Source organism: Coptis chinensis, chromosome 6 (assembly GCF_015680905.1).
Source record: "Coptis chinensis isolate HL-2020 chromosome 6, ASM1568090v1, whole genome shotgun sequence".
Classification (NCBI taxonomy): domain Eukaryota; kingdom Viridiplantae; phylum Streptophyta; class Magnoliopsida; order Ranunculales; family Ranunculaceae; genus Coptis; species Coptis chinensis.
Genome location: NC_141461.1, coordinates 18,151,771 through 18,212,718, shown reverse-complemented (window position 1 = coordinate 18,212,718; position 60,948 = coordinate 18,151,771). Strand labels below are relative to the sequence as shown.

Here is a 60,948-nt window from a genome sequence, read left to right as displayed (position 1 = left end):
TTATCTTTGCATTACATGAGTACCACGCATCTTGCAATCGATGCCCGATCTAAGGTATTAAAATAGCCGACCTAACACCAATGCCAGAGTTGAGCACAACTCAACTATAATTACCACACAGTGGTTAATTATCAGTCAACTTCAATCCACGGTCCCCCAAAAAGACCGCAAATCAACTTAACACCAGCGCCATTATTAATAACGGTTCAACTATAATTGTCATACAAAGGCTAATTATCAGTCAAATACAATCCAAAGTACCCCCAAAAGGACTACAAGTCAACTTAAGGCCTTTGAGATGGTTAAGTTTGACTCAACTATAATTACCACTCAAAGACTAATTATAAAGTCCAAAATCAATAAGAAGTTCCCCTAAAAAGGAACCACTCAATTAATACACACACCTAAAGACGCAAGGAAACCTAGGTGCCAACTACGTGCTTCTATCAGGTCGTATACAGACACTTATGACCTACACGCATCTATCAAGTCGTCAAGCCTACTACTATGCAGCACAGGTCGTCAAATAACAAATCAAAAAACAATCGAAGCAATCACATACATGCAAAAATCAAAGACAATTCCAATTCAAAACAAGTAAGTAATTTAAATATTTTTTTTTTCTTCTTACAAATTTGGTTAGATGCTAGAGGCCCCCAGGTTATCCTGAGAAAACAACCTCAGCATCCTCATAAAAAATAAAAATATCATGTCAACAACAAAAAGAAAATATTGTTCAAACACTTCATCCATTACAAAAAGAGCACAATCAGCTGACGCAAGGAAGATTCTCCACATTCAAGGAGTCCAATTGGCAGCCCTCTTCACCAACAAAACTACTAGTCGGATCACCAGTTGCATTCAGCACTTCGGTGGCAGCATCTTCAGTGGGTTGAGCAGCAGGAGTAGCACCCAGGTCAGCTGGTAGATCAGATCATCTACTAGCATCTGTAATAGTACTTTCTACAGTTACTGTTGCAGCCCCACTTTCAACCGATCTCTTGAGAGTTTTGTACTTACGTTCTAGCTCCATGTAATCATCCACCATAACATAGACATCACCACTCTCTACCACATCGACCAGGTCATTGTATTCATTCTGAGCTCGCTCAGCAATGGCCTGCGTATTTTTGCACTCAGCAACCCAATGCCCGACCTTCACACTGGAAGCGTCAAGAGACGGTTGCAACAAGGCAACCCTACCAGCCAACTCCCCGACCTGAGCCCCCCCCCCCCACTTCAACCTGCTCCACTTCTTGTACAACCAGCAGCTTGTCATAGGCCTATTTGACAACTTTTAGCTCCTTCTTGTACAAGTCGGAGATAGTTGTCATCTCCCTCAACTTCCTGTACATGGCCAAGACCTGACAACCAACAATGAAAAGTCAAAAAAGTAATATATCAAAGCACAAAACAAAATATCGGATCAGAAGAACACTTACCAAGCAGATGGAGCGATCCATATCTTTCAGGATCACCTCCAAAAAGTTCTCAGTCTCCAGCTGGTGCCTATCACCATCCAAGGCAATGCTCTCCAGCAGCCCATTCGCAACTAGTGAAGACTTGAAGGTGCAGTCCTTGTTATTCACTAGCTTTGTTAACCCACTCACGGGGTTGTAGTAGGTGACCGTTCTATCCAGAACATCAGAATCACCACTCTTGTCACTTGGGGCCGCACTCCCCGACCCTTTGCACTTCTGGACAGCTGGCTTAGTCTCACTAACCTTCTTCTTACCCTGGGCATCAACCACCCCCACATCAACAGCCAACTCCTTCAGATTCATCCTCTTCAAAGGAGCCCGACCTAAAGAAGTACGACCTTCCACCATACCAGGTCGTTCCTCGGACTCAGTTCGGGTCCTCTTCACCCCTCAGGCTCAACCACTTTAGAACGCCTCTTCAGCTGAGGCCTTTGGAAGAGAGCAGGAGCATAACCACCTCCCCCGACACTCCCACCAACACGACTAGCCCGGTCACCGTCACCCCCCTCAGGTCGTTTAAAAGTAGAACGGCTATCAGCAGCTCCTCCAGCCGTTCTCACTTCAAAAATAGGTGCTCTCCTTTGATTCTCTCTCTCCATCCCAGTATCTGAGCTAGAATCAGAGATATCAAACACAAGCTTGCGAGCACTTTTATTTTGTTCCACCTTCTTCCAGTTGATCTTCTCTCCTCCACACTTCTTGAAGTAATGTGCAACCTCCCCCAAGACAGCTCGTTTCTCTTCCCAACTCAAACAAGCAAACTTTTCTATAACCCCGACACTCATACACCCACGAATAGCACCCTCTACAAAAACAAAATAAAGTGGTCAAAACGTTAAAGATATCAACTACCATACATACAATACGACTTATAACATAACGACCTACCATCCCACTTTATAGTGCGATTATCCAACTCCCAGTCAGCAGGACTATAATTACCAACAACCAATAAGGGCCTACGCTCCCAATCCTCCTTACTTACCCCCACAATCACAACAAATTCTTCCTTCACAACCTGCAAACTAAAGTTCATTGCAGACAATCTCTTCCAGAGAAATGCTCTAGCACATCTGATAAATAGATGTTATAACCTTTCTTATTCAACAAATCTAACACATGGAAAACCTTCCAACTATTCCCAATGAACTGACAATGAGATTTTCCATAAAAATTCAAAACCTCCACAGTAAGCTGGGAGAATGACAACCTCAGCCCAGCCTTTAACTAGCCATAGCAAACCACAACACCCCCATCCCGAGGAACGTAATCCTTTCCAAACATATTCCTCTCTCTACCCAGGTCGTAGACAGTTAGGTTGGAGTCTATCCAACCAAATTCCTCCCTCAAAGCAGCAGTACAACCTACCGATCGACCTAAGCCCCGCCTCCTTAGCCATTGTCTCCAGCGAGGAAGATGATTAAGCCTCACCTCCACTTCGAGCCCTAATAACACCACAATCTTCATCACTCACAATTCTCTCTCTCCACTGATCCAATTCAACTTTCTCACTCAAACTATCACTAGTCATAGACATTACAAAACAAAAAGGAAATAAAAAGATCAAATTTTTAGGTTGAAATAACACACTTGAATACAAAAAGATGAAGAGTTTTTTGTTTTCTTTCTCACTGCTTTTTTTTCACTTGTGTTGATAGAATGAGAAATGAGAAACCTTCACACGCAAAAACCCTTCAGCTGCACAAATCTCGAAAACAGACAAAACGTTTTGCGTTCCCCAAACGTAATCATAACCTCGCCCACAAACCGCAACAATTTTGGGCCCATGGACCAACTCTAACAGTTCCCGCACATTTTCCAAAATCATTCAAACGAACTAACTGTATGACACGTGTTTAAAAGTTTTACTTTGTCTTTTCTTCTCACACCACAGCTGTCCAAAGAACAAATAAAATAAAAGGGTTGTGTAAGTACCCTTCGTTCTACATTCATATCACTACAACACACGTGTCCACACACCAGGTCATACATCACCAGCTCGTACCAAGCCATCATGACGTAACAATGACCCAGACTTAGGTCGTCCCAAACATGAGATACATCCATATATGGAAGCAAATGATCTACCGCGATCTTGAAGCTCAGTCAACGCACCAATCAAGAAGACATTTACTTTGTAACATCAGGAGTAATGACGAATCATCAAGATAGTACAAAATATATATTTACACTTGACAACGGCCTGAAACAAATAAGGAAGGTCAACTCAAACATCTATAAGTAGAGAGAGATGAACTACGTAAGACTTGATTCAAGTTTACCCAAAGAACTTGATACATAAGCAACTCTTGTCCCAAAAAAGAGTGCAGCCATTTCCAACCATCCACAACATCAAGTCGTAAACCCTTAAGATCACACCTCTACACCAATCTTGCTCTTCTCCTCCCTTCAGATCATGTTTATTTTTAAAATATTTATTCACATAAAAAAAAAAAACCCTTAACAAGTGTCCCCCAATGCGTCCCAATGTCGTACGCGAGTCGGGGCATGTTGGTGTCAGATACGTGTGCCTTCTAGAGGACTATCGATGCATCCGCTGAAATGAAACACTTCAGTGAACCATAATAAATGTTGAGATCGGCGTTAGTTTGAAAATTACACAATTCACTGAAATCCAATTCACACTTGTCCTCGTGCAATGACAGCTAGACTAAATGACGCGTCAAAATTATAGATTGCAGGACATTGAGACCACGTTGTATGAGCAAAACATTGGGCCAAAGTGGTAAGGACAAGGACCTCAATCAATGTAGCCAGAAACCAGACAACACATTAAACTGACAAAACTACCCGCCAACTGACCGACCTGCTACAATCACTAATCAGTGGCAATATCGTCATTTCACCCCTACCAGTCTTCTCCGTCAACTTCTTTGGTTAAAAGGCAATTAAAAAAACACCCAATCAGATCCCAAAACCAAATTCTCAATTTCCAGGCCTCTCCTCAAATTGATTACTTGGCCTTTCCTCAAATCGAAAATGGCGAAAGGAGGAAGGCATTCGAGAATGTTGGGAAGGAAATTTTCATCAACGTTTACACTTGTTCTTGCAATGCTATTAATGCTTTCATTTGTTCTTCTTATGTTATTAGCACTTGGTATTCTTTCTATTCCAATGAATAATAATGACGATGATGGGGCGAAAGCTGTTGTTGATTTGGCTTCTTTTGTTCATAAAAATGTTCAAAGGTTTGCTTTTTATTTATTTATTTTATTGAATTCTTGACTTGGGCTTCGTTATTTTTTGCTTCTTATTATTTTGTTGCAGGGGTGATGGTGTTGGAGAAAATAGGAGGGATCAGTGGACTGAGATTCTTTCTTGGGAGCCAAGAGCATTTGTTTACCATAATTTTCTTGTGAGTTTTTTTTTTTTTTTTAAATTGGTGACATGCAATATTATGTAGAAAGTAGGTAGCCTAGAATGCATTCATATAAGGGAAAGATTAAGAAAAAGAAAAAAAAATCGCAATGGAAGGCGAGCTCATCTAGCCACAAAGTAATAGAAAGGGGTCACTCTAAATGTTTTGAGTAGTTTGCTATTTTCTGTCAAATTGACATTTTTAGTCATATGTGCATAGCACAATGAAAGGAACCAAACTCAAAGACTGATTACTTTTTAAGAGAACAGACGTCGAGTAAGTGAAGACAACCCCGAGTCCAAGTTTAGAACAGAAAACTAGACCAGTTTCTCCTAGAAAACAGTGCAGTGACAACATATGATCGGCTACTTACAATTGCTATGCAGTTTTGGCATTGTTTAAGGTTGGGGATTTGGTTTAGGCGGGCATGATGGAGAAGTTTGCCGAGTTTTGTGAATGGATTCTTCTGGTCTTTTGGAAGATGACCTAAGTTTGGTTTAAGTCGGATTCCATTTCTAGGGTCATATATTGTATGCCTAAATTAAAATCTTACAGACTTTGCGTAAAATGTGCATATCCCAGTTGTTCTCTTGGAATAGGGTGTCATGTCAGTGTATAATGATAGAGATTAAGATGCATGTGGGATTGTGGGTAGATGGATTGGTATGCCAGGTACTCTTGCAGTAAGAGAGTGTGCTAGGTGCTCTGTTTACTTTGGAAGAGATAAAGAATACACTCAACTAAAAATCATGACGGGCAGCGCTTTCTTTACTACCTGAGCACAGCCTCTCTATCCATTTCTGTAGAGATAGGGATGAGACTGGAGAACTATAGAGAGAGGAAATAATTGGAGAACATTTATGTTCTGGCTCCCAAGGAATATAGAAGAGCGCTAGGGACCAATTGGAGATGCTCTAATATACTAATGACAATCATGCTCTATAGAAATATAGCACTTCATAAAGTGGCTGTCTAGCCCCTATTGTTATCTATTTCGTATGCCAATAGTACCATCTCTCAATACTTATCTGCTTCATTTTACAACACCTGCTAAGGAGTGTTTGAACTGTAAAGTTTGCAATGAGCTTATAATACGTTACACATTTTACTTTTGAAATGGGTAAATTATAAAGCAGGTTGAATTATAAATTATGGGTAAAATTGCAACTTCATATTTAATATTTTTGTATAAAGTAGGTTGAAGTAGGTAACCTAGAATTGCATCTATGTAAGGTAAAGTATAAGAAAACGAAAACAAAGCAATCGTAATACCTTGTTATCAGTTTATACTACTGTATAATTCAGTGAAAATATGGGATGCATGTCATACAAAATGGAAATCCATGTAGACAACAAATTGATCAAAAGGGGTCACTTTAAATTCTTGGAGTAGCTTTGTCCACTTAGAATGGAGGCCATTGATAGTACTAATGACTTGCCATACTCCGTCAAAGTGACAGCTGTAGTCACTTGCTGCATAGCCCAACAAAATGAACCAAAATCGGAGACTTTAAAGTGAATGTGCGCGTACAGTAAGAAGTCGAGTAACTGGGTATAAACCAGACTCCAAGAGAGAACAGAAAACGATACCAGATTCTCCAAGAAAATCACCAGAGTTACAACACATGATTGGCTGGCTCCCCATAACCCCGCATGTCATACAATTGGTATGCAATTTTGACTTTGTTTAAAGGCAGGGATTTGGTTTTGGGAGCATAATGGACAAGTTTTCCAGGGTTCACATATTTGGATGGAAGTCGAATTCTTTTTCTACGGTTCTGTTTCATACACCTAAAATCTGTAACTCCCAATTGTTCTGTTGGAATAGGGTGTCATGTCAGGGTATAGAAATATAGATTAAGTCGCATATAGGGATATGGACTGTACGGAAATCGCTAAAATGTGCATTCTGGCAGTAAGAGTATAAGAGAGCGCTCTATTCACTGCAGAAAGAGATAAAGAACACGCTCAACTGAAAAACACGACTGGCGGCCCTGTTTTTCCTGCCTGAGCACAACTTCTCTATCCATTTCTGTAGGGTTAGGGATGAGATTGTGGGAACTATAGGGATAGGAAACAGCTGAGGAACACTTATGTACTGGCTCCCCAGGAACAGAGAAGAGCATTATAGGGAGCAGTTGGAGATGCTTTAATATACTAATGACGATTATGGTAACCGAGCATCTTATACACTAGTAGTCTAGCACTTTTTGTTATGAATACTGTATGCCAATAGTTCTATCTCTCAATACGTATTTGCTTCATTGTATAATGCCTGCTAAGGAGTGTTTGAACTGCAAAGCTTGCAATGAGCCTATAATAACATCACTACAAATAGAGGTAAAATTGAAAGACGGTATCATGTGGCTGTATTCACTTCATTCTGGAATCCTGGTCTTACTTTCTGAATGGATGGAATTTCATTTGCATCGTAAATGTGCTTAGATTTTCAAGGACATGATGTTGATGAGCATGGTCAAACAATAATTACTATTGCTTCTTCTTGAACAGTCCAAGGAGGAATGTGATTACTTAATTAATCTTGCTAAGCCTCATATGGAAAAGTCAACTGTTGTTGACAGTGAGACAGGTCGCAGCAAAGATAGCAGGTTTACATCTCCCATCTTTCTTTTGCACAATTATTATTTTCCCCTGTGTTCCTCCTCCCTTCCCTTTTTCCCGGTTACGAAATAAAAAGATAGAAGGCATTACCTTTACGAAGGTACTCATAGTGGAATTTCTGTGTAGGGTACGTACAAGCTCTGGTACGTTTCTCCAGAGAGGAAGAGATAAAATCATCCGGGACATAGAGAAAAGAATAGCAGATTTCACCTTCATTCCTGCAGGTATGGAATCATTACAGTTTACAAGGATGGTTGTTTCTATGGTGATTCCTTCTCTCTTAATGCATATCAGTTGTTTGAGCCAACTTTACAATGTGCAGAGCATGGAGAAGGGCTTCAAATTCTGCACTATGAAGTTGGACAAAAATATGAGCCTCACTATGATTACTTCCTCGATCAGTTTAACACTAAGAATGGTGGTCAGCGGATAGCTACTGTTCTTATGTATCTGTAAGTCTCACATTTTTTTCCCATTTCTGTCTATGTTTTGGATTTTGATGCTGAACTATAATTCATGATATGCATGCTTCGATTTCATTTTCTTGTTTTGCTGTTGTCACAGCTCTGATGTTGAAGAAGGAGGTGAGACAGTATTTCCATCAGCAAAAGGAAACTTTAGTTCCGTACCATGGTGGAATGAATTATCAGAATGTGGTAAAAAAGGCCTATCTGTCAAACCAAAGATGGGAGATGCATTGCTTTTCTGGGGCATGAGGCCTGATGCCACTCTTGATCCATCCAGTTTGCATGGTAAGCTGTTTATTTATCTGTCCATTAGTAGCAGAAATCAGATCTCATTTCTCGATCTACAGAGATATTTTCCTCTTTCTTTAATGAAGTGGCATAAATGATTGCTTAATCATATAGTCATCGAAAAGCATATAGCAGCTGTCCACCTGTAAATCTACAGAAATTTATTCCTTATCCATTATTGGCGTCTCATGTTGTGTTGCATTATATACACATCATATTGTTTGTCTGTTGGAGGCATTTGGCAATAGAAGTTCTATCTGTAGTAGTAAGTTCTTATAGATGATGAATATCTTTGATTCTTTGGACATTTAATAGTTTTTTATTTCTAAACTCATACTGCCTTCATTCCAGGTGGTTGTCCTGTGATACAAGGGAACAAGTGGTCATCGACAAAGTGGTTACATGTCAGTGAATATAAGGTTTAATCTGCTATGAAAATGGTAATGTTCTATGCCCAAGAAGTGTATAGTTGAGAATTTGCGGTCATTCCTACCATATAAGGTTCAATCCGTACGTCCTTGTAGAGACATGGCAAGGATGAAGCATTGCGGGGAATATAATATGCATATCTGAATGTATTAGACTTGTGAAGGTGTAGAATTTAACTATTAAGTGTAAGAAGTTGTAGAAGCTTTTTCTTCCGAATCTACTGTTTCTAGAGTAGACATCATTCACATGTTTGTGCTGGATTGAACTTTGAAGTTGAAATCGGTGTGGTAGCTAGCTACCTTTGAATGGTCTTGTGGGTTTGGATGAGCACCATCATTCCATATTGTTTTAATGTGATTTTACACATGATTTCTATATAAGAATGTGTTAGCCAGTAGCCCAGTAATAACCTGAAGATATGCACACACCATGCATTGTCAACGATATTACCATGTAATCGGTGTTGAACAGGAAAGCTAGAATAGGAAACTGAAAATTACGGATTGAAAAAAATGGAATACTGAAAATTTCTTGCGAAGTAAAACTTTTAGCAATATGCATAGATGAGATCTTATTGGAAGTAATTAGAGGCAATTCAAGATAGGTGCACTAATGGAAATCTACATAATAGTTCGTCATATACAGAGTAGGTTAGAAGCTATTATGGGCATTTATTAGCATTTTTTAGTAAATGTATTATTTTCATTAAGATACAGCTCTTCAATTTAGTATTCGTATTGACAGCATGCTGTTTGTCTCTGATATGCTAACACTTACTGCCTTGTACATCTAATTTGTGATATACTCGTTTTTCATATAAAAACAGGTAGTCGAAATATTGATGATGCACTGATATGCTAACATACTGCCTTGAACATCTATAACTCGTAATATGTTCGTCTTTTATATAAAAACAAGTACTCAAAATTTTGATGCATCTTTTGCGTAAGCTATGTGATGATGATGCATTAGTGCAGTAAATCTTTAACGTGAAATGATCTCCAAGTTTTTTACACTTCATCCATTCTCTGAATTGTGAGGGATCTTACATATGATCCTAAGGGTTATTAGAAAGAGCCTCTGATAGCCCTTGGTTTCCCTGATATAGCTTGGTAAAATATTTCTCTATAATATTATTCATCTATTAATTCCATTGTTTTGTTTTGGCAGGCTTTCGAGTTGAGCTGGTTCTTGTTGGTTACTGTTGTAGCTTGTGTAACAGTTGATGTCGAGGTTTACCCAAAGAGCATAGAGGGGGCCTCGGATTCACTTATTAACCATCAAGATTCCTGTGTTGTCATGCTTCGATTTTGATAGAATGTCGGATTTGTGCTTATTAGCATTCAGTTCGAAGATATCAGTTTGTCGGATAAAAGAAATAATGAAGGTTACTACACCTACTTATCAGAAAAGTTTATGTTAGATTAGCATATAGTCGTGGGAATTTCCATTATTAGAGGATTGGTTCCAAATATACTCTTAGGAAGAATTGTAAACTAGAGAATAATTTTGATGAAAGTATTACGAAGTTAATTCATTATTTTTTGTTATTGATCACCCTCCATCAAAAGCTTTGATCTTGCTGTGTATTATACTATTATGTACTGCGAGCCACTGGATGACCTTGTGTATTATCTGGTGTAGTGTGCTTTTCTTAGACTTCACTTCAGCCTCACTGCTTTGTTCCTTGATTAGAGTACTTCCATACGTGGTGCACATGCTACAGTATTCCTTACACCTGCTTGTTAGTTCTTCTTCCTCAACCGACAACCACCAACAGATAAACCTGGAAATTAGGAGAATTGAAGAACAGACCTCTCTCATAGCAGTTTCAGATTGCTCGGTGGATTTGTGAGGCTACATTTGGCCTGTGGTGTCTGCTACAACACGAGATGTTCATCTTGATTTGGGTGTATCTTAGTATGTAGTTTGAATTACTTATAAGAAGCTGTACTTGCTTCTGCTGATTTCTATTGAGATTAGAAATTCACACATCCAAGTGAGAGATCGTATATTTCTAGAGTAATAGGCAGTTAGGCACTGAAGGAATGCAACAAACCACTGAAAGCAATCTTAAGTACCTGCACCATTCAGTATACCAGGTTCCGCGTCCTTGCATAATGCCATAAAAACATGGTGCATTTGTTATATCAGTCCTTCCTCCTTGTATCACTGCATATTCACCAAAGTATTGTCCCATTTACCAGCAATTACAAAATATTTACTCAAATCTGCATTTTCTCTCCTTCGGTGGTTAATAGCTTCCTTTCCAAGGGTTTGAATTTGACAATTTGTCATGATCTGTTGGGCTGTTGAACCGAGGTAAACATTTGTAATGTAACTTTGTCTATTAGTGCGTTTCAAGTTAACTCTAGCATATATAGTCCAATATACCCCATGTCCCATGGGCATTGGCGTAAGAAAATTAAGTTCAGAGCTGGTTTCAGAGAAACGTCAGCTGGTTTTTTTAAGCAGTAATCGATGGTTACTTGCCTGGTCACTTCGTACACTCTCTAATCCCTACCCATCTCCCATAAAATCACTATTTGTTGGCCTCAGATTACTTAGGAGTTGGAACCCTATCCTCAGATGTTGTAGCGAAATATAAAACGGAGTGGTTTCAGCATATAATTTGTCTACCATGCAGTAAGCTATCCAACACATGCTGATCAGGGCAAGTTGAGAAAGCCTACTTTTGTGCGGAAGTGCGGATAATACGTTAGTTTTTTGGCTTATTGTGTTGTAATATATAACATCCCTAGGTATTATCAAAATGCAACTGATAATGACAGGAATGTGAAATAAATGTTGTCAGTTTCATAAAATGATAAAATAAACAAAAGTAGATAATGGAATCAAAGAGTAGAGAAAACTAGAAAAGAAGTGAATTTGGCTGCTATCACTGGTCGTACATTGCTAAGAAAAAGCCTAAATCATGCAGACACCCATAACAATCTGATGTGTACCAATAGCACAGAACAAGATAACCACTGTATAATTTTATGTCTCAATTCGTTTATCTAATGTGTTTTGGTTGTCAGAGTCTGAATACATCAAGAGCTTAAGGCACTCTTCTAATAGTGCTCTCAGACTAAACCCATCTCCACGTATCAACACAGATCAACTATCTGTTGCAACTGTAGTAGCTACCTCAAAACCACTGCAGCATTTCTTAAAGCCAGATACCTCTGAACATAATCATTGGGAAGTGATCTTAACTGCCTGAAGACATCAGCATTTGCATAACGCAGTTTTGTTTTTGGGTCAACGTAAGGTGCCTGCATAGAAGAACATAAGCTCGATAAAAGACTTGCAAGATATTTCTGTTGTTTTCCTTTCTAGTTGTGGATATATCATTTTCAGCAAGACTACTTCACTCATTTAATTCTGCTGCCCTTTTATTATGCAGGCTTGCTGGATGTGGGCTGCTCTCTACTATTACTACAATAAAAAATGACAATAATAACTGTAGTAAATCTCTTCCATCGCAAGACTGCATAAGTAGTATACCTCCTTTTGTAATAATAAAAAATTATTGTATCTGAAGAAGAGAAAACAAATTAAGAGGGAAAAGAAATTATAAATGCCCTAGCAAAAGAGGCTTTCAACCTTGATTATCCCTTCGTAGACATCCCCAAGACCAAACCTAAGTAGCATGGACACTTCATATTCTCAAAAAATTCCATGTCTGATGTGTATCCGTCTGGAACACTCGTGTCAAACACGGACACATTATTTATACAATTTCAAACTAGGGTTTCTTTTAAACCTACAAAACTTAAAAATCAATCTATAAACATAGTCATAACTCCGTGATATAGTACTTTATATATCAGGTGGCGCTTTGTGAGTTCTTTAGCCCAAGAAATAGGTGTGTAAGTAGCAAATATTCATAGTTTTACTTAGATGTGTCCCGTGTCCTACTCTATATAGGTCGGCGTGTCGGGCAGACGGACACGATACACGTGTCCGTGTCAATGTAACTATTTTTTTTCATTGGTAAAGTATAGTTTTATATATATATCCAAAGCATAAAGAAATAGGATGAGATATCCTATAGTACAAGTTACAAACGAAAGTAAAAAACAAGACAGAGACAAAAGCACCTTTCCCATCAGGTCATTAACTTGGAAACTTGTTATTACATAAATTTGAAAAAAAAACAGACAAAAAGAAAATACTAGCTAATGAAACTAATTTTCTTACTGTAAATCTCCAAAATAATAAGTTTCCCATAACTTATAAATACAAGGAAAAGTTTTGTTTGACTCTTTTTGGGGAAACAAGACAGATACACAAGAAGGCTACTGAAATTTGGCTCTTGGGTTGGAGAGAGTTGTCATTTTCCTAGCTCTATTCTTCTGTTTTTCAACCTGGAGAAAATATACAGTTGCTTTGTTTTACTTAAGAAACTAGTAGACATTGTCATTTAAAGATTACTAAAGTCGTGTACATGGCATATCTGATCATCTTTTTAGGTTCCACGTGGATTCATGATTTAAGACAATGTGTTTCTCTATAATTTATTTATATCCTTAAAGTCATTGTGAGAGCAACAACGAAACGAAAAAGAAATCTCCTACATGGTTAGGTTACAGCATCACCAGCTGAGAACATTTTGGTTAACGTATCACCAAGAATTTTTTTGGTTAGGTTAAAGCATCACCAAGAAATCTCCAACATAGATTGTTATAAGGCAGTTGATGATGTGTCTTTCATTTGTCATTCCAAACCCATCCTCTCCATATTTCTCTGTTTTTCCATTGTAACCCAGGAACAACGTATCTAAATACATCATGTAATCTCCTATAGCCATCTCAGCACCCTCCTTTTTTTAAACTCCAAGGCATCCTCAACTTTCCACTTTCAGTCCACAAAATCTCCTCTTTCACATACTTTTTCCATACAAATTTAGGCCACCAATTTTTCCTCCTCCACACTCTTTCCTCTGAATTGCGGTTCATCAAATTTACTCTTCCACACACACTTTTCCTCTTAAATGTGGTTCATCACATATGGATGATGAAACTTAACATGAATGTGCGGAGGGATAACTTTTATAGTCTACATTCTAAGAGAATGAAAAATTGGTGGGCCAGAAAATTTAGAGGAAAAAAGTGTGGAAATGTTGAAAATTTGGCGAACCCAAGGCAGAAAGTTGAAGGGTAGAAGGTTTTCTGAAGTAGAACAAGAGGATGACAATTTAGCACCCTGGTCTTTGGTTCATATAAAAGAAATCCATAGCTTGATTAAAATGAAAAAAGGAAAGGAAAAGTTGGATTTCACAAACGAAAGGCATATGTTATCATGTCAACTATGGCATGGGTGACAGTATCTGACCTATATACTCGATGCTTTAACAGTTTAACCTCCCCAAGAAACTTCTCTACAAGTGACTCTAAAGGATAAAACCATAAAACAACTAAACAAATCTTCTAAAATAAACATCAATGTGGCGAACAATCTACTAATTCTCCACGTAAAACGACATAAGAAAACCAGGCATACACACATTTTAAGGCCTTCAAAACCTTTTCCCTAACTAAATAGACTCAATATTCTTATGCAATATCGAATGTATATCTAAACATGTACCACTATGGTAGTAAAAATTACCTCAAACCCCGTTAAATCGCAGTACTTCTTGGCTGGGTACATGGATGGGGGGGACTCAATATTAACATCTAAAACATATTGAAAACAAAAGGGGCACAATCAGAAGAAGAATTTAGCAGAGACTATAATAATATATATATATGTAAAGAGAAAGAGGGAACTCACAGTTGGGTTCATTGGGAGGGTAGTTTTGGTAATTCTCAGCTTGGAGAATTTGTTTCAAGTGTTTCCAGTGTCTACCTCTAGCTTGACCTTTTGGGTATTTTTCATACATTTGAATTTTCTTGAAACTCAAGTGTGGAGGTAATACCATCTCTGCTTCTATCACTTCTGCCTCCATCATCATCATCTTCAGATTTCGTTCACCTCAAATCTAAAATGGATGACCAAATGACCAAAAATACCCTTAAGTTTATAATCAGGCCCACCTATTGAGTAGCTCATTTATTGATCGAGCCTGGAACCAGATTGTTCGAAAATACCGTTCGCACAAATTTTATTAAAGTCAAAACTAGTCTCACTTAATATAAACAAGATTGAATACACAGTTCAGCTGACTGTGAGTAGTGTCTAAGATGTAGACCGCTTTTTCATTCCCTGTAATTTTATTGAGAATTGCAGTGTATGAAAAAGATGACGTGCATACTTTTTAGACCACTCCGAACCAGTGGTTACACACAGGGATCTTACTGCTCGTTCATTGTCCCACAGTTTCAGCTTAAAGGAATTGTTCAAACTTGTCCTTTGGGTTTGCAGTACCTAAAGCAACATTCATCACTAATGAGTAACGAGTAATTAAAACATCTTGGAATCCGACCCTCGTTAGATCCTTTGGCCAAGTAAAATAATATTTCAATAAGGCCAAAGAAGAATGAAGAATAGAAGAACATGAAATCTAACACTAACATACTACACATAAAAAGCAGGGAGGCTATAACATCCGCGATCCCAACGTGCCTTGGTGCTGGACCCAAGTAACTTCTGGGCTGCCTACGTACCATGGAGGGGATCTAACCCCACTTATAGGATCAAGCACACGTAGTTCTTCAATGTTTAATTTGATGTTTCCGGTTACATTAGATTATTACATAACACAATGCCATCTCTCTGGAATTCTTAGTTTCGGTCTTACAAAGTTGCCGCTGATGAAGCCTTCCACCATGAGTTTGTAGGCCTCCTCCTCGGTTAGACGAATCCCATCCCAGTGAACATGCTTGGTTGGATCAGAGCAAACTGGAACGCCTTCAGCACCACACATCCTTGATGAATCAAAATTGTATGATCCTCCATTTCCACAACAAGCTTTCCTCAAGGAGCTCTTTTGGAAGCCTAGAACAGCACGGTTGCGAAGGAGAGCAATGAATGCGTCGTAATAGCTAGCATACACAATGTGAACACGAGGGTGCTCAAACCTGAGCTCGGTTAGGGCCTGCTCAAGGTGATCATTGTGAAGCCTTGCAAAGTTATTATGGCCTTCTCGGCACTTCTTCTTGTCGTAGTTCCTTCTATCATCACTGGGGAACATTGTCAGGTAGCTAGGCAGGCATCCCATTGGAAAACTTCCAGGGACTATCAGGTTAACAGCCCCCATATGGATGAGTCTCTTCAAAGCATCCTTAATAGTCTGCACTACTTCAGGCACATAACCAAGAACCTCGTTCATGGTTTTCCCTTGAAAGAAAGCATAATTATAATCATTGGCCCCAATCTGCCCCACCAAGAAGATAGACTTCTTTAACTTCTGACGAGAGTCTGCAACATAAAGAAAATAATGATCAATAATATGAATGAATGTGTGACATAATAAGAGGAAATAGTTGGCTAAAATAGGATGAAATTAATCTTTGGACCATATATGCTTACCTGGAGGTGATGGACATAGTGCATCAAGATGGGTCTGGAACCAATCAATTTGTGTGTGAAGAGACGACAATGTAATGTTGTTCTTCGTGAAAAAGGTTGAGTCCATAGCAGGAGCACCCCGTACAGCAAAGTTCACTCCATAATCTAACTTAGGGTGTGTTTGTTATGATGGAAATATTATGGAAAGGAAAGGAAAATAAGAGTGGTTCACTTTTTCCATAGTTTTTAAGTCGTTTGTTTACCCATAGAAAGTAAATTAGCTTTTCTATATGGAAACAAAATTATGGAAATGGAAAAGGTTTTGTGTCCTTAACTAACCTCTGAAAATTTTGTGGAAAGGAAAGGAAAGGAAATAAATAGATAGGGACTTACTACTAATACACTCATGACCCAACAATACAATTATTCCTTTCCATAGCTTTTGCAAACAAACATGATTATTCATTTTCCCAGTTTTTACTTTCCTTTTCCCAATTTACCAAATACATACCATTTAAAATTATTTACTTTCCATTCCATTCCATAGTAGACTACCAATTTTATTTCATTTCATTTCCATGAGTTAAAATTTAACAAACACACCCTTAATGTCTTCTTCATATAGATCAAGGGGAAGATGAAAAGCATAAGCTGTCGAAGATTGCCAATTATTAGAAATTGGACATCGAATAAGATGTTTGGACTCGAAAAGTAGGCCGTATGAGTACTGGAATAAAAACACTAAAGGAATTATCGGTGTGTAGCTTATCAAGTTTTCTTATGTCTAATCCAACTAACTGAACTATCCAATTATAGCATAGGCATATATATATAATTATATATTCATATATATTGAAAAAAGTAAGCGTCCGCAGAAAATTGTGGATTTTTCTTACTGTAATTTAATATGATGTCCTGTTTATTTTTTGTGCCCAAAATAAAAGCAAAAATCATTAGTGGCCTGCCCTGCTTGTGGTTTAGACGTTCAGTATATAGGCAAGAAGTTGCATGCAAGGTGTTGCAAGAACAAGAACAAGAACGCACAACAATAACCATATAATCGTGATAACAAGGAACAAGAACAAGTAAAAGAAAGATTCTAGGCGTAAAAAGAAACATGCAAGAAAGATGAATTTTCATTTCTCAACGTACCTAAGTAGTCCACAACTTGTAGTAACCCTTGATCAGATGAACTGCTTCGACCATCCTTAAAATCAAGAAGCGATGAAGAATCACCAAACTGTATATTAAACCGAAGGGACATCCCTTACCTTGAATAACTTGATCAACATTACCCGAACCTAGCGATACTAGGGAAAGAAATACCAATGAGAACATCATGAAAGAACTTGTGTTGTTCCTACGAAAACCCATTCTTCTTGAATATTATTGAGAGAGAGAATCAGAAAGAACGTAACGAAATCTCAATGATCAAAGTTGGTATTGCTGCGTTGTGTTGAGTTGGGAAAATTCTCATTATATACTGGAGGTTCGTTTAACTTTCACGTCTGAATTCGATACAATTCGATCCTACACTATATCTCTACACTATATATGACTAGTATATGCCCCGTTACTGGAAGGCACTCATCTCTTTGGTTTAGTGATTTGCCCACAATAGATAGTATTTAAAATGTCGAAGAATTAATTGAGATAAAATTCACTTAGATGGTTATGGGTCAGTAGATAGTACTATCAAGCTAGCGCAGTGTGTGTTCTCCTGGATCCGACTCACAATGTGAACCATATTCTTTAATTGTTTTTAACTTATTAAACTTGATAATAATGATGAGAACGAAAAATAAATAAATTAAATTTGATAATAATGATGAGAACGAAATGAAAAATAAATAAAAACTTGATAATAATGATGAGAACGAAATGAAAAATAAATAAATAAAAGAAAATGCTTGCAGCAAGTATACACCGCTGATGTAACCGGGTTGCGAACACTGCTAATGCGATATAAAACTGACTTAACTAATTAAAAACAGTTGAAACACGTATCTCGAGGTTGATCATCACATTTCAACCATCCAATTGTGCTTAAAAATCGATATGGACCGTTGTGCGTGTGTCTTAGGCTAAATATAATTTTGTCCTGTAGTGCGGAAAAAATCCCTAGCTTATTATATATATAGCCGGGTTTTGAGTAACCCACTCTCCACTATCGAGTAGGCAAATTGAAATCTCCCTATTTGTTCAATTTATAAACGCCTCCCTCACAAAAATTATAAAACCCCCATTTTATTAATAATTTAGAAGAACCCTCCTAATCCTCCTAATGTAACTTAAATTATATAATTATTCTCCATTTTTCTCCCTAAATTTAGAACAAGCCATCTTTTATTAATAATTTAGAAAAAAAAACTCATTAATATCACTTAAATAACATAATTATCTCTTATATTAAATTAGATGTGCCTCCCCTATGTAATTACAATTAGAATCCAAAAAAATCATGGTAATTATCGATCTCGAATGACAGGTTTCAAGAGTTCAGGAAAAAAAAAACCTCGATACGTAGCACGGTTTGCATACTTGTACTATATGATAGCCGGTTTTTAGGAGGCACACTTCTCAACCAAATAGTGTATTTCTAATTTCTCTATTTTAAGATTTTAGAACCACCTCCTTTAATTACTCTAATCAGCTCCCTATTTTTTAAATATTTTACAAAAAACTCCCTCACTTTATTGAAATTAGAAATAGATTCTTATTATTTAAAATAATTTAGAAAACCTCATTCATTCACGTCACTAAAATTATATTCAACCCCTCCTAATGTTTTTATATTATTTTTTAGATTAAATTCATACTATCCAAGAGATGTCAGAGCGACAGGTTTAAAGACTTGAAAAAACACCGATGCGTAGCACGGTTTGCATACTTGTACAAACTAGTATAAGGACTCCTAAAGCGACTATGTTTTCCTATGAGAATATTAGAGGAGACTTGCCACAAAACAGTACGATGTCTGCCGAATTTTGACAAAAAATATGGACGATACTTCAAGACTTTTGGTATAATCAATATTATGATATTTTTGGCTTTATAGTGCTGACATATTGATATATTCCGTTTTCAGAACTATCTTCAAGATTTGAGATTTTGAAGCAATAATCAGTTTTATTGCTTTTGAAAAAATTTGTTTTATTTTCTTAGTGTAATTATTATTTATCATTCCAGTTATTTGCTCTTGAAGACTTGAAAGTTGTGAATTCCCTTTCAATGACAAACTACATAATTGTCAGACGCCACACTCGCTTTGCAAATTATACACATACAACGTTTTAGACCCGCCCATATATGGCCGGAATCATTTATAAAATTCACATCCCCTAAATTTTTGTGAGAAATTCAATGATTGATAATTATTAGCATAAGTTTTTGGAGTTGATTTAGGCAATGTTTTCTTATTGGAGTCTTATAAAATTTCCTTGTGAGATGTTGATTGACTTATTAGAGTTGTGCTATATTAGGAAACTTCTTAAGATTAAGAGTTCGTGTTGTAATGTTGTATTAATTATGAATTTTTTTTTTATGATTAATTAAGAATGTCCACGTGGCATACCTATGTCTCAAGAATGCGTTACCTAGGAAACTTATGATTTAAGAGTGTCCATGTGGCATATCTCTCTCTCAAGAACGCACCACCTGGGAAATAGATAGTCCACATAAGATGTACTCTGCTTTAATATAAGATAGGTGATGTCAGGGACGAAACCAGGATTATAGGTCAGGGGGTGCAAGATTATATGCCCAAAAAAAAAACACACACACACACACACACAAACAAAAACAATACACAATACACATTTTTTTTTTTTTTTTTTTTTTGTAGAGTGTCTAAACATTAAAGATCACCAAAATTATGTATGTATTTCATTTCAATCCACACAAACTTACAAAATAGAGTAACTTACGTGTTATGCCTCTTCCCTTAAAGATATACTACTTAAGTTCGGCATCTGAAGTTGGACTCGCCGCCCTTCCACCATATTATCAAAAGCATCCACAATAGAATCCATATCGAAACTCAGAGCAATGTCTTTCTCAATGTACCCAATCATATAATATGCAAGAAAATCATTTTCCATCCTATTATGCAGTCTAGTCTTGATAATCTTCATAGTTGAAAAAGCACGTTCTGAGGTAGCAGTTGAAACTGGCCAAGTTAATACAAGACGAACCAACCTGTCGATAAGAGGATAAATTATTGACTTTTCCGTTTTTGCTAACATTTGGCACAACTCAGAAACAGTTGACAACTTTTGGAATTCAGGGTGTACAAGAACATCAAGCTTATAGTTTTGCAATTGGAATCCCAAATGTATCTTCTCTTGCTCAGTAAAATCCATAGGATAAAATTTATTTGCAAGCTTGCAAATCTCATCAGCTTTGAATGATTTAAAACCATCCCTAGGATTTAGAGCTGAGCTAAGAATAAGTAACTCGATCACATCCTCTTGAAATCGGTGGTTTAATTCTTGCAACTGTGAATCAATCGTGCCTATAAAAATTTGAACCCGAAAGTGATGCTCATTACTAGTGCCTTTCTAAGAATGAGAAGACGACCTCGACTTCCTGGATAAACACTACCCATATCAATAATATCTATACCATGATCTCCACATAATAACTTAACTTTCTCCAGTAAAGGAACCCATCCATCTTCCCTCAAATTCTGAATAAGTGTTTTTGTTGTAGACACTAAATGCATTGCATTCAATATGTCTTGAGACTTACACTGCAAAGCTTGACAAAGATCGTCCGTAATCTCCATGATTTCCCTCATAAGATGCAAGACGAACACAAACTCAAAAGTCGTCATAGTATCATAAGCTCCATCTGCCTCTGCACGCATAATTACTAGTGGCTCCATCATCAATTATATATGTAAAGACTGTAAATGTTGCACTATACATACTCATCAAACTATAAATAGATCCTAAATGAGAACCCCATCGAGTATCTCCAGCTCGTTTCAATGTTTGAATATGATTTTTCCCTGTACCGGCTCCACACCACGTGAAAAGAAAATAAGTAATCAGTTTCACCATATACAAAATAAAACAAGCACAAAAAAAATTCAAACTAAATTACCTTTTGAGTCCAACTCATCATTCTTTGTACCAATTTCCAACTCATAAATAATGACAAGTTTTTCCACAAATTCTGCAACCTTAGCATCTCTCAATTGATCACTTATTTTGCAAGAAGCTCCAACAATATTAACTATGAGAGTCAAGTTAGAAAAAAAAATTGCCAAACATCCTTAACATCTTTGGCAACTGCAACCAATGCTAATTGGAGCCTATGAGCAAAGCAATGGACGTAGTATGCAATATGAGCAAAGCAATGGACATAGTATGCAAAAGGACACTCCTTTGAAAACAAGGCTTGCAACCCGGCCCATTCTCCTCTTATATTACTAGCACCATGTACCCCTGACCACGAATATTATGCATATTAAGATCATGACGAGAAAGAACCTTACATATTTCATAATTCAATGTTGCTGACGCAATATCCTTGACATGGACTATGTCAAAAAAACGTTCTTGTATAAAACCATCTTTGTCAACAAACCTTAAAACAATTACCATCTGCTATCTTTTTTATTCATCTCGAGCTTCATCTACAAGAAGGCAAAAATTTTTTATCACCAATCTCCTCACGAATATATTTATGTGTATTGTGTGCAAGAATGCTAAAAATCTGTTTTTGAATAAGAGGAGAAACATATTGTGTGTACCATACATTATATTTCCAGTCTAAAGTGTACTCGAACCATGGACCGGATATGGGCCCAGCAGCAGACCAGTCCAGTGGCTGTCCAAATAAACACTTTCGGATCGTTCGAATCCATCAAAGTTCATAACAGGTCCAGGGCCCATCCGAAATTCACTTTTCTTATAGAATGAGAAAAGTGTTGTCACCATGTTAACCACTTCTTACTTCTAGGCAAAGAAAAAAAAAACAATATCAATTTATCAAACCAAGAACAAAGAATTTTTTTTCTTCCTAATTCCATTTATCAAAACCAAATTTAAGTGATTAACACCACAATTCAACAATTCCATTTCCATATAACAACATTTATGAAAACTTGGCACCAATTCACCAAATTAGAACCCCAAAAAATAAACTAATTCAATGAAAAACTTAAAATCGCCAAAAACGTAACGCAAAAAGTTAAGAAATAGAGAAAATAATGGAATGCAAATATAAATATATAATGAAGTTAAGCCATAAATTGAATGGAATGCAAAAAATAAAGATTACCTTTTGTTTTTGGTTATTTGGTTAAGGAGTTTGCTTGTTTGAGTTGTTTGAGTTTGAGAGTGAGAGAAGACAGAGAGTCAGAGAGAGCCTACGGGTATGAATAGGAACCGACTATTGGGGTTTTTATATATGTTTTAGTATAGACCCATAACCCATCAAACATTGACACAATTGTCCCCTTTTAATCGTTTTGGCCTCAAAATAAAGTTACTTTTGTAAGGGCAGAATGAGAAGTGGAAAAAGGCTTTGGAATATTTTTTTGTTTATCATTAGTTTTTATTTTATTTGTATTTCTTTTCTATAATTGCTTTTATGTCGATTATAATCTCACTATAGTCATGGAATTTTTAGGGGGTGCGGTAGTGGAAGTTTGGACAAAATCTTGGGAGGTGCGAGTCCTATAGTTTGGATATTTTTTTCGACAATGACTTATGTCGTAGTGGAGCTTTTCGCACCCACATGCACCCCCCTAGTTCCATACTTCCATCTATGGTGATGTGTGATTACTATATAACAAGGTGAACATACTATGACTACAATCAATATGCAATAAGCTATTACAATCTAATACACTATTTATAACAATTGTTGTGAGTTATAACAAAATTATATAAGATAGGGCAGTATACTAGTATTATTACAAGAAATGAGGCTCAACCCCTTGGTTCTAATTCGGTTGAGTATAAACTCCCTCCCATCGACCCATATCACATAATCTTCCTATTATTTAGGTCTCGTTAAATAATCTCCCTGTTTTCCAAAAAAGAGATCAAATCTTGTCTATTTTTATTTCTTATTTTATTTTATTTCCTTTTTTATCCTTTTGGGATTGAAATTTTTCTGACTATATGAAAATTTTACATAGGATGACGTCAGCCCGGTTTGTCATTGTCTATTTTTACATAGTCATATATATATGTAAAACTATATTTGCATAGTCATTGGAGCTATAAAAACTTAAATTTACACAGTAACTTTTGGGATTGAAAATTTCCCGACACCTGACAGAATATATGTAAATGTATTTTTACATAGTCACATATATGTAAAACTATATTTATATAGTCATTGGAGCTATGAAAACTTAAATTTACATAGTAACTTTTGAGATTGAAAATTTTCCGACGACACCAGACATAATATCAATTTAAATTTTCCTATGAAAAAAAATTCCATATGAAAATTTAAATTTAAATAGGTTAAGAAGACTGTGTAATTTAAATTTACATAGGATGACGTCGGCCGGTTTGTCCTTAAGCCGAAATTATAAGTAAAGATTGATGATGTCAGCCCGGTTTTCACAGGGGTATTTTGGTCTGTTTTGGCTTTGATGTTAGGTTTTATGATTTAAACCCATTGTGTGAGTATTATTATTACTAAAACGAGCCGAGCCCTAATCTTGGTTCACTGATCTCGGTTGCCGGAAGATATATCGGGTTGGGTCCTAATACTCACGTGCATCCCTCGTGCAAAAAACACAAAATCATTCCCCCTAGTATTTTGTCTTTGTCTTTATAAATTGAGCAGTCACAAAAACAAGAAAAAAAAAAAAACAGCTCTCCCCTCTTCTTCACTCAAAGCATCTTCTTCTTCTTCTTCAAAACAAAAAATCATGTCGTCGGTATCATCCACGTGGCAACCTAAAGAAGAAGGTTTAAGAGAGATCTGTGGATTACTTGAACAGAACATCTCACCCAATTCTGATAAATCTAGAATTTGGCAGCAATTACAACACTATTCACACTTTCCTGATTTCAATAACTATCTTTCTTTCATCCTTGCTCGTGCTGAGGTATAATATATATATTTTTTTTAATTTTAATTAAGGTTATGTGAATTCATTTCAAGAAATGTGAGAATGGGTTTAGGATTGATTGTCTTTTTAGGTGAAATTTAGATGTTGTTATTATTTGCTAAAAAATAAAATAAATGCTCATTAATACGTTCGATGGATTATTATGCTATGTGGAGATACGGACGTGTTTTTCCTTTTGGAGTCACTGCTGTTTAAATTCAACATTTGTTTAGTTTGGGAAACTGCATTTTCTACTGATTTGAAGGATATTCTTTCGATGGCAATGGATTTTCATCTTCTTCCCTTATATTACTTTATTACCTGAGTTTAACATGCAATCGTATTAATTATTTTCAATTATAGTATTGAGGCTACTTATTTTTGGTATAAGTATATAGAGACTTTCTTTCTTGCTGAGCACATGTGGTTTATGTTAACTTGTGTATGCAATGAATACTTGCCCGTATATGATTGTTGGCTTTTATAGAAATATTTACACTTAATTTTTCTGCTACCCGTGATCTAGCATGTTTAACCCTTCAACGGAGTATACGGTTTGCGTTTCATGCGGATACCCCAGCATTGCGTCCGTTTTAACCCTAAATTGCTTCTCGATGCTTACTACCTAGTTTTTTGCTCACCAGCACGTGGTTTCTATTGGGAGGGGAACAATTCCAATGTGCTTGGTTCAATTTTAAATATTAGGATATCTTACTTAGATGCTACATTCACTGTTGGTGTGAACAATTGTGTTTTTGCTTCTCAAACAGGGCACACCTGTAGAAATTCGACAAGCAGCTGGACTACTGTTGAAAAACAATTTAAAAAATGGTTTCAAATCCATGGCACCTTCAAATCAGCAGTATGTAAAGTCAGAATTGTTGCCTTGCTTAGGTGCAGTAGACAGGCACATCAGGTCTACAGTTGGGACTATTATAAGCGTTGTTGTACAACAAGGGGGAGTTTCTGGCTGGCTAGAGCTGTTGCAAGCACTTTTGCACTGCTTGGATAGTAATGACTTAAATCACATGGAAGGAGCGCTGGATGCTCTATCCAAGGTTCGTACGGACTTTCCTGGATTTTTCTTCTTTATTAGCTAGTATGGCGATGGATTATTTTTTCTGACAGATTCATCCCGAGAAGGGTATGAACTTATTTTTTTCTGCGTACATGTGCAATATAGTCACCCTTCTTATCATTTACTTGTACGTAGTTGGCATTTAAACTTTAGTATGCTTTTGGAAGGTTTTACTTACACTCAATGAAACTCTTTATACCAGTCGAGGTGTCATATACAGTATATACTTATGCTGTGTGTTCACTAATTTGTGTCATAGATCTGTGAGGACATCCCCCAAGAGCTTGATGTAGATGTAGCTGGCTTAGCTGAGCGCCCCATCAATATTTTCCTTCCACCACTACTCAAGGTGACTAATTTTTTGTATTTGCTAGAGTTGCATTGCGTTCACTCTTCGTGCTGGTTTGATCTGGAAGTTGTATGTGGTGTTTCTCACTGAAGTTTTCTTTTGAAATCCTTCAATTGTTTTGTTTGGATCAGTTTTTCCAATCACCACACGATTCACTGAGAAAGCTTTCCTTGGGATCTGTAAACCAATTCATTATGTTGATGCCCACAGTAAGTAATGGTAACTCTTTTCTTTCCCATTGTACGTAATCTACAGATAGTAACATGTCTTGCTACGTTTCTTGATGTGGTGCAGGCTTTGGTTCTATCTATGGATCAATACCTCCAGGGTTTGTTTCTTCTTTCCCAGGATAGTACTGCAGAAGTGCGAAAACTGGTAAGTGGCTTCATTGGAATTTTCACCTGATAATTCTACAAAGCTATCAATGCTGCACGCACCCCTAATATTAGTTTCCTGCTACACTTGTCTATCTAGTATATTCCAGGGTTCCCTTTATGGTATGATTGACAACCTTTATAAAAAAGTTGTATGTTATAATAATGGATTCAGTCATTAGGCAAGTCATTATTATCCATCTGTTCAGCACTCTTATGCTAATGTTATGTTTATTGTGTAATTATATATTTGTTTTTCCTTCCATAATACGTGTAGAATCTTCTCCTATCCTCTTACTTTCATTTGAGCTACGATATTTGGTAGTTCAGATTATACTTATAAAAAATGGGGATCTGTATGGATTGGAGGAAATAAATGGGAATGGATGTTTACAGATCTAACCATTATTGATTATTGTCAATCAATGTTTATTATCAAATCGATGCTTTGTGCTCAATAAGAGGAAATTTATGTGGGGCATCGAGTTTCTTTCTCTAGCCACAGCTTGTGATGAACTATTAAATACTTTCAAATCTTATATCTTAATTTATTTTCTCACTCGGGAAATGATTATTTTCTAGTTATCTACGATTACGTTTGTCACCAGTACTTCTGTGCTGTCAGGTTTGTGCTGCGTTTGTTCAGCTAATTGAAGTTCGTCCATCAATTTTGGAGGTCGGTATGTTTCATTTTTTATGCTTTCTTTTCTTCAAGCTTACATTCATCTTGCAGTCTATACTTAGTTATGAAAATATGGAATCTGGTATTGTGTGTGATCATGTGGTGTACTTTGTATAGGCGTCACTTTGAGAATAAAGAAGTGAATTTCCAGAATGTCATACAGGGGTTTTCTATGTTATTGGTTGAAACTTGAAAGTGTCTGTTGATATGAGGAGCATGTGTTTTGATCATCTTGCAGCTAGCTAGGGAGACGTTACGTATAAAGAATAGTAATTGTTGCGTTTGTGTATGGTAGTTTTGAGTTTGTATTTTTATTTTTCTTGTACTCGTAAGTTTTCTTGACCTACTTTGTACTATCTTCTAATAAAATTTAACTTTATTAATAAAAAAGTTGGTGGTTGCGTGATTGGCATATAATCTTGATGGGTATTTTTACTTGATAGTTTGAGTTTTGATGACCAATTATGTTGTTGGTTAGATGGCAACCTAAAAAATTGAGTTAGATGATTTTAGAAAATACCTTTTTACACAATATCTTTTCTATGAGATTATCCTTATCTACAAGTTGTCGCTTAGATTGTAACTTTTTCGCAGTTCGCTTAGCATTATGGGAAAAGTCGCTTGGGCTTGCTTTTTTGATGAACTATGTTGATGATGAGGATGATTGTCTTTTTCATTAAATCTGATATACATCCGTTTACTTTATCTCATTTTTAGTTTGAAGTATACATCCGTTGCTCTTTATAACACGAAATCTCTTATTGCAGCCACATTTGGTCAATATAATTGAATACATGTTGCTAGCCAATAAAGATACTGATGATGAAGTTGCTCTTGAATCTTGTGAATTCTGGTATACTTTTCTTACCCAGTTTCCTTTATGTTCAATTGCTCAAGATTGAATTGTTTCAAAGCATAATTTTGATTGTACAAAACTTTTCGAGGCTATAAGCATAGAGATTAAACTTTAACTCCCAGGTCTTCTTCAAATGTTAAACTAATCTTCAAAGTTTCACGGTTTTAATACATGTTTTCACAGGAGATCCTTGTAGAGGTGACGACATGGGGACACACACACACACACACACAGAGTTTAGCCCTTTATTTTATTCTTATAAACATTAATTATTATATGTTTTTGGTCGTTTAAATATCTTCTGCTATAATACTACTACAACTGCTACTGCTGCTACTACTGTATAGTATTCAGTGGCAAGATTAATTTTATGTAGTGATTACTTTCTAATATTTGTTATGATTATCAGGTCAGCATATTGTGAAGCTCAATTTCATCCTGAAAGCCTTAGCAACTTCTTACCCCGTCTGATTCCAGTTAGAGCTCTCCCTCATGCAACTGGCTTTCAAAATTCTCTCTCCCTCTTGGTCTTTCTCCTCCTTTTTTTTTAATACTCACTTTTGCCATCTGTAGGTTCTGTTGTCAAACATGGTTTATGCTGAGGATGATGAGTCACTTGTTGACGCTGAGGTGAACTTTTTTCGGATATCATAGTTTACACATCATTCTGAAAATCAGTTATTGCAAGTTTGTCTTACCTCACATTTTAGTACATGCTTGCAGGAGGATGAGTCTTTCCCAGATAGAGATCAGGTGTGATGCTATATCTCTTTTTCAGTTTTTTGTATCTTTCTTTGTTATATAGAAGTTATAAGTGCTCTTTTGTTGATTAAATTTTTTTGTACATATTAAAGTTTGTCTGTGCCGAGTCTTTTAGTAAACTCTAAAAATATTTGCTATGCGTGTCTGCAGGATCTGAAGCCTCGCTTCCATGCATCACGATTTCATGGAGCAGATGACGCAGAAGATGATGTGTGTTCTGTCTCCTTTTTTCTATTTTTTTCCCCAAAATGCTTACTACTTAATTTTTCGCTCTCAAAAGTTTGTATCATTGTTGATTTCATTGAAATGTTCATTAATGATGATTGGTTACTTGTGTAATCGGTTTTTACTATGTAACATTTTTAATTTCTGAGGATCTAATACTTGTGTAGGTAATGCAATTTATCCCACATTTGGCACTCTGGTTTCTGTAAATTTTTTTTTTTTTTGATAAGCAAGTTTTCTAAGCTGCTTTTGTAGAAAAAATTGTGTGCTTCGATACATTAATGAAAAACACACTTTTTGTTTGGAAAAACAATTAGTGAAAGCATAAAGCATGTATTAGATGCTTCTGGTTTTTTAGGTTTATCTGGTTTTGCTTTTTAATGAAACTTCTTTATTATTTATTTACAATTGTGAGATGCATTATGCTTATTAGAACCTGATTATAAACAGAAAAAGCTGCTTTATTGGAACAAGGCTCAGTGACTGACTAGATTAAGTCTTGACCACATATATGCAGGATGATGACATTGTCAACTTATGGAATCTCAGAAAATGTAGTGCAGCTGCCCTGGATATTCTCTCAAATTTCTTCGGGGATGACATTCTTCCTACATTAATGCCATTTGTTCAGGCAAGTAACTAAATCAGTAAATCTTGATGAAGTAGAGTTAGTTATTTAATTATATGTTAAACTTTTAGTGATCTCTTGCTGAGTTTGTGCAAATATAAAATGCTGCATGATATCATCTACGGCTACTCCACGTTTGTCTTCCCTCATATCTACCAAATTTACCGTCGCTGGTAAATGATAATTGATGAAACATGAAACAATCCATAATACAGGTAACAATATTGCAGGTGTATTTATGGAAAATAACTACTTTCCCTGTTTTAGAAGTTGGTATTTCTAGTAGGTGTGGTTTATGACTCCAGTAGGCGTGGTTTGTCTTTGGCTAATTGTGATGTTAATGTGATTTGTATAGGCCAGTCCTCTGTTACAATTCTCTTTTTTCTTTGTTGGGATTTGTTAGACTTCTCTTGAGGTTATACTCATAAATTCAGCATTGTGCAGGCTAAGCTAGCCAGTACTGATGATGCTGTGTGGAAGGAAAGGGAAGCTGCTGTTTTAGCCTTGGGGGCCATAGCTGAGGGTTGTATAAGTGGTCTTTATCCTCATTTACCTGAGGTAGTTTTATACATCTTTTTCATTTGCTCGTAATAATTGAAGTCTGCAATTAACATAGACAGAAGCTGGTACTTCTTAAACAAATTAAGCATTTTTTAAGGACTTGAACATATATAAACAAATTTTGTCCTCCATTGTCATGCTGTAGTCGAATTTGAGTACTTACTTTCTATCAAAATTAGTTGGTTTGGTATTAGTTCATTATAATGAATTTTTTGGTTTTGTGTGCTTTACCATTTATTATTGAGGTGGTCAACTACTTGTTTTTTTTTTTGTTTAATATTATTATTATGATTATTATTATTTTATTGTGTCTGCCCCATTGTGTGATTTCAATATGGTCTGTATGACTATGTCTGATTAGAATATTGAAATCTATTCAAACTGTCTTTCATGCTTAACATTGTATGCTGATACAGTAATCAGTGTGTTCACATATTAATTGAATATATATTTTTCTACAGATTGTGTCATTTCTCATCCCACTCTTAGATGACAAATTTCCTCTTATACGGAGCATCACCTGCTGGACACTTTCTCGTTATAGTAAATATATTGTTCAGGTATGGCTTATTTCCTTTCTATCATTCTTGTTGCTAAATGGAATCTAAATTTTTCTTTGAATGGCCTTTTGCATTATTTTTTTTTATTATTTTTTTATTTGGGTCCAATAGGATGGGTTTCTTTGGTTTCTGCTCTACTTGTTTGATAACTTCTTTTTGGAAGTTTCACGGACTTCTACACCTATTCTTAATTATCATTTTTTAAGTTCTCCAACTTGGAGGTGATTATCTTAAAGTTTATTTTTTGAGCTGTTTCTTTTACTTAATATGCATAAGTTAAGAAGCACCACACCGAATGAAAGGAAGTATTGGGAGAGGGAGTTGACACCTTTTCGCATGTTGGTAGATGTTGTAACGATGCTTAGGGTGGGCAATAAGAACACTGTGTGTGACTCAGCTTTGTAAGACCTTGTCAGTTTAATTTCTTCTCCTCCATTGTTAAGGGCCACATTGTTCATGAGTGATGACAACTTTGAACATGAATGTGTTTTGATATCTGGACTTTCACAAAGACCAATCTGATTGGAGATCAAAGGACCGTGTTCTTTTTCCGGCAAGAATTGGTGACAACTAGTCAGTGCGACACACTTTAGGCGCTTGTGTGTTGGGTAGTTATGTGTGTCTCGCGTTGTTTACCACAATATTGGATTCTTGTGTGTGTCTCGTTGAAATGAAATGCAGTTACTTTTCCATGCTGTTCATTGTAAATACTTTCAAGTTATTGTGGGATCCCAATTTTGTTTGGAGCATAGACCGTGTTTGATAAATTAAATGCAGCCTTAGTGTTTATGTTGGGGTAAGCCCTGTATTGAGGGTGACCATTTTCTATAAGTATTAAAGCGGGCTTTTGTTTTTTGTGGAGAGGTGGCGAAGTCTCTCGCTTTTTGTTTCTCGATTTATGGTTTTTCATGTTTTTTTTTTTTTCTTGTAATCCTTACTTCGGATCTCTACCATCTTATCTTAACCAATAAAAAACCAAAGAAAGTAATATGCTTTGGTTCTAGAGCCTTGATTATTTTACAACTCTGTCATTCACATTCTCCTTTAAACCTTGGCAAACAATTGATTTTTTCAAAGTTGTTTCAGTTTTTTATTAGCCTGGGATTTCTTCGTATATTCAGGGTATTGGCCATCCAAAAGGGCGTGAACAATTTGACATGATCCTTATGGGTCTTTTACGAAGAATACTGGATAGCAACAAGAGGGTGCAAGAAGCTGCCTGTTCAGCCTTTGCAACACTGGAAGAGGTCGACCGTTATGTGAATACAATTTAGTGATCACATTTTCCTTACTTGTTTTCCCCATTTGTATGTGGATTTTTCTGTATATGTGGATCTATTGAATTGCAGGAAGCTGCAGAAGAGTTGGCACCACGCTTGGAAGTCATTCTGCAGCATCTATTGTGTGCTTTTGGGCGATATCAGGTTTTTTTGTCAATGGTTTTACTGTCTTGAGATTGGAACTTCATTCTCGTGGTCAAAATTTCCTCACACCTTTGTGTGTGAATTTTATTTGTTATTTTCAGAAACGAAACCTCCGCATTGTGTATGATGCTATCGGTACTCTAGCAGACGCTGTTGGAGGGGAGTTAAATCAGGTACTATCTCTATGTTAACAAGATATTGCTTATTCTTTGTTCCTCTCATTTCAGTAGTCATTTCTTGTTTGAAAAAATTCATTTGATTTGTTGATGCTGATTCTGTATGCTAATGTTTACAGCCTAGATATCTTGATATTTTGATGCCTCCACTGATCTCAAAGTGGCAGCAACTATCAAATGCAGATAAAGACCTCTTTCCTTTACTGGAATGCTTCACATCTATAGCACAGGCATGTATCTTCTTGTCATTTTCATTACTATTTTTAATTATGGGTGGTAATGTGGCACTTGAGGCCTGACTTTGGTGGTCGTTGAAGAAGGGTTGTGATTTCACAGTTAAAGTAAACAACTGTTTCAAAATTTTAAGCTATTAATGCTTTCTAAGGGTAAATTGTAAATTTTGTCTGTTATCTGCCTAAAGAATTAACCAAAAGAACGTAGTCATGACCCATATTGAATGAATATCGGGCAAATTACATGATGAGTCCCATTTAGCATTGATGAAAGTTGCTGGTGTTCTTGTACTAACTTGTGTGCTACGATGTAATCATTTTTCTGTCATTGAAAAGACAAAAAAAATAAAAGAAAAATAAAAATAAATAAAGGGGTGACTGAAGGACACTTGTTAACAAAAGTTCTATATTTATATAGGAGTTTCAGTTTGTCATTCCTTCAGTCCATACCTGCACTTATCAAAATGTGATGTTAATGTATCATTAGAAAGCAACAGCTTAGAGTTGAATTAAGTTTTTCCAAAAAACTTCACGGTTGAAGTGGAAGTATCAGAAAAGCACATCCGTAGAAAAGAATTATCACTCTCACTGTAGTGAAGGTGTACGCAGTGGGTTGGGTGTCAAAGATTGCAGAGCAGAGTGACTATGGCACGTTATGGTAAATTTCCTAAAGATAAGCATGCGGAGTAGCTGTTGAACTCCAGCCAATTGATGAATCTCAAAACTTGGTATCTGGTATAACAGAAGTTTTATACCTTTTCAAACTCAACAAACTGAATACAATTTTTTCTCGCTTGACATGACTCTCGGGTGGGTTTGTGATTAGAAATGTTTAGGTGTCTTTGTTTATATACCCTGGACTCCTGTAGTTCTAGATTGGGCCAAGCTAAATTTTTGGGTTGGGTATCAGTGTCGCCACCCTGGCACATACCCTGATTGTTGACACCTTTTACCTACAAAAATAGTGAACAAGCAGCCAAGCAGTTGCTGTTCACTATTTTTTGTCTCTTTCTGACCAAGTTGTTGGAATAATTATACTCTTTTAAGTCTCAACCGAGTTGGTCAATAATATATCTTAGATTTTCGAGATTATATCTAATGGCCTTCTTCCTATTACACAGAAACATTTGTTAGCCTCAATCGATTCAAAAAATTCTTCATTGTTTATCTTTTCATCCGTTTGCAATGTGTTGGAACACCAGACTTTTGTAAGAGTTCTAATAGTAATTTGTACTGTTTCAGGCATTGGGTTCTGGATTTTCTCAGTTTGCTGAACCTGTATTTCAGAGGTGCATAAATCTCATCCAAACCCAGCAATTAGCCAAGGTTCTACGCAGCCGCTAATTTAATTAACTTTTGAGGCAGTTTTTATTTTAATGATACTGAAAAAAATGTTTATTTTAATAATCCTTGGTCATCACTTCGTATACTTGTTTAAAGCTTTCTTTGTTGTTACCATAGTTCGAGATTTTGAAATTCTCGGAATTCCGACAAATCCAAAAACTGAAATTCATCAAATTTCGACCCCTATCATATTCGGAATTTCGATTGATTTCGGAATAATCAATATTTTGAATCTATATTTGGAATTCCGGTTTTTTGAAAAACCGAAATATTGGGTGGAATTCCGAGGTTTCATTCGGAATCATGAACACTGGTTGTTACATCAGTCTTGACCACTTATTAAAATGTTTTTGTTTAGTTATGATGTCCTGTGTTGGATCTTGGATGTAACATTTGTCTGTTCTATATTGGTTCTACTGATGTGCCGAATTTGTTGGGAGTTGGTCGACTTACGGTTTTATTGAATTTGTTGAATTTGGTATCATTGCAGTTTCATGTGTAAACAAAATTGCTTCTAATAAAGCATAGTAAATAATTTCATCTTGTTTCATCTGGCATGTAAAGCCTAGGGTAACACTTGTTCACTTAAATGTAATTACATTATACTTTTCTTACACCTTTCTCAATCTATTATTATCATAGTTTACATGGTCCTGTGTATTGTTAGTTTTAGTCTTGATATAACATCATATTTGATTAGACCAGTTTTAATAAATATATGTTTATGTTGTTGGTGTTGGTGTTGGTGTTGGTGTCTATATAAATACATATTGGGCATATAATTTGGTGTCTGAGTGTCACATTCAAATTCTATTAAATTGTTCGTGTGTATCCAGGATGCTTCACCTTTTGAAGTTTTTAGGTTAAGAATTTTATTTGTAGAAATGGCTATACCTGGTTGTGAATTGTACGTAGCTTAGCAGAGTTCACTTAAGATCATAAAATTCTCTGGTTGTGCCACACTTGTTGTTTACGTGATATAAGTTGCTTGGTGATTACTTGGTCTGCTTAATGTAGTTTTCTTGATTGCATTGATATTGATATTGTGGGTATAATAATGCATTCTGTTTGACACTTTCTCTGCAGGTCGATCCTGTGTCTGCTGGAGTCCAATTTGACAAGGAATTCATTGTCTGCTCGTTAGACCTCCTTTCTGGGCTTGCTGAAGGTCTTGGTAGTGGCATAGAGAGTTTGGTATGCACCTAATAATTAGAATTTTTCTGATCGAGGAAAATGTACATCTGCTCCTGTTTCTTTTGAGAGTTTGGTATGCATTTATATTTCCTTTTTTGACAAGTCAAATGTTTTAATATTGAGCCACTACCAAGATAAATGGCCTAAGCTACCTAATTTGTCCCAACCCTTACATCAACAAGGAAAACGAAAAAGTGGAAACAGGAAAAAGGAGAACAAAACCAGAGAAAAGAGAGAAATCCTCAAAGTAAAACCCCCAAAATGAGAAAGAGAAATCCCCAAAACGAAAAAGGAGGTACTAAGATGCACCTTATAAGCAGGAATAATAAATATCTACTTCTATAAAATGGCATTTAGTCTAATGCTAATGGAATCGAGTCAGCTATAGATTGTTTATAGTTTTTTTTTACTCTTATTCGCTTTTCTGTTTGCTTTTTTGTTTGTTCTGGGTATTAGTAGATTGAGTCCTAGGTGTACGGGTTCTCGGGGTTTTTGTGTCCTGGTCTCTGATTTAGCATAGCTGTGCCTTTACAGATAAAAACCTAATAGAACATATCGTTGTAAAACCTGACATGAACAATGCACTAACCAGACAATCAGTCATGCCAGGAATTAGAGGGTTTTGTGATTTTCTACATTTTGATTGTAGATTTAAAGAATCAGTATGCCCGTACGATTGTATTTTTTATACTTTTGGTGGTATTAAATAGGGGATAGATTTGGCACAGTTATATATATAGATGTTACCTTTATCATGGCATCCAATTAGTTGTCTACTTTTTCTCCTGGTACATTGGAGCGATCTACCTTGTTTTAATATTTTTGTTCGTATTCTCAAGTGTTTTCATACACACCTATAGACTACTTAAAGTACTTGCTGCGGATAGCTGATTTCACTTATAGTAGGCTGATATATTTTGATACAATCTGTATTGTAGGTTGCACAAAGCAATTTGAGGGACTTACTTCTGCAGTGTTGCATGGATGATGCTTTTGATATCCGTCAAAGTGCCCTTGCACTTCTAGGCGATCTTGCAAGAGTGAGTTGAGAACACTTTTACCTCGCTGTCTTCGTTATTTCATGTTTTAGGTAGTCTTATTTTCTTTAATTATGAACATTTATAATAGGATTATTGTAATCTATACCAGGTTTGTCCCGCTCATTTACGCCCCCGTTTGTCCGAATTTCTTAATGTCGCAGCTAAACAACTTGTAAGTGGTAGTACTTCCCTAATTTCCCCCCTCTTATCTTGGTAGTCAAAGTGTGTACTAAAGTAATTTGTGTGCAGAGTACTCCTGAGTTGAAGGAGACTGTTTCAGTGGCAAATAACGCATGTTGGGCAATTGGGGAGTTAGCGGTGAAGGTAGTTTCTTTTTTGACAATGATCTGTAGAACTAAACCTAAGTGATACTGACACTGGTACGAGTATTGGTATTTGATACGAGTGCGAACTATCCCACATGGCTATAGTATATAGCCTTAAATATGTCTATGCCGTTTCTGACACGGAGCCAAAGCACGTTTTTCTAGAAAAATGGCGTGTCGATGCACATAGAACTTAACCAACTAATTTCTGGGTCAACAGAACTCTTGGTTCAAACAACTGAAACAAGTATTACATACAATGAAATATGGATTTTAGTATTTTTCCTGTCTTTATTTTAAGCTGAGTTACACTGACACGGATAGGTGTGTCCATATCGGACACGGATACGAAGTGTCTGACACGGCGAAATATCAAAATTTGAGGCAAATCACATACAACATGTGTCTGATATGTGTCCGACAAGGACACGTGGATACGTATCCGACAGTTTTTTTTCAAAATATGGATTTTAGTATTTTCCTGTCTTTATTTTAAGCTGAGTTACACTGACACGGATAGGTGTGTCCATATCGGACACGGATACGAAGTGTCTGACACGGCGAAATATCAAAATTTGAGGCAAATCACATACATGTGTCTGATATGTGTCCGACAAGGACACGTGGATACGTATCCGACACGGTTTTTTTTCAAAATATGGTGTCCATGTAACATAGATTTTAAGTATCATGTAGTTAAGAAGGCATCTTATAAGACTAATTACCACAGTTTAATCAGTTTTTATTTGTGAAAATGTGAACCCCACCTTGACTCCCACCGAATACTACATTTTTACCATCAGGTGGGATTCGTAGAAGGAAAAAATCCAAATTCACATGTCACACAACCATTAAATTAAGAATATATTGGTCCAACCTATAAAGATGCAGCCAACTTTGAATTTTAGCCTTGGTGTATCTTCCCAGAAAGTTTTGTTCTCTCTCAAAAACTATCCTGTTTATCATGCAGATATACATTCGTTTACATTATTAATCTTGAAAGTAATTAAAATAATTGCTGAAAAAGATTGCTTGTTGAAAATTGTGTTCTTGTACTCTTTTAACACAAAGCTGGCTCAGTGTTTGACACAATTTGTAGACATGGGCCTTTTATTTGGTGTAGAGTATTCCCATGAAAAGATAATTTTTTAATAAGTTCCTGAGTCTATGAGCATGATGTTCAATTCTTAATTTCAGGTTCATCAAGAAATTTCTCCTATTGTGATGACAGTAGTCTCATGCCTCGTACCGATACTTCAACATGCAGAGGTGATTCTCTTTTCCACTGATGCATTATGTGTTTGTAGCGAGTCTTGGCTCTGCACTGTCTTCAATGGTCCTGCTTGTTTCTTAACAGGAGATTAACAAGTCACTCATAGAAAATAGTGCCATAACTCTTGGGAGAATTGCGTGGGTCTGTCCAGAACTTGTATCACCACATATGGAGCATTTCATGCAAGCATGGTGCACTGCGTTATCAATGTAAGACAACCTGGAATATTGTGTTTTGTTTAGCTTCCAACGTAGTGGTTCTTTACTGTTGATTTGAAGTCTAATAAATTCCTTTCGTACTGGCCTGACTTTCTTCACAGGTGGATGCATTTTTATTTAAAAAAAAAAAAAAAAATTTACTGTATTTATATTATGCTTCCTCCTTGAATTAGTACCGTGAAATGTATTTTGGTCAAGTAAATTGTTGAGTAAATTTGGTGGTAGATAGTAGATGCAGTGGACCTGTAGAGGAATCATATTTACCATGTGATGGGTCCAACTGTCCAACATGGCATATTTACTCAAATATTGTTTTTCAAGTGATATGTAGGTGTACCAATTCGTAGGTAATATGGGTGTAACAGATAAACAGTATTTATGCTTGTAAAACTTAAATATTTTACGCGGTGGTGAAATTGGACGCAGTGTCCAACATACAAATTCTAGGGAATGGTTGAAGATGGGCATATGGCCAGGTGGGGGAGGCATTCCCATGTCAGTCTGATGGTTTTGTTTTGGGAAGTTTGGAATGTGGTATACACTGTACAGTACGGGTAGTGGTCCACAAAAGGGGCTAATAACTTTCCCTTCCCAGCATGACAGTGAAAATGTTAATAAATCAGGCTGGGGGGGGGGGCGGGGGATGAAGTGGTATAAAGAGTTGGTGGCTTGGTCGAGTGGTTGAGGCGTTCGTGCTTTACAATCACCGTTGTCTGGAAACTGAGTTGTATGTCAGTGAAAAATATTAAGATTGATGTTACTGAAGTTAATCATTAGTTTTGGTGCTGATGAGACTTGGACTCCTAGTTATTGATTTAATTCCAACGAAAACTTAATTTTCCAAGCACGGGTTTTAATTTTTTATGAATTGATTTTCCGAGACAGTTATGTACTTATGCTAAAGCAAGTGAAAACTGTCGCAGGATACGGGATGATATTGAGAAAGAGGATGCTTTCAGGGGTCTATGTGCCATGGTATGAGTAGGTTATCCCTTTTTCTTTTGAAGAAAATTGACATTGTTAACCTGGCTTTTTTTCGGAACTTTTACAGGTTAGAGCAAATCCATCAGGGGCACTCAGTTCACTTGTTTCCATGTGCAAAGCCATTGCTAGTTGGCACGTAAGGCTGACATAATGTTCAACTTGTAAACTAGAAATATATGTGGAAAGAATCAGGTGAAGTGAACTGATCTTTGTTTCTCTTTTAAATTTTGTGGCAGGAAATAAGGAGTGAGGATCTACACAATGAAGTTTGCCAGGTCTTGCATGGATATAAACAGGTCAGTTCTTCACAATAGCATCCAAATCCTTATTATTTTTCAGTGAGCTTTACATTCATACATCCAAAGTACTATGGATCTGACACGATATTCAGAATTAAGTAGTCGAGGGCAGTGTAATATTTATGGAGAGGGGCTACCCTTTGGCATACCAAACCCCCTGATACAGGGGGTGTTAAAAACTCTATTTAAAAATTTATCCTTGGGAATATGGTATTTAGTATGTTCCTATCGTGTTACCCGAAGAAAGGGTACATAGTTTTTAGACCATTCCCGTGGTTAAGATGATGACACAGCTCATATACAGATGGAATCTGTTCCAATATATGTGCAGATGCTTAGAAATGGACCGTGGGAGCAATGTATGTCTGCTTTGGAGCCTCCGGTGAAAGACAAATTATCAAAGTATCAGATCTGATTGTGTGATAAAATCATGTTCCGCTATTCATGGTGGTGGAGGCATACCTCTCTTATGTGCTTTGTGGTGGCATTCTGGCATCTGCTTCTTTGGTTAATGTTCTGAGCATAAAATTGTGTTGCTGTGATTGTTTGAGCAAATGCCAAGGTGTAGTTTAGAACTTGGGGAAGCAATTGTGAAACTGTTCCTCTAGGCTTTGGAGCAAATACTGAATGGTTGCGCTGCCCACAAACTTCAAAATCTTTTTGTGACGGAGTTTTTGAGTAGGAATAGGAAAAGTTGGGTTAAAGTTGCGAGGTGGATATGGATCTCCAGTTGCAGCTTTTTAGGCACTTTGGAGACAGTTTATACCCCTTTGTTTTATGAATTATAAAGCCTTGTCCACCTTCAAGTTTGTTATACTCGGGCCATAGCTCATTTCTTGATTGTATCAGTGATTACTCATGTCTGTAATTTTTGTCAATCTCACATTGGGAGGATTCAAGTACAGAGTGTAATTTTAATGATCGGTGTTATTCTTTGTTTGGATTGTAAATTAGCTCTTTTTTATTCATGTACAAGTTATATGCAGACAGCTTCGTATGTTGTAGTTGTTAGGGACTTTATGAGTCACTGATAATTGATATATCTTTCAAGGAATCAGTTTTGAGCGGAACTGTGGTGTTTTAGATATGATTTCTCAACTGGGCGTCTTGTGTTTTTAATCCTTTTTTGAGTTAAATCATTCATTTATCTTTGAGAGTTTGGTGTAGGCCTGATTAATAGCAAACATGTTTACTGTTGTCTGGACAAAGAAGTGTCACGTGGTATAAGCTGGTCGAGGAAAAAAAAAAGTCAAATTACATAGGTATGCACTATGCACACAGCAAGCGTTCCATTTGCTCACTGGCAGGAAAGCGAATTCAGTCCTAAATTATACGAGGTTACCATAGGTATGCCTTGCATCTTTTTATTGTTTTTATCTTTCAAGCTAAACTTTCTACAGGATAGTTGAAGCCTTGAATGAACCAATCTTCACAAGGGAAAATGCTCTCTGCCCAGAGTAAAGAGCTCTCTGCCCATAGGTATAGAGACACTCTAAAGTATCACCTTCTGAACCCAAAAGCATATTTTGTAGCAAGGGCAAACATTAAACTTTGGTGTGAAAAATCTTCCAACATAGCACACTGCAATTTACCGCATTCTAGGGACCCAAGTTTGGACTAGTGGGGATATCATGCTCGAATTGTTCATAAATGCTTGAATAGAGATCGAAAGAGGTTGTTTACAGTTTACACTGTTCTGTAGAATATAAAGAAACGGTTGTATTGTGACAACAAAGCTTAAGAAAGAAACTAAGAAAGTGAGAGACACATATACACTGTGATGGTTAAATTAATTGGTTTTGGGCAGCGGCCATTTCGATTCTCTCCCAAGTCTGAATCCTTCTATTTTGTTCTTGGTCAGCCAAGTACTCCTGGAGTTCGAGTCCTCGGTGGCATCTGGAGTAGAGTGTTGGCTCCATTTCTTCAAGCATAACCTTCACACTTAAAGTCAGTTGGCGGACACTCTTGCTCCAGTGCCAATTGAGGTTCTTCTCGAGGCCTTCCACTACTACTGGAAATATTTCTTGCATTGCCTGTGATGTCATCTTCACAAAATGCTCATTGTTCCAAACATAAAGCGCTCGCTCTGAAACCTGTGGAAATTAATACTTGTCAAAGCCACGAATTAATCTCAACAATCACATGTTAGTGTATATAATTTTATTGTAATTTAGAACATAAAATATGTTTACCGGTGAATTATTACTGGTGAAGCACTTAACAATCTGGGTGCAGATAGGCTTAGCCAACTTTCGATAATGTTCAGGGTCTATATTCTCTACCAGCTCCTCAAGCTCTCCGATAAGCAATACCTCCTTTTGACAATTAGTGATAGGCCAATACCTTAAAATTCCTTTAACAATAATCCCACCAAGAACAGGCTCTTTCTGCACAAACTGGGAAACACAATATGCTAACTGCCTATGATAAGCTTGCATTCCCTTCGTTTTATGTAGAGGAATAAGAACTCTCATTAAAAACAGCTTGTGTTCTTCCTTAAGAGGGACAGTGAATCCATTTATAATGCTTCCCCATATCTCCAGTAATTCCCCGATGCCAGGATGACGATCTGACTCAAATATAAAGTGTAAAAATGTGTCGTTCATCGACTTTCTCATGAAGGATCTGTAGAAGGTGAATTTGGAGTATATTCTATGGTAAACATTCTTTAATCTGTCGCGTTCTCGTGGGTCTTCAGATTGAAAGAGGTAGAGGAGGTTGAGTAGGAAAGGCTGATCGATATAACTGCGTAGAATCTTGGACTCAGAATTTAGGACAAGTCGAAGTAGAATATCATAAACAAATTGGAGGTGTGGCCATGAAGGCACAGGGGAAGTCATTGGGTCCTCATCATCGGGAAAGTCGCCTAAGGCAGTCGCGTAAGAAGGTGGTGGGAGTGGCCTAAAGAGGTTGTTAGACAGCATAGAAATGAGCGGAGCCATAATTCGATCATCTAATGGAGTCTTCGATGCTCTCACCAAAGAAAGAAGTTCGGCAAGCTTGATACGCTTATAGTCTTGTTGGGACGGTGCCTCGTATGGATCATTGAAGGTAAAAATGAAGTTGCAATATGCGATGCTGGAAAGAAGCTCTTCATTTTCAGCTTCAAAAGAAGATTGCAGGTTGGAGGGATTGTTTCCATCAATGTAGTTACCATTGCTGTTGTTGCTTTTGGAATCCAAATCAAATAGATACTGAAGGGTGGTAGAATTTTCCCTGGAAAACGCTTTTCTGTTATTCTTCTGAGCACCCATTGCACCTGTGCTTCTCTTCTTGTTCTTCTTCTTGTTCTTCTTTTTCACTTTAGAATATTGTGCTTTGAATGTTGGTGAGTATTTTTACATTTTTAAGTTCAAAGAGAAAAGGGAGAGTGTTGGATTTTTCTTGTTATCTTTAACAAACTTTGGGGCTTGGAAGAAAAGCCAAAAGGACAGCGATGTTATATAGGAAAGAAGTGTTGTGAAATCCGATAATAGAGGAAAGAGAAGTACATGTTTGTTGGTGATTGAATATGCCTTGTATTACAGGTCACAGTTGTGAGACAAGGTGGGATTCAATGAGTTGGGGCTGAGGGGTCTAAGTGGAGTTTCTTAACTAATTTCAGTTTAGGGACCCTTCAGTTTATTTCATTTTTATTTTGTTAGGAAGTATATCTCCCTGCATACTCGTATAGGTATTTTAAAATAATTTGTACTGGCTATATATGCGGATCAGATTCTAACTAATGCGGATATAACTGTGTTTTATTTCAGTCAAGCGCGAAGATGGGGGTCTGGCCGGCCTGCTATATATAACGAAGCTTCTGTCGATCACTTCTTCTGTAAGAAATTGTAAACGCGAAGCCTAAACCTTTGAGCAAATAATGTGCATATTTTGCATATATGTAAGCATGTATAATTGACAACTTAGAGTAGTGCAAGATTAATTACAATATAATCTTGTGTACTTCTCATTGTTTCATTGTTTATAATGGTTTAGGGTGTCTCATGTCTCATATATTCTTTGATAATTTCTTAAAGCAGAATCCGGCCAACTTAAAAAAAATCGTTCGTTTTGTCTTCTTATTCATACTAACAGACTAACATTGCATTAAACAAATTAGATCACAAAAAACAAAACAGATCATACAACTATACAAGGAATAATTAGTGACTAGAAAATAGTTAACTTCTTTTCTTTGGTCGCTTTCCTAGCGTTAAAATAACTATACAGAACACTACGTGCTTGAGACGTGTTCTCCAAGTGGTGTGCCTTTCAATTAAATTTGGGAATAATTAGTGCTTAGATTTATTTGTTTCTCAGGTGATTGGACTACCAACAGGAAACATAATATGTATATATTCTTTAGAAAATCTCCTGTCCAATCAAACAGGACCTTCCATAGTTCCATATAGATATCGTCTAACCATATTCACGGTGAAAGGTGAAAGGTGAAAGCCACACGACCAAGCTAAGAGTTTTTACTTTCAAATTCTATGTGGGATGGTTCCGTACGTTCATATCCCAAATAGGCATGAACATTGATTATGTTTGAATAATAATTGTTCATAATTCATATTGATGTATGAACAATAATTATTTATATTCCAATAAGCATTTTTATTGATCATACATCATGTTGAGCCGTTGAGGTATGAACATTGATTGTTAAATACTCCATAACTCCCAATATGTTATTTTACCCCAATAATATTATGTTATTCATACTTCATGTTGATGTATGAATAGAACATTATTATTCATACCAAAATAATTATTGACCATACATTATGTTGAATAATCATATTCCAATATGTGTTTTCTTGTTTATATTAACAATGAATAGTGATTGTTCATACCCAAAATAAGTATGAATAATCAATAGTGATTGTTTATATGAACAATGAGTATTCATAGCTCATACTAATGTATGAACAAAGATTGTTCATACTCCAAATATGTATGAACAATACTATATATATCGGGTCGTTTTGGTTGGGCCGGGCCGTTTATTATTTCGATTATCAGGAGTATACTTGACATTTCATCTACCCAAGCCGTTTTTAATTTCGTATCAAGGGTATACTTGACATTTCATCTATCCGATCATTGTGAGTGATTAAAAAAAAAGTGTCATTTAGAGTTATTTTTTCTCTCGATTTGTCCTCTAGAGTTGGGCAGTTTAAGCGCCTATTAATCGCCGCTTAATCGGCGTATAAGTATTATGTACCCCTCGATCGATCCGATCAAGAAAAAATTTAGAAGTCTGAGCGGGTGCCATAAAACGGGCGATTTCTTCCGCTTAATCGGAAAATCAGTACAAAAAAAACGCCGATTAATAGGTTTCTACAAATTTTTTTATTTTTTTTATTTTTTTTTTATTTTTTTATTTTTTTTTTAAGTCTATAAAAAAGCCCAAAAAAGAAAAGCCCATGAATCTATATATTAAAAACGTTTCGCTTCACCGAGGAAAAATAATCAAAACCATAAAAAATAAAAAACCACCAAAGAAAACTCTTAGGCCAGCTAGCACTCCACCACTTAAGCTTGTAGTTTTTTGATTTTATTTTGTTTTAGGTTGTTATATCACTTATTTATATGTGATATATGTATTATAGGTTAACTAAGGCGATTAATTTTGATTAATCGCTATAAGCTCTTGGAGCGACTTGCTCCCGATTAGCGCTTAAACTGCACAGCTCTAGAGTTACTCCATGTTATACAAAATGAAGACTAGCTTAACCATGGAAATATGGGAAAAAAATCTCCTGGATGATTTTCTACTTCACAATTAACGTAGAAAAAACTCTGGAACATGAGTTGTTTTATCTCTAAGTTTGTTACTCTTCTTTTGTTAGAACATTCCAATGCAAAGTGAGTATAGTTAGCTACTCAGCTCCACCTAAGACTTTGTCTCTGCACCTATATGAGAGTAGTTACTAGAGTCACTTGGGGCCACAAGGTGTAACACTTGACCAAAAAACAACAACAAGGTGTAACACAACAATCACTGTTCATACATGAACATGAGCTATGAACAATCATTGTTCATATCTATTTGGGGTATGAACAATCAATATTCATGTGAACAATTATTGTTCATACCTATTCATACCTATTCTTAATGTATGATCAATAAGAACACTTATTGGAGTATGAATAATCATTGTTTATATCTATTTGGGGTATGAACAATCATTGTTCATACATAAACATGAGCTATGAACAATTATTGTTCATACCTATTTGGGGTATGAACAATCAAACATAATGTATGATCAATAAGAACATTTATTGAAGTATGAACAATCATTGTTCATGTGATTGTTCATACTTATTTTAGATATGAACAATCATTGTTCAATTATTATTTATATTTATTTGGGGGATGAACAATCAATGTTCATACCTCAATATAATATATGATCAATAAAAACACTTATTGGAGTATGAACAATTGCTCATACCTATTTCGGGTATGAACAATAATTGTTCTTATTGTTGATATCTATTTGGGGTATGAACAATCAATGTTCGTATTTTAATATAATGTATGATCAGTAAGAAAACCTATTGGAATATGAACAATTATTGTTTATACCTCAACATGAGCTATGAACAATCATTGTTCGTACATCAATATATTGTATAAAGTATATTAATCTATTTGGATATGAACAATCATTGTTCATACATCAGCGTAAAGTATGGACACTCATTATTCATAGCAAAACGACAAAAAGATAAAATCAGAAAATATTTATTTCAAATCTGGGTCATTTGTCCTTGAATGTTATTTTCATTTGAAAATTGGTTTGTCGGGTTATTTTCACCCGAAATTTGTTCTTGTGAGTGATTATAAAAAAACTCTATCATCTAAAATTGTTTTGAATGGAAATTGGGTCTTGGGACCAATTTCTTGTTTGTATAATGGATATGGAATGAGGCTTTAAGCCCAGTTTCATGTTCAAAAGACGGTCCATTTGGTCCAATTTCAACGGTCAACGACTCAAGGCCAGGGTGCCAAAAAACGAAGGTATTTGTTACTTACGGACCTCATATTGTGTTGAGGAGACAAAAAAAAAAACAATTATTATAAGTGTATTATTGGTCCCAAAAAGTCCAAAAAAAAACAATTATTACAAGTGTGCCATTGGTCCCAAAAAGTTGAATTCGAAAACCCCAAACTTAAACGACCCGGCTAGGTCGTTCGTTGTACAAACCAAACGGTCTTGTCACACCGTTTGGACTAAGTCTAAAACGATGTGGCCACACCGTTTGGGACTTAGTCCAAACGATGTGCCCACACCGGTCAAGAGGCTAAAAAATAGAACTTTATATTTTTTCAAAGTTCAAATCCCAAACGGTGTGGCTATTTCGTTGGGGATTTTTCTAAGTCCAAATCCCAAACGACATGGCCATATCGTTTTGGACTGAGTCCAGACGGTGTGACCAGACCGTTTGGTTTGCACAACAAACGACCTAGCCGGGTCATTTAAGCTTGGGGTTTTCAAATTTTCTCATTCAACCACTGTACACATGCATATTCAGCCCTAGTCACGTGCATATTTAGCCATAGTGTTTAATGTTAGTATTAGGATATAGTTTTCATGGTTTAAGATTTAGGATGGTGGAAGAGAAGATAAGAAAATAAAAGAGAAGGGCTGAAAAGGGGAAATTTACGTTGGTTTGGGAAGTGCCCAGCACAAAACAACTTTTTGAGACCAATGACATACTTGTAATAATTGTTTTTTTTTAGATTTTTTGAGACCAATGACACACTTGTAATAATTGTTTTTTTTGGGTATGCAGAACACAATATGGGTATTAAGTAATAGGACTCTAAACGAATTGCAAATCGAGAACCGAATCACACTTAGCTTGTTTGTTTTCAGCTGGGATTCACTTTCCAATAGTTAAGGAGAATCCATTTTCTAACTACTTATAAGCATTATTTTCGCGGAAAAGTAGATTCTTAGTACATAAAAAAGATTATTGATAAAAGGACTGCTTAATTTCGTTAAGCAACACACTGATGACTACACGATCAGAAAACACTTCTAGAATTTTAAAACTACGAGTCTCTCAGTCTCTAGGATTCTTGTCATCGACTTCATATCAAATTCTAATTAGATTAAGTCTACGTATATTGTACACTTTTCAATTTTTATGTCTCCTATTTTACACTTTTTGCTCTTCCTATTTTTTCAAGTTTTGTACATTATGGAATCAACAATGGTGAGCAATTTGGATGATAAAGTTGCAACAACTTCATCGCCTGCATTGATTTCAGAGGGACTCGACTTCCCTCTTTTGCTAAAGAAAAGCTTCGGTTTATCAAAATCTGCAAAAGAATCATCGACATTGTCCAGTGCATCTTCTTATACAAGTTTAAAAGATGTTTTATCTTCTTCTGAGAGTTCACCATCGATTCACGAAGAGGGTTGGCAAGAGATTACTTTAAGGAATCCATTGGTGGAAACTGCGGTGAAGAAGTACTTGCAAGTATCGCAAATTGAACCAAAACAACGTAAGAAATTTTTTAAGCAGGTTGGTGAATGTTTTGAGTTTATTCCAAAAATTATTGTTTCTGACTTTCTGTCGTTCAAAGGCCTAAGTAGAAAGTACTAAACAAAGATAATATTTTGTTTTCTTTTGTTTTTATAGAGGAAAAGAAATGTGTAAACATTGTGCATTATGATTCTCGTGCCGTATAGTTAACTTCAATTGCTTATATTCAGACTTCAGTTGGATTTTACCTAGCTAGATGAATTTATATTCAAAAGAATAGGTTTCACTTGCATATTTATTTCTGGCCCTTTATTTCTTTTGCCGGATTGGATATAAAGGGGTTATTTGATTGATTGAGAATGTATGCGACTTGACTAATATTCACTATTGGGATTGTGAACAAATATTCTGTTTAGTTTTGGAATTCTCTATGAAGCCATTCTCCAATATACAATTTCTTGGATTTTGGTCAAAAGTTGTTGTGAATAAATCAATGCGGAAACAACATTATCTACTATAAATAGATCAATCTTACACAAAGATTGATTATTCTCTCTAAACAAGACTTCAACACCCTCTAAGTACTATCCCAACATATCTCAATGTCAATTAAACAAACATATAAAGTAAAACAATTAATATAAAAAGAATAAATCACAAGATACGGATATATCGTGGTTCGGCAATTTGCCTACGTCTATACGGTGAGTTTTAAGCTTTATTAGATGTCCAGAGTAACAGATTACAAGAGCTATCAATTCACTCACAAAGAATGTACACTCAACTCACTAAGAATTGCTCTCTTACAAAATCTCTCTCTTTCTTGGTTTTGGTTAGGTTAAGTTTTTAGAAAAAAAACTTATGTTTTTGTATTGTTTTCGAAAGGATGGAATTCTCTGTGAATATGGTAGAGCGCGGGCGCGCCTGACATTAGGCTTGTAGGAGCGCGAGCGCGCTTGACAAAAATTTTGTGAGAAAAGTCCAGCACTGTTTCTTTTGCTTGGCTAAGTAAGAAAACAAAGAAAAAAATGCAAATAACTTTTTTTTCTCCCTTTTTCTCTATATTTTCCACTTCGGTAAGGTTTTAACACATAAAACCAAGCCAAACACATCCAGCAAGAAGCACTAGTCTTCAATTCATATCTCGAAACTCGCCGTCAACTGCCCCGAAGGACCATGCCCACAAAGGGCTCTTTCAAATATGTAGGATTTAGAGCAAGTCCAAACAATGTTGGAACTTAACTCCGGTGACAATCTTCGTCAGCATATTAGCAGGATTGTCATGGGTGTTCACTTTCTCAAGTGCTACATCATCATCCTCAACGACATCCCGTACAAAATGATGTCAGACATCAATATGTTTGGTCCGAGCATGATGAACATGATTCTTCGCCAAATGAATAACACTCTGACTATCACAATACAAAGCAACCATGTTCTGCTCAATACCAATATCATCTAGAAGATCTCTTCGATCGTTTTCGGATTGTTGGGTATTGTGAATCTGAAATATAATAGTCCCATATGGGAAAAGAAATTAGTTTATCCTTGGATTTCGGTTCAAGGTGGAGATTGTTGGGTATTGTGAATTTGAATCTAATAGTCTTACATGGGAGAAAAAAAGAATTCATCATGGGTTGATAAAGTGGGAAGCTCACTAATTAGTATCGAAACCTTTTTCAGATTAAATCCCACACCCATGGCCAAGATGTGGCCCAAGCCCAATAGGTGGTTAAGTAGGAGACAATATCGGTACTAGTTATTCCATGGATATAGAGGCCCAGGCTTGGCAAGTGTGCCCAAGTCCTATCAAAAGGTAATTCGAGGCCTTCGACCTATTTTGAAGTAATAATCCCACCTTCTCTGAGAACTGTAACAACTCTCTCAATACCACCTGTTTTTCATACATATGCTGCATGGTATATATGTGGAATATGGAATTAATGAGATGATCAAGATATATGATTTCACCTTAACCTCTAAATTTTCAAGTGATTTCCAATTTCAATCGACAATTTTTTATTTTATTTTATGATGGTCTACTAGAAGTAGTATCATATCGAAGAGCTTCTCAGCTACACTTGTGAACAGTATATATATTTAGCACGGTGTTTTCTAGTTTCCATGTCGCTAAGTTAATTATCATAGAGCGTAGATTTGAGCCGAGGAGTGAGTAGCACTTGGAGCGGGGTCCCTTTGTAATTGGTAACACTTGAAGTTTCAGTCATGTCGACCTTAGCATTCAATGGTGTTGCCAGATCGAAACTATGAAGGAGACGAGCAAGTACCAAGTGGATCACATTGAGGGCGAAACCTAGCCCTGGACACATCCTCCTTCCAGAACCGAAAGGAATGAGTTCAAAATGCTGACCCTTGACATCCATGCCCAAGTTTCCACTCAGGAACCTCTCTGGCCGGAATTCTGAAGGATCAGACCACACGGTAGGATCTTGTTGCACCTTCCATATGTTCACCATTAGTCGTGAGCCCTTTTTAACATGGAACCCTCCTATATTGCAATCTTCTGTCGCCTCACGTTCAATAAGAGGCCCAACTTGGTATAGCCGCATCGATTCTTTCACTATGGCTCCGAGGTAAACCAAATTGTTGATATCAGAATCATCAACTTTTCTCTCCTTTCCAACATGTTGGTCCAATTCATCTTGGGCCTTTTCAAGAATATCACGATTGTTTAGTAGTAGAGAAAGGACCCATGTTAGTGCGACCGATGTGGTGTCGCTCCCACCAAGGATCATTCCCTGAAAACACAAATGATTTAAATTCGAACAATTAGTATGGGCAATTATAATTTTGAAAAAGAAGTAAAAATTTGTAGCATGCATCTAAATAGTCATACCACGCATATGGACTTGATGAAGGTCTCAGTGTCAAGACCATGGAGCTGACTCTCCTCTATTGCGGACAACGTAATATCAATGAAATCTTCTTCGGGGTCCTTGTTGCTGCTGCCCTGCACCTTCCGCTTTTGTTGATGCTCTTTCACCCAAGAACTAAATATGGAGTCAAGTTCCTTGCCTGTCTTCTTCATGGAACCATCATGACCAAGCAAGTAATCCAACCATCCAAGAGATGGAAATATATCAGAGATTACAAGGTTCCCCATAAAATGAGCTGCATCGTCAATCACTTTTTTGTAATACTTGGCCTCACTATCACCGCGCCTAGCATTCGTCCCAACGTGTTCTTTACCAGATACCATCCTGGTCACCAAGTTAAGCGTCAATTCTTCAAACCATTTGTTCATTTCTACGATGACCGGACCACGTCCAACAACGGTACCATCCTTATCGTAACTACTAGTACTGCTGGTAGTGTCGTAGTTATTTGGCGTAGAGCATGATTGGTAAAGCTCGTTGAAGAAAGCGTCTACTTCTGTGGCTCTGACTTGCTTCTGCATCTGAATCCTCTGGTTAGAGAGAAGATTGGATTTAGACACCTTACGCATCTCGATCCATAATGGTCCGTAAGGTGCAAAGCCAACTGACGCTTCGTCGTAAGTCAAATATTTAAAGGCCTTGTTGCTGGGTCGATTCGTGAAACATTTATCGTTGGTAGTGAAACACTCCTTTGCCAGCTCCCAACTACTAACAACAAGTTCAGGGTGGGGGCCGACGTGGATCAGGAAGGCTGGTCCATGTTTATCAGCCAGCTTCCCAAGCACATGATGAGGCAGTTCATCTCCCATTAACATATGGAGATGACCAAGAATGGGCTTTGCACCAGCGGCGACAGGTGGTGCACCTTTTCTTTTGTTATTAGTACTGGTATAATATGTAGCACTACTAGGATTACTTGTTGCAGATTTACGCCAGAATTTAGTGTAAACCACCATCAGAAAAAGAATAACCAAAGCTGATTGGAGGAGCATTGCTGCAAATTCCATAAGTCTGATCTTTGTTTGGGAAATCAGTAGAATGGAAAAAGGATACAAGCTAGGGAAGAAGATATCAGGAATGAATATGAATGTGATTGCACTAAATGTATGTGGATAGTTTATATAGGCATCTAAGGAGTATACTGGTCAAAGGAAGCAATACACTAAAATAGTGAACAATAAAGTCCTGAAAATGTTGATCGTGAACAATAGCGATCTTCTAATTATATTTTACAAGAAAAACCCAATAATAACTCCTTTCAGTCTTTTGACTCAATTCGATTGGTTTACTTTTTTAATTTATTGAAGTTGAGCTAGATTGTACTAAAAGATAACAAGTTTTATTTTGCTAATGTTTACAATCACATATAATTAATTTTAATATTTGGCTAAATAAATTAGTGATAATTCATGTCATATTTAATATTTATTTTATTTGTTATATCTCTTTTTTTTATCACTTTAATAAAGCTATCTCTATAAAATTTCAACTTAATAGATAACATTTAATGTTAAATAAAATTCAAAATTAAACAACAATTTTTAACTAGATTAGACGGTAAGAGACTAGATTTCCAAATAAAATTAATTTTTATAGAGATAAATAATACATATAAAAAAAATTATATTAGATCAAATCACTAATTGATCAGTCAAATATCATATTATATCATCACCACCAAACCGGATTCGAACTAAAATGAGTGGACGGTAGTATGTACGCACACAAGGAATTAATTAGAAAAGAGATAATAATATACATAGATTGTGGATTATCCACGTACACTGGTCCGTATTTCTTCATAAAAGGGATCTGAATTCTGAAGGGACTTTAAGTTGGTTGAAATCCCCCCAGAACCGTCTATTATACACGCAAAATTTACAGATTTCTAAACCGGAGAGAACAAATGAATTTCAAAATCTTGCGCAAATCGAAAGCTAGTTTTTCTATACAATAATTCTATCGAGTTACTGATTGATTTGATCTAATATAATTTCATTATCGATATATTGATTTGTTACTGTTCTTTAGTTACTCTGTTTTCTTTGTATATAGTTCATGTAATTTTTTAACATAAAAATACCCGTTATTGGGTAATTTTGACTTATCTCAGTTGTCAACAATATTTTTTTTCATCTAATACTTGAGAGGAGTCTCACTCAAGAGATCCTTCCTTAGAAATTACCAATTAACAACTCAAGTGATTTGAACAATTTCATTGACTTCCATATATAACACATGGTTTCTGCAAAGAACCCATTAAAAAACTTTTGTCAAATGGAACTACTGAACTAACTATGTATATTATTCTGAAAATAACGAGAGAGATTCAGAAATCACAGCTAGTGGTCAACATAGAGCATAAACATGTTTGGTTGAAGACGAAGCCAACACTAGACTTCCATGAAAATTTAGAGTGTATTTAACGGCAGGTTGAGTTGTTACTAGAAATGAATAATAAGGAATTTTCCATGCTCTTGCTTCCTAATTCTTACTTGCACTATTACGAGTCCCCGGGTACATTCAGAACTAAGTATTGCATTTGAGATTAGTCAAATATAATTACTGTTGGTATTGAAATTGTATGTATAAAGTCAATTGTTATGTAGATTTCTTTGCACACATTTTTGCCATAGGCCGTCAATCAACTATCTATGAGTCTATGACTTTAGAATAAGTTTCCCTATTTCAGCTTAAACTTGCTAAAGTCCAAATTTCTAATTTTGGTGAAAACCACGTGTGTCTTGACTCGTTGGGGATAGTTCTGACTTGAATAATTCAACTGTTTTTGAGTTTAAGGCTTTAAGCTGTTAAAGTCCAGCTAGCAACTTGAACTACTTCTTGTCCGTTGTTCTTTTCTGTGCTAATATAAAAAAATAATCTATATTAAGGGGGAAAAAGGTACAAGGTGGAAATAAAGAAAGAGAATAAAGAAGAATTGTGAACCCTGCAATTCGGATTCTCAAAACGGCTGCTTGCAAGCTAACTTACAAATGTGCACTAGGTGTAGTAGCATGTGGAGATTTAACTTGATTGTGGAAAATCTGTTCGTATGTGTACTCAATGGGGTGTTATGCCAATAGAAGCTGTAGTCACTAGTTTTGTTGTCCTTACTCTCCACTCTCAACCACTCGTGGCATACTACGTGTCCAGACTATAAACAGATCATGCATATGACCAAGGTCAGATCTTCAAAGCGATTTAAGAAATGTAACCGCTGCAAGCTAGTCAACTGCATCATTAATAAGAGATCATTACTTTGTAACAGAATAAGTAAAAACAATCATCAAAACATCGCAAAATGGGGATCTACGCCTATAAAAGGAGGCGTCTTCTCCATTATCAGGGGAGGCAAATTCTCCATCTTATCGATCATCTATCTCCATCTCCCCTCCAATCAACCAATCGAAAACTCAAACTACATCCGACTTGATTCAAGTTCACTAAATAATTCGATACGTAGGCAGCTCGACATAACCGAATTCAGTCTAACAAATACTATCTCTACACTTGCCTTATTTTAAACACTTTAAACACTCCTGGAAAATTCTAAAAAATTATTTTTTTTTTTTTTTTTTTTTTATTTTTTTTTTTTTTTTTTTCCTAGTGTGAACATACATAACGATAATAGTGAAAGGTGATTTAATTGGCACTCATCAAATTGGATTGGGCAACCCCCAAAAAAAAAAAATATTATAAGTTTGCTATATTACAAGTTTGCCATTAAAGCCTAGGCCCAACAACCAATTCAACTGGTCTCGCCATAACGAACCCCCATAGTCGTTTGAGTATACATTCAAACGGTTTCGACATGTCGTAGCAGTATATACTCAAATGGTCTCACCAGGCCATGTCGTTTGAGTCACTCAAGCGGTCTCGCCATGTCGTTTTAGTGTACACTCAAACAGTTTGTGCGTGTCGTTTGAGACAAAGTTTTCGGGTTTTTAACTAGACGATATGGCTAGGTCGTTTGGGCAGTTTTCAAGACGACATGGTGGGGTCGTTTGGGGACTCTCTTGGCGACATGGCTGGGTCGTTTAGACTAAAAATGATCAATTCCAAACACGATCTCAAACAAGTCAGTGGGTGAAGTTTACTCGAAGTGAAGTTCAATCAATTGAATTTTACTTGAAGTTTACTTTAAAAAAACACAATCTCAAACAAGTCAATTAGCAGTTGTAAGACTCCAAATTATTTTTACATTATTTCGTAACAATATTTAGTATTTTAGAATTTGATATTTATTTCTTGGTCAACGGGCTAATAAATGTGGGCTTGACTTTTTGATAGAAAATAGAAAAGAGGGAAAACAAGTATTTTAAATTTTGAATTTTGTGTAGAGATTTTTAATAGTTGAAAAGTTTTCAAAAGAGATGTTAATATAAGGTATGTAATAAATAGAATATTTTTAATAGAAAATAATATTCTATATTAGGAATAGAAATATTTGGTAAAATAGGAAGTTTCTAAAAGGTTAAACATAATATATGATAGGTAATATTATTTAGAAAGGTATCCGGAAAGAAAAAAGGAGGTTTCCTTAAAACAAGAACTAAACAGCTAAAAAGAAAAGAAGAACGGAGAGAGAGAGACAGGGCGGATTGTGCAAGTTAGCCAGGAAAACTAGGTAAAACATAGAGACGATGTGATTCTAGGGACACTTGAAGAAATTTTAAATAATAATTGTGATGATATATCAAAGTGTACGTTAAATCTATAATAAATGATTTATTGTAAGTTATGTTGCATTCACAATGGTTTTGCAGAAGGGTGGATTGTATTGATTATTTATGCAGGTGTGACCCACTCTGTGATTAGGCTTACACCAATATAACTATAGAGTAAGTTTTAGTTTTGTTATTTTATTATTAGGTGCAGTTGATTTAGTACGGTTTGAAGCTAAGGCGCCTCAGTAGAGGAACTAAATGCCTTATTAATTATTGAATTGGAAGCTAAGGCGCATCAGTGGAGGAACTACCTGTCTTAATTATTGTACTTAAGAAAGTTATATTATTCGTTGGATGTTAAGGTGTGTCGGTGGAGGAACTTACTGCCTTATTGATTGTATATATATATATATATATATTTTGTATTTTAGGGCTACTCATACCAGTATTGCTTATAATGCTGACCCGATTTGCATGTTTCCTTATCGGGTGTGTTTATAAAATGAACCCAGTTGATAAGTCTTGACAGGATTAGTGTTGAAGAAGGTTGGTTGTTGCTTGTGGTTTGCGCTAGCATCTCATTACATGATATGTTTTGTTTTCCCTTGAGGTGCAATAGATTTTAATTGAGACAATGTTTTTGTATTTTCAGTTGTAATTATAATTAAAGAGTTATTGAAAGGAGATTTGTAACTTAATCATATTTGTGAATTTTTGTAACGAAAATAACTTTTGTTTACTTAAAAATTTTATTGGTTTCCAATTATTAGAATAATTAAATGGATAATGGGTTTTTTGGAAGTTGAGAGTGCATCACACCTCGAAAATCGAAGAGTCGGGAACAAATATTATTTTTTCGATTTTACCAAAATTCGGAGTGTGACAGCAGTGAAGGTCGAATTTATTCGAAGTTTACTTTAAAAATACGACTCGAATTGGGTGAAGTCACCAACTTCAATTCCCATTGTTGATTCATAACTCAACACTCAAAGTATGAACACGACAGAAAACTTTTTCTTTATTTTGTTTTTTTGGGTTCAGTTTCGTGAGAGAGATGATACCGGCTAAAACGGTTTGAAAAAATAGTAGCCGGTATGCGTTGAGGTGGAGGGATGGGGGGTGTATTGGGCAATTGTTGTTGGGCTTTGTTGGTGGGCTTGGACTGGAGGCTTCCTGATCGAATTCTAGTAGTGTCGACCCTAGTGAAAAAATTGATGTGTGAAGACTCCGTGGCCCTATAAACAGGAGGACCCTAGAGCATCAGGTTTGAAAGAATGCGACATTTGTAAAGGGGTTTTCATGTAAATATAAACAAATTCTTGGTGAAGTGGTGGCAACCTATAAATTGCATTTCTGATAGTATTTCACTATTTATAGCATATTTCTTGCTTGCCTAGCAAAATAAACAGAGCGTAACTAGATTACTAGAGTATAGGCTGTATAGTTATACGAGTATGCGAACCGTGCTACGCATCGGTGTTTTTTCAAATCTATAAACATGTCAGTTATAATTTAAAAAATAATATAAAAACATTAAGAGGGGTTGAATATAATTTGAGTAACGTGAATGAGGTTTTCTAAATTATTTTAAATAATATGAAGCTAATTCTAATTTCAATAAAGTGAGAGAGTTTTTGGTAAATTGTTTAAAAAGGAGGGAGCTGATTAGAATAATTAAGAGAGGTGGTTCTAAAATCATAAAATAGAAAGATTACAAATACACAGTTCAGTTGAAAAAATTTCTTCCTAAAGATCCGGCTATCATATCATATAGTGTAGAGATAGGCCGGTTAAACTAGATTTTATATTTGAACTTGAAATTTGCGTGCACAAATTGACCCACGGGATTTGTTTGCTTTAGTTAAAACATAAAATAACACAAGGAGAAACCTCTTTATGGTCAAATGACTGTGCTCATTGCAACTTTGAATTGGAAGAGAAGCTCTATCGAGTTATATAATCAAACTGCATATTATCGTCTAAATTAAAGAAGATGGTTATTTAGGAACGAATTATTGAAGGCTCCTAAGTCCTAACTCTTGACTGCTATCTGAGCTAACATTATTTTCTATGTGTAATGTAAAATTGTAAACAATAATTATTTGCCGTAGCCAAAGAAGAAAAAGCCAGGAATTGGACTTTGAGGGAGATATTGGGGCAGTAACGATCTTCAATACTTTCAAAAGTTTTCATACTGATAACACATATAGGACATGGATTTTGTCAAACCGGCGGAGGAGACTACATGACCCCCTCCCTATGGCAGGGAACTGGTCGGTTTCGGGGCAGCTCAGATTGATGTAATATCGTATCTTAATCGGAATTTTTTGTCTGTATCTGAACCCGACCCGGGTTGAGTAAATGATACCGAATCCGAATTCGAAATAGATAATCGAAATCAAACCCGAATTTCAACAAAAGATTATGAAATACCTAAATTAATTAATAAGGCGATTTCTTCCCAATTTTTTTGCTCTACTTGTTTGCTCTACGATATATGATTGCCGTACTTCCCAAACCCTCCCTAAACTATATGATTGTTTTGTTTTTTTTTTTTTTTTTAGCACTATGTAATAATTCAGAACCATCTCCAGTACGCCACTAAAATTTAGAACCACCTCTCTATTATTTTTTTAGAATAGAACCAGACTCTCAAGTTTTTGTGCTTCATTTTGGTTTATTTTGAATCATTCAAACGAAATTAGATTTTCATCTTGTATCGACCCCACTTACGTGGCAAATGTCCATTGCTAGGGGTTTTCACTTAACGCCAAATTTACATTATCATAGATTAATGTACAGTATTAAGGCCTATTAACTCATGTATTTACGGCTAAGCCTTAGCCACATGATTTACTATTTATGTACATTAATTTATGCCCAGATTATGCTTATCACAAAGATAATTATCAATTTAGAGTCATATTTAATTACACGGTTATTTGAGCTACAAAAAATCTCTACTCAACACATAAATACAAAATCAATTTTTGACAAAGAACTACGTTCTTGAGACTTGATCCCTTATGATATTTTGGTATGTATGTAACCGAAATGTACAATCTTAGGCGTTACTACATAATTCACAGGCGCTACCGCATAATTTAGAATCACAAGTATGGTAACTGACCGAGTTAGGGTCGAATAAGGCCGAGTCAGGGCCGAATCAGACCGAGTCACGCACTGAGTTTTATAGATCCGACCGATTGACATTGTTTTTTTTTAGTGTAATTCATCAATTGAGAGGTGGAGAAGAAGGTCAGAACTTCAGTCAACTGGTTCATGCTCGGGATAGCCGGCTTGAGAGGTGAAAAAAGAATGAGCTTTGGGAAGAAGACAATTGAGCATAATCTTATTTGAGGCAACTAAATTTGTTAGTGTGTTTCTTCTCATCACGTTATCTTTACAGTTGAATCTGGCTAGTTTTTTGCTCCCAGTTTGATGGCGGTGCCTGCCTAAGGTGATAGTTTATCCTAATGTTACGACAGCCCAGAGTGATTCCGGTGAGATCCAGGTCGACTCCGACCATCTTCAGGCCAATTCCTAGTTGTATAAGATGATGATTTCAGTTCCCAGCAGCTAATTTATTTCAATCACTTTCCTGCACCTTCTCCAAAATTGTCTTTTCTACTGTATTTGAAGTTTCTTGTCCGGTTTCTTCTGAATAAAGTTTGCAGTGGAGGTGCATCTGTTGTTGTGTATTTACATCGGCCAATTGGGTTAAAAGTGACGATAATTCCGATGACAGATTGCTTAATTTGCTGAAAGGAAACTAGGTCTTGATCCATTGATTTCCTGTTTATTAGTTAGGGATGAATTGCTGGAGAGAGAATTTTTCCATTGATAGCTGGATTTTTTCTTGTGGTGGAGTGTATGTCCTTTTTTTAACATGTCTTTTTGAGCTAGTGGAATATCATTTTATGGATGATCTTACTGAGTTTCTATTCAGAGACAGTTAGGGGTGACAATGGGTCGTGTTGGGTCGGGTTCGTGTCGTGTCATATCCAGGTCTCGTGTTAGGAGAGCAAACCCAAACCCGACCCAATTACTAATCGTGTCGAGTTTGTAAGACCCAAACCCAACCCGCTTATATAACAGGTTACCCAACGGGTGACCCCCTGGGTCAATTTCGGATCGGATTCACAGATAATTTGTATACAAAATATTTAGTATTTCACGATTATATATATATATATATATATTAATTCTCAAAAACCATCCATAATTCAATTACATATTAATGAAAATTGAATAACGCAACATATTTTATCGAATGAATCAATATGACGGCTAATACGTACTTCTTATTTTAGTCATTTATTTTAGATAGTTGAGATGATGAGATTTTAAAAAATAAATAAACTTATCTTAAAACAGGTTATACTGGTCACGGGTTGATGATCCGACCCATTAGACCTGAGACTAAATCGGGTCTACTAATGGGTTACTCGGGTAAACATATGTGACCCTAACCCAACCGATTTATTTGGCGGGTTCGGCGGGTAAACCCTTAAATGACCCAAAAGTCTTTTTTCCAATCCAACCCCGCTAATTTCGTGTCGGGTTAGTGGGTCGTGTATAAAACTGCCACTCTTAGAGACAGTGGTTCAGATTCAGTATTTATTTATTATTTATTTTTTTTCCTAGTTTTGATGAGCTTTCTGGATGGTGGTTAGAAAGTGATCGATTGAATGTTTTTATGTTCTGGGTTTGCGAAACAGGTTAACAGCTACGTTTTGATTTGATTCCATCTGATTTATTCTGAGTTTGATTGGTTTAGTCTCTGTTTCTTTCTTCATGGACTGGAGTTGGATTGTGTGAGTAGTTGCTTGAAAGACTGGTGAGTTAGTTGGGTTTTGGAAGCATCCTAGAGGATACCGGCCACTACGTATATAATGTTGATGTTGAATTGTTGGGGTATGGGAACCTCTACTGTAGCTCATACTCTAATGGAAATTATTCGGAGACACAACCCGGATGTTATATTTCTAGTAGAAACTAAAGCTAGCAATATTAAAATAAAGAGTTTACAAAAATCCTTAAGGTATCCGAATGCTTTTGTGGTAGATGCTGAAGGTCATAGTGGCGGTTTGGCTTTGCTATACAAGGACAAGATTGATCTGGAAATCATTGGAGTTGGGATACATGCTATCACAGGTAAAATTTCAAACTATCTTGCGAAAGGTGACTGGTTTATTACTTTAGTATATGGTCATCCCATTTCTCACAAATGCATTTTAGTCTGGGATCATTTACATACTGTTGCTACTAGTTGTGTGGGTCCTTGGCTATTATGGGGTGATTTTAATGTTATTCTCAGCATGGATGAGAAATTAGATGGTAGTAAAGTGAACTTAAAAGCCGTACAAGAGTTTCAAGACTTGAGTTCTGATTTAAACCTTGTTGATCTTAGTTTCTCTGGTCCTAAATATACCTGGTGTAAAAATAGAAAAGGTATAACTAATATTAAGGAGAGACTTGACCAAGGATTAGCTAATACGATTGGTTTAACCTCTTCCCACAAGCTAAAATCCATCATCTACCTAATGTTGCATCTGATCATCTCATTTTACTTTTTAACTTCTTTCTCAAACTAAAAATCAGGAAAAAACCTTTCAAGTTCCAAGAGATGTGGGTTAGAGAACCTTCTTGTGCTCAAGTTATTAAGGAAGCCTCGAATCTCTCTGTTTTTGGCTCTCCCTTTTTCATTCTTCACTCTACGATTTCTAATCTACAAAAATCTCTCTCACTGGAATAAAGAAATTTTTGGTAATGTTTTTCATCAAATAAGGGTATGTGAAAATAAACTAGCTTCTCTCAGTGATCTTAATCCTTCCGATGCTATTCATCTGTCCACCATTAGCATTAGGGCAACCTTGGAAGAACTTTTCCTCCGAGAAGAGCATTATTGGAGACAGAATTCTAGGACTACCAGTATTAAGTATGGGGATAAAAACACAAGGTTCTTTCAATTGTAACTTCCTTGCAATACATTAATGAACAAGGAAGTTACACATCGAGACTTAATCCCAAGCAATACATTTGGGTACGTAGGCAACTTCAAAACTGAAGTCCAGTCTCATCTTTTCCCAACCACCATC

The 60,948-nt window shown here is 36.1% G+C and overlaps 8 protein-coding genes across 9 annotated transcripts in view; 3 read left to right on the top strand and 5 right to left on the bottom strand.

Annotated features, from left to right (window-relative positions):
* Positions 1 to 4,213: 4,213 nt before the first annotated feature.
* LOC147491893 (putative prolyl 4-hydroxylase 3) lies at positions 4,214 to 10,218 on the top strand. Its single transcript, XM_086565379.1, has 8 exons — positions 4,214 to 4,690; positions 4,770 to 4,857; positions 7,372 to 7,469; positions 7,609 to 7,706; positions 7,805 to 7,934; positions 8,047 to 8,234; positions 8,589 to 8,677; positions 9,837 to 10,218. The coding sequence occupies exons 1-7, from the start codon at positions 4,482 to 4,484 to the stop codon at positions 8,660 to 8,662; spliced, it is 885 nt and encodes a 294-aa protein (XP_086421505.1). The 5' UTR covers positions 4,214 to 4,481; the 3' UTR covers positions 8,663 to 8,677; positions 9,837 to 10,218.
* A 1,409-nt stretch (positions 10,219 to 11,627) lies between these two features.
* On the bottom strand, positions 11,628 to 15,041 carry LOC147491892 (chromatin-remodeling complex subunit). Its single transcript, XM_086567089.1, has 3 exons — positions 14,448 to 15,041; positions 14,283 to 14,350; positions 11,628 to 11,944 (listed from the first exon to the last, which is right to left on the bottom strand). The coding sequence occupies exons 1-3, from the start codon at positions 14,629 to 14,631 to the stop codon at positions 11,813 to 11,815; spliced, it is 384 nt and encodes a 127-aa protein (XP_086423215.1). The 5' UTR covers positions 14,632 to 15,041; the 3' UTR covers positions 11,628 to 11,812.
* A 173-nt stretch (positions 15,042 to 15,214) lies between these two features.
* Positions 15,215 to 16,362, bottom strand: LOC147491891 (GDSL esterase/lipase At5g03980-like). The gene is made up of 2 exons (XM_086567087.1): positions 16,146 to 16,362; positions 15,215 to 16,034 (listed from the first exon to the last, which is right to left on the bottom strand). Exons 1-2 carry the CDS (start codon positions 16,249 to 16,251, stop codon positions 15,367 to 15,369), a joined length of 774 nt encoding a protein of 257 aa, XP_086423213.1. The 5' UTR covers positions 16,252 to 16,362; the 3' UTR covers positions 15,215 to 15,366.
* A 3,691-nt stretch (positions 16,363 to 20,053) lies between these two features.
* LOC147491890 (uncharacterized) lies at positions 20,054 to 20,991 on the bottom strand. Its single transcript, XM_086567352.1, has 2 exons — positions 20,748 to 20,991; positions 20,054 to 20,637 (listed from the first exon to the last, which is right to left on the bottom strand). Exons 1-2 carry the CDS (start codon positions 20,989 to 20,991, stop codon positions 20,054 to 20,056), a joined length of 828 nt encoding a protein of 275 aa, XP_086423478.1.
* Positions 20,992 to 23,925: 2,934 nt separating this feature from the next.
* TRN1 (transportin 1) lies at positions 23,926 to 39,743 on the top strand. 2 transcript variants are annotated; one of them, XM_086565051.1, is made up of 29 exons: positions 23,926 to 24,204; positions 24,978 to 25,265; positions 25,545 to 25,634; positions 25,766 to 25,843; positions 25,929 to 26,009; positions 26,634 to 26,684; positions 27,458 to 27,543; positions 27,956 to 28,022; positions 28,120 to 28,176; positions 28,270 to 28,299; positions 28,459 to 28,518; positions 29,051 to 29,164; positions 29,606 to 29,719; positions 30,184 to 30,282; positions 31,404 to 31,529; positions 31,632 to 31,706; positions 31,808 to 31,879; positions 32,002 to 32,112; positions 33,358 to 33,441; positions 34,546 to 34,653; positions 35,592 to 35,693; positions 35,803 to 35,865; positions 35,943 to 36,017; positions 37,217 to 37,288; positions 37,377 to 37,501; positions 38,434 to 38,485; positions 38,562 to 38,630; positions 38,731 to 38,790; positions 39,125 to 39,743. In XM_086565051.1, the coding sequence occupies exons 1-29, from the start codon at positions 24,025 to 24,027 to the stop codon at positions 39,206 to 39,208; spliced, it is 2,673 nt and encodes an 890-aa protein (XP_086421177.1). In that variant the 5' UTR covers positions 23,926 to 24,024; the 3' UTR covers positions 39,209 to 39,743. The 2 variants fall into 2 exon arrangements, with proteins under 2 accessions (XP_086421177.1, XP_086421176.1); XM_086565050.1 differs by having other exon boundaries at positions 23,934 to 24,204; positions 39,098 to 39,743.
* A 679-nt stretch (positions 39,744 to 40,422) lies between these two features.
* Positions 40,423 to 42,205, bottom strand: LOC147491888 (serine/threonine protein phosphatase 2A 57 kDa regulatory subunit B' beta isoform-like). Its single transcript, XM_086565052.1, has 2 exons — positions 40,986 to 42,205; positions 40,423 to 40,886 (listed from the first exon to the last, which is right to left on the bottom strand). Exons 1-2 carry the CDS (start codon positions 42,045 to 42,047, stop codon positions 40,578 to 40,580), a joined length of 1,371 nt encoding a protein of 456 aa, XP_086421178.1. The 5' UTR covers positions 42,048 to 42,205; the 3' UTR covers positions 40,423 to 40,577.
* Positions 42,206 to 49,278: 7,073 nt separating this feature from the next.
* LOC147491887 (protopine 6-monooxygenase-like) lies at positions 49,279 to 51,364 on the bottom strand. The gene is made up of 2 exons (XM_086566793.1): positions 50,141 to 51,364; positions 49,279 to 50,042 (listed from the first exon to the last, which is right to left on the bottom strand). Exons 1-2 carry the CDS (start codon positions 51,185 to 51,187, stop codon positions 49,419 to 49,421), a joined length of 1,671 nt encoding a protein of 556 aa, XP_086422919.1. The 5' UTR covers positions 51,188 to 51,364; the 3' UTR covers positions 49,279 to 49,418.
* An 8,378-nt stretch (positions 51,365 to 59,742) lies between these two features.
* LOC147491886 (uncharacterized) overlaps positions 59,743 to 60,948 on the top strand; it is a 1,532-nt gene continuing 326 nt past the window's right edge. The window contains exon 1 of the mRNA XM_086567351.1: positions 59,743 to 60,301. Within this exon, the coding sequence (XP_086423477.1) occupies positions 59,743 to 60,301 (559 nt within the window). The remainder of the gene's footprint in view (positions 60,302 to 60,948) is intronic.

Coding starts and splice junctions, on each gene's coding strand:
- LOC147491890 (XM_086567352.1), bottom strand. CDS start 20,991: ATGCGTGCAGAGGCAGATGGAGCTTATGATACTATGACGACTTTTGAG. Junction 20,638..20,747: donor GTTATTATGTGGAGATCATG/GTATAGATATTA, acceptor AAATTTTTATAG/GCACGATTGATTCACAGTTG.
- TRN1 (XM_086565050.1), top strand. CDS start 24,025: ATGTCGTCGGTATCATCCACGTGGCAACCTAAAGAAGAAGGTTTAAGA. Junction 31,530..31,631: donor CCTTTGCAACACTGGAAGAG/GTCGACCGTTAT, acceptor ATTGAATTGCAG/GAAGCTGCAGAAGAGTTGGC. Junction 38,486..38,561: donor TCAGGGGTCTATGTGCCATG/GTATGAGTAGGT, acceptor GAACTTTTACAG/GTTAGAGCAAATCCATCAGG.
- LOC147491892 (XM_086567089.1), bottom strand. CDS start 14,631: ATGATGATGATGGAGGCAGAAGTGATAGAAGCAGAGATGGTATTACCT. Junction 14,351..14,447: donor CCCTCCCAATGAACCCAACT/GTGAGTTCCCTC, acceptor AATATGTTTTAG/ATGTTAATATTGAGTCCCCC. Junction 11,945..14,282: donor GCGATTTAACGGGGTTTGAG/GTAATTTTTACT, acceptor TCTTCTATGCAG/GCACCTTACGTTGACCCAAA.
- LOC147491887 (XM_086566793.1), bottom strand. CDS start 51,187: ATGGAATTTGCAGCAATGCTCCTCCAATCAGCTTTGGTTATTCTTTTT. Junction 50,043..50,140: donor TCATCAAGTCCATATGCGTG/GTATGACTATTT, acceptor TTGTGTTTTCAG/GGAATGATCCTTGGTGGGAG.
- LOC147491888 (XM_086565052.1), bottom strand. CDS start 42,047: ATGGGTGCTCAGAAGAATAACAGAAAAGCGTTTTCCAGGGAAAATTCT. Junction 40,887..40,985: donor TCACCAGTAATAATTCACCG/GTAAACATATTT, acceptor TAATTTCCACAG/GTTTCAGAGCGAGCGCTTTA.
- LOC147491893 (XM_086565379.1), top strand. CDS start 4,482: ATGGCGAAAGGAGGAAGGCATTCGAGAATGTTGGGAAGGAAATTTTCA. Junction 4,858..7,371: donor TTGTTTACCATAATTTTCTT/GTGAGTTTTTTT, acceptor CTTCTTGAACAG/TCCAAGGAGGAATGTGATTA. Junction 8,235..8,588: donor TGATCCATCCAGTTTGCATG/GTAAGCTGTTTA, acceptor CCTTCATTCCAG/GTGGTTGTCCTGTGATACAA.
- LOC147491891 (XM_086567087.1), bottom strand. CDS start 16,251: ATGGACTCAACCTTTTTCACGAAGAACAACATTACATTGTCGTCTCTT. Junction 16,035..16,145: donor ACTATGTCCATCACCTCCAG/GTAAGCATATAT, acceptor TTTATGTTGCAG/ACTCTCGTCAGAAGTTAAAG.